General features: G+C 31.8%; 6 protein-coding genes, 2 non-coding genes and 1 pseudogene across 11 annotated transcripts; 2 read left to right on the top strand and 7 right to left on the bottom strand.

The window, feature by feature from the left end:
* Positions 1–11,350: 11,350 nt before the first annotated feature.
* Positions 11,351–12,277, bottom strand: LOC108471665 (ATP-dependent zinc metalloprotease FTSH 4, mitochondrial-like; annotated as a pseudogene).
* Positions 12,278–12,967: 690 nt separating this feature from the next.
* Positions 12,968–14,824, top strand: LOC108471666 (uncharacterized). Its single transcript, XM_053020895.1, has 6 exons — positions 12,968–12,989; positions 13,211–13,272; positions 13,382–13,468; positions 13,565–13,816; positions 14,269–14,472; positions 14,705–14,824. Exons 1-6 carry the CDS (start codon positions 12,968–12,970, stop codon positions 14,822–14,824), a joined length of 747 nt encoding a protein of 248 aa, XP_052876855.1.
* An 18-nt stretch (positions 14,825–14,842) lies between these two features.
* Positions 14,843–14,915, bottom strand: TRNAA-UGC (transfer RNA alanine (anticodon UGC)). Its single transcript has one exon. It is a non-coding gene; the product is annotated as a tRNA-Ala (tRNA).
* Positions 14,916–16,101: 1,186 nt separating this feature from the next.
* Positions 16,102–16,174, bottom strand: TRNAA-UGC (transfer RNA alanine (anticodon UGC)). The gene has a single exon. It is a non-coding gene; the product is annotated as a tRNA-Ala (tRNA).
* Positions 16,175–17,813: 1,639 nt separating this feature from the next.
* LOC108470493 (vesicle transport v-SNARE 13-like) lies at positions 17,814–21,069 on the bottom strand. 3 transcript variants are annotated; one of them, XM_017771821.2, is made up of 6 exons: positions 20,868–21,069; positions 20,635–20,759; positions 19,281–19,339; positions 19,007–19,195; positions 18,724–18,894; positions 17,814–18,346 (listed from the first exon to the last, which is right to left on the bottom strand). In XM_017771821.2, exons 2-6 carry the CDS (start codon positions 20,726–20,728, stop codon positions 18,194–18,196), a joined length of 666 nt encoding a protein of 221 aa, XP_017627310.1. In that variant the 5' UTR covers positions 20,729–20,759; positions 20,868–21,069; the 3' UTR covers positions 17,814–18,193. The 3 variants fall into 3 exon arrangements, with proteins under 3 accessions (XP_017627310.1, XP_017627311.1, XP_052877899.1); XM_017771822.2 differs by having other exon boundaries at positions 20,635–20,773; positions 20,868–21,012; XM_053021939.1 differs by having other exon boundaries at positions 20,635–20,747; positions 20,868–20,955.
* Positions 21,070–21,563: 494 nt separating this feature from the next.
* On the bottom strand, positions 21,564–26,251 carry LOC108471667 (SNF1-related protein kinase catalytic subunit alpha KIN10-like). The gene is made up of 11 exons (XM_017773252.2): positions 26,072–26,251; positions 25,790–25,983; positions 24,396–24,580; positions 24,114–24,296; positions 23,858–23,989; positions 23,457–23,642; positions 23,272–23,361; positions 23,116–23,199; positions 22,341–22,475; positions 21,945–22,166; positions 21,564–21,872 (listed from the first exon to the last, which is right to left on the bottom strand). Coding segments are annotated over exons 1-11 (1,527 nt in total). The 5' UTR covers positions 26,074–26,251; the 3' UTR covers positions 21,564–21,758.
* Positions 26,252–26,975: 724 nt separating this feature from the next.
* Positions 26,976–29,461, bottom strand: LOC108470948 (uncharacterized). 2 transcript variants are annotated; one of them, XM_017772481.2, is made up of 3 exons: positions 29,312–29,461; positions 28,314–28,641; positions 26,976–27,228 (listed from the first exon to the last, which is right to left on the bottom strand). In XM_017772481.2, the coding sequence occupies exons 2-3, from the start codon at positions 28,582–28,584 to the stop codon at positions 27,149–27,151; spliced, it is 351 nt and encodes a 116-aa protein (XP_017627970.1). In that variant the 5' UTR covers positions 28,585–28,641; positions 29,312–29,461; the 3' UTR covers positions 26,976–27,148. The 2 variants fall into 2 exon arrangements, with proteins under 2 accessions (XP_017627970.1, XP_017627971.1); XM_017772482.2 differs by having other exon boundaries at positions 29,275–29,407.
* A 2,893-nt stretch (positions 29,462–32,354) lies between these two features.
* LOC108471669 (uncharacterized) lies at positions 32,355–32,888 on the bottom strand. The gene is made up of 2 exons (XM_017773253.1): positions 32,487–32,888; positions 32,355–32,408 (listed from the first exon to the last, which is right to left on the bottom strand). The coding sequence occupies exons 1-2, from the start codon at positions 32,886–32,888 to the stop codon at positions 32,355–32,357; spliced, it is 456 nt and encodes a 151-aa protein (XP_017628742.1).
* Positions 32,889–61,769: 28,881 nt separating this feature from the next.
* Positions 61,770–66,256, top strand: LOC108474145 (chorismate mutase 1, chloroplastic-like). The gene is made up of 6 exons (XM_017776066.2): positions 61,770–62,329; positions 62,856–63,081; positions 63,172–63,258; positions 64,822–64,965; positions 65,698–65,790; positions 65,888–66,256. Exons 1-6 carry the CDS (start codon positions 62,139–62,141, stop codon positions 66,131–66,133), a joined length of 987 nt encoding a protein of 328 aa, XP_017631555.1. The 5' UTR covers positions 61,770–62,138; the 3' UTR covers positions 66,134–66,256.
* Positions 66,257–71,942: the final 5,686 nt, after the last annotated feature.

Genomic DNA, 71,942 nt, shown 5'->3' on the forward strand with positions numbered 1-71,942 from the left:
GAGTATTTATCATATAAAAGTCTTAATAAATCAGTCTTCCAACTGCTCCAAAACTCTTTTAAATAAATCTGATAATTATCCCTAAAAAATAACATATTAAGACTTCCATGCTTATCTAATCACCCCAAGCAATTCGGTTGGGAGTCTTAGCACCCTAGCAGGCCCATGCTTCTAGTTTTATCAAATATGCCACATCGAAGTGGATCGTACTCAGCACAAACGCAACTTATTTAAGGGCCAAGACACAACATGAGCAATAACAGCTTTCCCAACAATCTCCCTCAAGGCATTTTGACAAAACCATGCAACAAATGGTTAGCCCACAATCCAAATAAACCACATAGCAAGGGCATTAGAATATGTCTCCCCCTAAGAGATAGATCCACACTTGACTGCACACTCTCCCTATCAATATACTTGTTCATCACATAATTAATTAAACATGCACCCAATGTCACAAATATGCAATAAAAAATTATCATTTAAAAAAATCAACATCAACTCTCCCTTTGACAAAGAGAAAATGTAACAACCATAATCAAGAATAAAACATTTAATTTGCTGCTATCATATTCTTCCCCTTTTTGGCAAAAATGCCAAAAGTGTAATCATAAGTGAAATCACAGTAGACAAAATCGCCAAATCAACATTCTTACTCCCTCTTACCCTATTTATCCCCTATCAGCTTCTTTAATGTTGTTTAGAGGGGATGAGATAAAATACTACTTTATCAACAAGAGGAGTTGTAGCTTGTGGAACAACATAGTCTTTTCCACGAAACTTAGGTGATATTTCTCCAATCCTCAATAAATCTTTAATATGGTCATCATGAGTTGCAACATGTGTTTCACATGAGCATCAATTAAATGTTGATCTTCATTACTCAAATGTGTTTGATCATTCCTTACCCAAATCTGCCTACGATGTGGTTTTCTTGTTCCATTCATTATTCTAAAAAGTTTTGTAACTAAGTTGAACTTCTTCTAATCTTGCATAATTCTATAACACTGGGGTCTAATATGTCCATCTTTCCTACAATAATTACATACAATCTTTCTAAAGTTTTTATTCTCTACCTCATGAAGAAAAGAAGAACCCGCATATTTAACTTTAACAAAAATTGGAAGAGCAATAAGTTTGTTACCTTTATATTGATGTAACCAAGTCCTTTATGGCTTGGTTCAATTCTCTTTAAAGTCAAAATTTCATCAAGATTCTCACTTTGGCCTCCAAACTTCTTCAAGACAACCTTTGTATAATCAAGATTCTTTTCTTGGACCACAATTTCAAGCTTTTCTTTTTCCCCTTTAAAGAGAATAATTTCTTCCCTTAAGGAATTATTCAATTGGCACAATATCTCCAATTTCTTTAACATATGGCTATAAGCATCCTCCAAAGATTTAAAAGGAACATCATAATTATCTGAATCTTCAGAATCTGTTGGAATACGATTTGGAATAGTAGTAGTAAAAGCAACATAGTTGCTCACATATTCATTTACATCAAAACTTTATTCATCACTCCAAGTGACTCTGAGTGACTTCTCGTTAGTATTAGCACATTCTGATTATAAGTGACTAAATCCCTTGTATTTATAGCATAGAACATCTTTCTTCATTGTCTCACTGATATCTACTTTAGTTCCCTTTTTAGCGAACCTCATCATGCTTTTTGTGAGCAAAGCTAATTGCTTTTTGATCTCATCAATGTCCTCCACTATCTGTTTCACTATTGGGATAGTCTTTTGAGCATTGGATACTATGTCATTTGGCAAACTCAACTTGTCATGTTTTGCTTCATTTATATTCAACTCAAATGTTTGGAGTAAGCCTATTAACTCGTCCAGCTTGAGAGCGGTAATACCTTTGGCCTCCTCTATTGTTGTGACTTTAATGGCAAATCGTTCTGGTAAAGACATCAACACTTTGTGTACCAATTTATCATTAGAAAAACACTCATCAAGACAGAAAGCCTCGTTAAAAATCTCATATAATCTTGCATAAAACTCAAAGATAATTTTATTTTCAAATATTTTCAAATATTTTAACCTGATTGTTAAAATCTAAAGTTTTGACATGTGTACAACATCATTTCCTTCATGTGGTTTTTCAATATTTTTTATCCTTCCTTAGCATACTCACATATAGAAATGACTTTAAGTTGGTTTAGGTCAACTCCACTGAAAATAACATTTAGGGCTTTTGAATTTCCATGAGAAGCCCTTCTTTTTGCATCAATGTATTTGCTTCTTTCTTTAGGGAGTATAGTGCCATAAAAAATAGTTACAATGGGTTGAGTCCACCTATCTTCAATAGCTTCCTAATCTGCTTCATTGACAGACATAATGAAAGCTCTCGTATGAGCTTTATAATAAGCATAGTTTGCTAAACCAAGTAGTAATGGGGGTCGAGTAATCAAACTACCTTCCTTCATAGATTCCATGGCCACAAATCGAACAAAGGATTACCTTCAAATAACTTTTGAAGCTTTCTCTAATACCAATTGAAAAATAATTAGTCTATGGAAATGATAAATCAACTTTACTTAACATTCGTTGTAACGATAGTTAGAACAGAAACATACAACGTTAAAAATAAGAGCAGAAAAGAATCAATACAACTGCTCTTTGTTAATGCAATTTAGACACAACGATTCTTCATCTGCGAAGTCTCGGCCAGTGAATGATTTTATTCAACAATCATTTGGATCACCTATTGGCTTAAGCTCAATCTACCCTTACACAAAAAAATAAATTGCAACCCTCACACCGACCCCAATTGTCACAAATCATTCACCCAAGTGACTCACAGTACAATTAATAAACTCTTTAAAGAATACCTAAAAGAGTGTCACAAAAATAACCACAAGAACAGAACAAAATTGTCGACAAAGACATTCCAAAACTACTCTTGATTGTGACAGAAAACAACCTAATTATAGTCATCTTCACGTGGTCAATCAATAATGTTTTGATAGGCTCCTAGTTAAAATTTGAAATTATTCTATTAATTATCCTGAGTATTTATCACATAAAAGTCTTAATAAATCAATCTCCTAATTGCTCCAAAACTTTCTTGAATAAATATAATATTTCTCTCTAAAAAATAACATTTTAATTATAATATTTTTATACTTATCCAATCACCCCAAGCAAAAAAGTTGAGAGTTTTAGGACCCTAGTCGACCCATGCTTTTAGTTTTGTCAAATATATCACATTCAAGTAGATCGAACTTAGTACAAACAAAACATATTTAAAACCCAAATGGATAATCTATGCATAGAAAAAATTTGGTTATAATACAACATGGGATGAGCAACAACTTTCTTGACATTTTCAAATTAATATATATTTCTTTGACAAAATAAATTTGACATTTCATATGCACGTACGTATGTTATGTATTAATCACACTATTATTTTATAAAAGATAAAATTGAGTCATCGCATTGATAGATGATTTTTTTTTTTTTCGTTTTTATATTATTTTAGTTGATAGAAAATAAGTTTTTTTTTTAATAAAAGGAAGGAAATTACAAATGAAACTTAAAAAGAAAAAAAAAAGCATCACAAATTCTAGTAGAGTGAGTTCCATTGCATCATTCGACAGAAAATAAAAGTGTTCTAGCATTAGCTAACCTACTGAAAACGATCTTTTTGTCCATGCCTAGAAATCATTAATACTGTCAAATCAACTGTTTAAATAATATTCTTAAAATTTGACCTAACTATTTGTAGTTCTTTCTTATGAAATGAGTACATGACAAATACAAAGAATACACAGTATAAATGTATAAAAGTTTATATAAAAAGAATTATTAACTAATTTGATTTATTTGCCAAAAAAAAATTCAAATTTTGTTGACACACTTGAACATTAATTTCTTGCAAATTAAGTTAGATTACTTACAAATCAAGTAAAGTTACGTTCTATAGTTGAGGCATTAATCACATCATGATCCTTACGAAAAGATTATCTTATGCTAAATTTTAGTCTTAGTTTATAGAAAAGTGACTAGACTATGACTCTTATGTAAACAAAGCTTAAGTAATATATAAACTTAAGTCTTGTCTAGGTTTAAAGATACCGAGAAACCGAGAGAATTCGAGAAAGCATAAATTTGTAGTTAGGAATGTGTATGTATGCATTGTTTTTGTAAGCAATCAAGAGATTTGCAAAACTAAGCTTTCAAGGGGAAAGCTTAGTGGTGAGTAATTTAGTCTTTATACAACGGTGAGTTCACTAAATCAGTGAGTGTTAGGACTTAAATCATTAGTTATACGGTGAGAAAGATAATGGATCATTGCTTTGAATAAGATCCCCTAGACATAGACTAAGGTCAAACTACATAAACAATCTCAATGTTATTCTTTATTTTTTGTGCACTTTTGATTGTTTGACAAAACACGCTAGCGAACAAATATAAATATAAATATTTATATTAAATACAAGATCTAAACAAATAATATAAACAAATATTTATATTTTTGTAAAAACACTAGATCTAAACAAAACAAATTAAATAAATATTTAAAACATCATATCTGAAAAATAATTAAATAAACAAGATCTTGGAGAGAAAAAGAAAAGGATTTTCGCGTTGTGCACCCCCAACCCCAATGGATATAGATTTACACCCCTCTATGCATGTAAGAGAGCATTAATTTAGTCATTCAATAATTATTAAGTTGGTTTATATATATATATATATATACAAGTTTCACATTTGATTTCTAATCAATATGGGATTAATGCTTTTCATTTTCCTCAACATAATTCACAAGTAGCTTACTTTAAGTGTCAATTTCTCATTTATTACTCAATCATTTTGAGTATATGATATCTCATTGTAAAGGTCTTATGGGGTAGAACATAAAATCATAATCTTATTATTCAAAACTCCTCATTTACCAATTAAAAATATGCCTCAAAGATTCTAAAAATTATATTTTTCCAACATTGATTCCGTGATAAACCGTGATCAAAGTTCTAAACACTATTGTAGCCGTAGTTTCTGTTTGGAAAGCAACTTACCCTCATTTTTACAAATTTTATATGATTATTTAATACCTAAACACAATTAACACATGAATATATATATGAATTACCAAGATTTTTTTTTTACAAATAGATTAAGTAGATAACGTGTATAATTTATAGTCAAAATTAATGTTGTCTTTTAGTTGTGGAAACAAACAAATACAATAAATTGAGCATTTATGTCGGGGACCCTTGACTAGGATTTTCTGTTTTTTGAATAAAACAGCGATGCTTGAATGTGCTTTAGGTGTTACTCATGGTATTTTTAATTTGGCCACAGAAAGGATAAAGTTAAATTATATGGTTATATTTTGGTTTAGATACGTCTAAAAATTGAGTTGCTCACAATTTATACTCATTTTGGATTCCACTTACACATTTCTTATTTTAAACTTCCTCTAATTTAGATTACAATTTAATAAATCAAAACTATTCTTATTTTAAATTGTTAAGGATTTCCAACTTTTCTTCTTACAAAACTACCCTTTTCTTAAAATAGTTAAATTTTATGTATATCTATTTACATTTTATCTTTTCCTATAACAAATGCAAACAATATATCTATTTATTTCATTATAAAATTTATTGGTTAAATTAATATCACAAGTTAATCAATTTTTTTAAAATATATTTTTTATTTTATATTCATATAAAACATTTAAAAAAATTAAAATTCACTACTTAAAATAAACATGACCCAAAGTAGTGAAATTTTACATATGATTCGTACACATGAAATTCAATTAATGAATATTTTTTTATATAAATTTTCTTTCTTTCATATAAATATAAAATAATTTAGTCTTTTTGTAATAAAAGTAATAATGAAAGGGATTTGAGTTAACGGCACAGCACGCCCATTTGTCATCATATTTGTTGTTTGTTAGCCAGTGTGGTGGATGGGACAGTTTAGTTCACTGACCAAACCTAAGGGGAAAGAAAAGCCAAAATTCCATGTTCCAAGTCTTCAAGACCTCCAAAGTTGTGGGACATGAGAAATTGAGCAACTTAAAGTTATTTTAGAAAAGATTCGTATATTAAAGTAGAAATGAATGTTATGATAGCAAATGGGCTGAGCTAACCACTTATCTCTGGGCTGCCATCTATAACTCCAAATAAATCTGAGAATAGATGAGGTGTTTGGTCTTTTTATTTTGTTTAATGTAAAGATGGGATGCCAAATCCCTTTTTACCAAAACTTGTTTTATCTCTTCTATTCTATGTTTGTAATGCTAATAATGGAATGACAAAAACCTTTATTAGTTTTTTCATGCAAAATGCATTGAACCTTTCGCTATTTCCCCCATTCTCTTTCTACAAGGTTAGGTTATAGTCCTTAAATCATAACACTTTACTGTTATTATTGCTACAAAAGCAGCTAAATTTATAAAATATTATAATTCTTAACTAATATATACTTTAATTTAATAAATGGGAGCAAAAGATTGCTAGGTCTATTACATAATTTCTTTTATTCTATAAAATATTACACTTCAAAAAGTAAGATTATTTATTTATTTATTTTGCATGAGATTTTGGAGATTGTCAAAATCATTTTTATTTTGAAAAACGGAGGTCGACTTTAAAATGAAAATAGAGCCGCCACCAATCCTTTTTATTTTGGTGTGATCGGGTCACCTTGTGATCGATCATTTTAATAAAGCATTTCGGTTTATTAAAACAACGTTTTTGGTCTACGAAAAACTAGAAAACGGATTCGGGAATCAGTTACGCGCGAGGAAGGATTAGCACCCTCGCAACGCCCAAAATTGGTACCGTATTGATCAATTAACATCCTAATGTTTAAAATTTGAAAAAAAAAATTAAAATACAATTCCTTTAAAACGTTTGGATAACTTGAATTGGATATTGAGATTCTCTCGCTTAGAATGAATAAAATATCATATCCAGCACGATAGGACACAACATTTCAAACTCTCGATACAAGATAATCTTATAATTTTCAAAACTCATGCATTTGAAATTTCAAAAGGATATTTGGCTATCTGGTCAAACGGTAAGTCGAAACCCAGCACGATTGGGCACGATTTCTCGAATTTTCAAACACAAAATATTGCCTCAAATTTAAGAAAACATGGATGAAACTTCAAAAGGATATTTAGTTATTCGGCCAAACGGAAAATCGAAACCCAACACATTAGGACACGATTTCTCGAATTTCTAAACACGAAATATTTCCTTGTTTTGAGAGATTTTTTAAATGAGGGTGATTATAAAAGCGATGAAGTACATTTATTTGGTTTATATAAAAAAATGAAATGGACAATTTAAGATGCCAAAGTAAGCAAGCTCGATCATAAATCAATACACAGAAATCCAAAAGCAAAGTAACTAATATGGAACATGTACATAGTTACACCATTTATCAACGATATTACAAAGGTGCAGATATGTAAGTTAAAACACACAAAAACAAACAATAAACAAACGAACAATACATAAAATAAACTATATGTATACAGACAAACAATACATGCAAAACTTTAAAAATTAATTATAAAATAAATAAAAATAATTAATGCATAAAATACAAAATATTGATCTATCTAAATTAATAATATACATATAATGAAAAACTTATTATAAATATATGTATAGAAATAATTATATAAAACATTTGAAATAAACAAAATACATCATAAAATAACTTTAAAAGGCATAAATTATATTTATAGATTTAAAAGGAAATGTATAATCACAAATAGATTTAAAAGAAAATACATAAAATAATATAAAATCAACAATATATACAAAAAAAATGTACAACAATTCAAAGCTGATGATATAGGAAACATTTACATATATATAAGTGTAAAAATAATTTTGTAACGAAACAATATAAATGATATACAAAACAATATATATATATATATATACGAATAAATAATATACACAAAATACAAATAGCTTAATATATAATATATATAAAATAATAATATAATATTTAAAGAATGTTCATAAAAGAGAAAAATATATAAAATATATAATAAAGCGAATGAAAATATACAAAAGAAAATAACAACAAAAAAATTAAAATAAGGTGGAATCAATTAATAAAATGTTAAAATAATATGAAAAGGGGAAAATGAATGAATTATAAAGAATATAAAAACATGAATTTTAAAAGAAGTCAATGGAAATAAAAACAAAATTAAGGGAAAATTTGTAAACAAATAGAATTTCTAAAGCGTAGACAAGGACTAGAATGAAATACGACCAAATGAATAGGGATTTAAAATACAAATATTCCAACTCACAAAAGTCAGTATTTAAATGAGGAGCAAATTGAAACGATGCGCAAATCCTTCGAAATAAAAACCATTATTCAATCACTGTTTTTTATGTTCGTATTCAGTATCTTCTCTCCTTTTCTCCAAAAAAAACTCCCCCATTTACAATAGTTTTGAATGGCTTTTATAACTAAAATTTACAACTGATTCCTCTTTCTTTTTGCTGGCAAGTGGGGTGATGGAGTTGGTGAGGTGGTTTAGTGGTCAGTTTAGTGGGGTGTTGGAGTTAGTGAGATAATTTAGTGGAGTGCTAATTGGACAGTTGGTGTTTTGGGCTTTTCTTGTTGGGCCTGGGCAAAATTTGGGCTCTACAGAGATAATAGAGTTTTATCTACTTTTACTGCACATTTGCAAAAATTACCTTATTTTCAAAATTTCATACAAAAATTAATAAATAATCTATTCCAAGTGTCAATTGTACATCCCAACTCTAACATTAGTTGCAATTCAATTTGCAATAAAAAAGTTGTGCAACTTGACATATATGTTGACACATCTTTGATAGTAAAATCTTGTTTTAATTCCTACATCTCCTCAAGTAAAGTCATTATGTGAAAGTTTTATGTGTGTTGTGTTTTAATACATGAAGAGATTTCATTTCTAAACAAGTTTATTTTTTGGTTAAATATATGTTCACATTGATTAAAGGATTGCAAACTTAGAGTGTCTATTTAAAAGGAGGATTGCTCATTTAATGATGTACGATTGAGAGAGAGCATTTGTTTTTTCATTTTCATAAACTTATTTTTAGTGCATTTATCTTATATACAAATTATGTTCATGTTTTGTTTGTGACTAAGTTTTTTCGAGAAAAATTTTGGTGAGAAAAGTGATTTCAATTTGTGTATATGAGTGAAATTACAACTTGATGAATAAATTGAACTTAAATCACATATTTTACCACAAATTAATAGTAAATTACTCCGTGGGCAAACCAATTCCATGCCCATCTCTAATTTTACTGTTTTAGTTGTTCGTGACCACTTCCAACTTAACATTTCTATGTCATTTCTATTTCTATTTAACACAACTAATTTCAATGTTTTCACATCCACTACTTTTTTATTACTTTTTTTTAATTTAATATTATAGCAAACATATAATAATTTATTCATAATCATACTCTTAGTATCATAATTTGTAATATTATACATAAATACTAAAATATTCATAAAAATGTGGTTTTAGTATATATAATACATACTTAAGAGATAAAATTATAATTTAAAAAAAGTGTGACTAAGTAGAGCTAGAAGTGTTCATGGGCGGGTCAAGGGGCTCAACTAAAAATCATGCTCATTTATTGGGCTCTGGTCAGGCCGGGCCCAAATAATGGGCCTAAAATTTGTCCAAGCCCGACCGGATAAAAATACTAAAACCCGGTCCGCCCGCCAGTATTAATTTTTTATATCATTTTAAATATATATAATACATCAAAATATAAAAATATCAAAATAAATATTTCCAACAAATTAAAAATAAATTTTAAAAAATATGTAGACTTAAATAACACTAAGATAAATGTAACTTAACTAGCAAATGCTTCTAAAATAATAAAAAATTAACAAATGCCTTTAAAATAATAAGAAATTAACAATAAAATAAATTTTATACAATATCCAAACAATAACAACAAAATAATAGCAACATAATAGTAAAATGGTAGCAAAATAGAGAGAAAACAACAACAAAATAACATTCAAAAATAAAAAAAAATATGTAAATTTTTTTTGTCCTTTAGTGATTCAGGCCGGGCCGGGCCGGGGCTAAAAATACCTTACTCGAGGCCCAGCTCATTTTTTAGACGGGTCTTATTTTTTTGTCCAAGCCCATTTTTCGGGCCTATATTTTTGGCTACTTCTTTTTTTCTTTTTCTTTTTGGAAAAAAAGTTAGGGCCCAAATATTATTTTGGACATATTGGTCCTAAACTCCAAATTTTGTTCAGGCTTCAGCCCTACAACCCCGCAATACTGGCACCCAACAGAATTCTCACTTTATGGCTACAATGGATATAATTAGGATTAGTATTTGATACAACATGAAGTTTCTTTAGATAGTGACTTAATTATTAGGATTTTTTAGTTATTTAATTAAAAATTATAAAATAATCATTTAATTATTTGATTTTTTTTCTTTTTATCACTTAGTAACGAGAAGATAACATGATGGTTTTAAAATTTGTATAATAATAACTTTAACCCTTAACATTTATTTATCGTGTCAATTTAATATTGATTCTAAAATAGTCATTTAGTAACTCTTAGCCATTTACACATTATATAATATAGTCTTTTTGTAGTTTAACTTTTCATTGTGAGTTGTGACATTGAGGATTAATTTTAAAAGAATGAGAAAAGATGAAAAATATCTTGATTTTTTTGTTTTTAATTTTTCTTTTTTTAAATCAAATTTAGCTGAATTTAATTTCTTTTAAATAAAAGGATCACAAAGAAAAACAAAGTACACATAAAGACCAAATTACACAATGTGTTAATATTAAGAGTTATATATATTTTTAGAATCAAGACTAAATTGATACAATATATAAATGTTGAGAGTTAAAGTTATTATTATGTCAAATTTAAAACAATCATGTCATTTTTCTGTTAATCATTTAACGGTTGGTGACCAAAATGATAAAATAAATAATTGAATAACCATTTTATAATTTTTCATATTTAAATGATATATTAGATAAATATCAATATAGGTTATCCAATTTTTTAAGTCCTAGGCATGTTAAACCCGTATGTAACGGTTAAGTTCACTGTTTCATTTAACCCAATATAGGCTTAATTTTGTTAAGAAATCACCAGATTTTATTTCACTTTGTTTAACTAATTCAATGCGCACCGTTTAGTTCACTTTGTTTTATTTCTCTAGTTTTATTTTTGTCCCGTAACAAATGCTGCCCTCCAAAAGAAGATCATTGTCCTCAAGGATCATAGTGAGAATAAGTAGCATACAGCTGTTGCAGTGGTTCAATCCTGTGTTCACTCTATTCTTGTTGTTGCCGAAAGTTGACCTGGGCAAGCATAACCTTAATCTAGCTTCCTATGAGTGTCTCATGCTCAAGCAATGCGTTGGCAAGTGCATTATGTTCTTTCCTGTGGGTGGTGAGAATGGTTTTTGTATTGTCATAAGCCCTCTCTAGCAACTCCCTCACTTCTTTCTCGATAAAAAGCCTAATCTAAGTGCTTATGCTCCTACCGTTGTATTGTCATAAGCCCCACTTCTTTACTCATGCCATACCTTGTAACCATTCTTCGAGCTAGATTAGTCGCATTCTTAAGATCAGACTGTGCACCAGAAGTAACTTCATTTTCCCCAAAGATAAGCTCTTCTACAACCCGTCCTCCCATAGCAACATCAAGCCTTGCAAGCATTTGCTTTCGAGAGAAGCTTGTTTTATCCTTTTTAGGCAACTGGGACACCATGCTGAGAGCCATTCATCGAGGGACCATTGTTACTTTGTGAAAAAGAAGTGCTTCATTAGTATGGATTGCAACAAGGGCATGGCCAGCTTTATGGAAAGCTGTCAATTTTGGTAACTCCTCAGAATTACAGCTGACTTGCGTTCACTTCCCAATATGATCTTATGTTTTGCATATTCTAGATCGGCCATTGTAACTGCTTTGGCACCATCCATTGCAGCCTTTACAGCAGCAATATTGATCAAATTTGCTAGATCAACAACAAAGAATCCAATAGTACCTCCAGCAATAATCATTAAATCAACATCCTCGGCCTTCAAGACCTTTGACATGTGGGATTCCATAATCTGCCTTCGCTGTCCAAGTCCTTTACTGATCCCTCTATCTTCAGCAAGTGCACCAATATCAAAAATCAACAATAAGCCAAGTGCAAGACTACGAAAAATACGACACAATTGATCTTTAAAATTTCCTAATTCTGAAGACACCATGTGGATAGGAGCACTAGTAGTTCCTAGGTAACTATTTTTTACAGGTTTTCCTATATTTCGGAGAGCTGAAAGTCCCCCCTTTACTCTCTGTCTCTTGCTGAACGAGATATACCTTTTTGTAATGTCTTAAGCAACTCACTTTCATCTAGCATATTAACTTTGACTAATGCCTTAACGTACTCGAAAAGTGTAAAATGATTAGAATACGAAACATGACTAATCTATTTTACTAGAGAAAGTGAGAGACGTTAGATTTAGTGGGTTAAGTGTAATATTTTCGTCAATATACACTTGTAATTATTTTCGAATAGATTGGTTAATAAACAAAATTCATTGATTACATTAATATACTTTGTATAATTATCCTTACATGATTTTTGAATGCAAAGCAAAATAGAAACAAATATTATTCATTAATTATCTAAATGTTTAACTAATACTAATTAGAACATCAATTCACTTAGGCTGATTTAACGCAACAGATAAGCACATCGACCATAATAATATTGTTATGCTTGCATTCTCTCTCTGAGTTGTCTACTTAAGTGAAAATATTAGGCACCACAATTACATGAACATGAAATGTAATTAAAAATATATAAATATTTCAAAATTAATATAATAAGCATATCAAAAATATAAAATACTTCAAATACAATTACAGATCAAATGCAGAATACAGAATACAGAATGGATGCACGGATTTTGCAGTGTTTGTTTTGCATTAGAATTTAGCAAAGGAAATAACAAAGAATATGAGTAAAGTTTCTCCATTGCAACTGAACTATCATTTAGACTTTAGAGCGTAGACTTGAGAATTTGAGGAATGGGAAAAGGGAAGTGAAGCTGAAGAAGAAAAAACCACAACTTGAATGGCATTTAAAGAATATGAAACCAAAATCCCACAAATATTTGGTGAGGAATAGTTTTCAGTAAAGGCAGCTATTTATTCTGCAAAAATAGTCACTGATAGTCCCCTTTATGAGACTCCTTGGGTATGCCCACTTCCTCTTTTCTTTTCTTGAGATTCCGATATTAAACTTATTGAGAATCACAGAGTCAATATAGGTTGACTCATTTCTTACCTAGATGGGGTTTGTACAGGATTTGTTTGACGAGTATTTGGAGGATAAACCCAGAGTTTTCAATGCCATGTTTCCTCACAAACATAGTATCCAACAGCTTTATGAGGTAATTTGCTTCTTTTTTTCTTTTTTTTTTCTAATTTGAGTTTAGTTTAGTTTAGTTGATTAAATTCTAAATGCTTGCAGTTGTTGAGTTGAGGAGTACAGAAGATTTCAATTGTATCATCATTTACCTACACCATCAACAATTATAGAGATTTCAGATATTGAAACAGCTAGAAATCAGTTTGGTATAATTTGGATTGAACATATAGTGCAGGATGAATGGAGGATTAAGATGATGCCCTTAAAGGTGGTGGCCCTAAAGGTGTGGCAAGTAATTGACTTTAGGTTGAAATGCAAATACCCACTCCAAGTTCCATCGGATATCACAAAACTTCTTGAGGTTCAGTTGGTAAGCAAATATGTGAATCAAACAAATTAGCTTTTGTATAATCCCACAATCAAACCAGGTTGTCACTGTGTGTCTACTTATAGCCAAGGTATTCATGTTTTTCAGCATCTAATCCACTTTTCAAAGCTTTACCTCCTTGGGTTTCAAACCATAGCATTTCCTTTACCGAGAGTCTTTTTACCTTCACTCACAACTACCAATTGAACTAATATTGTTTTTGCTTTGAAATAAGGGAGATGCACCATTGGATGGAAAAATCTTGAAACCTAATCATAACACTTTTTCATGTAAACCATATTAATATTCACTGTGAATTAACAAAGCTTGATTAACTTCCATATTAATATGCATGGGTCATCAATCACTCCAAGTGATCATTACACTTTGCATGTACACCATTTCTTCATCCCTTATATATATATATGTAATCCAAAGGTGAAGTGCTGTTGCAGACAAGATGTGAACTACAAGGGCTTGACAAAGTAATTGACTCATCATCGCATTTCGCACTTGGTGTGAAAGCAAGATTATACCCTGATAGAAGAGGCAACAAAAGCCGGATTAGGGGTGACTGTGAGATCAACATTAGGCTTGTTTTTCCGCCCACTTTCACTTTCATACCGGGTGGCGCCATTCGCGACATTCTTGTCAAAGGGGTAAGTCAGTAAGTACGATTGGTTATGAAAGTTTTTAAATTCATGAATAACTTTTTAATGTACTTGAAAACTAACCTGCATGGTGATAGTTAGTTAATTGCCAACTATTTATTCTCTTATCTTATTTTAATATTCTCATTTCACCGTATCATATACATATACATATGTTGGTGGCTTTTTAGTTCACAAATGCTCAACAATGGCTAATTTCAGAGAAATGTGGTATTGAAAGGTAATGGCAGAGATAGGTGAAAGGATAAAGGTGGGTGCTGATGATAGCTTGCTTGCAGATTATAGAAATTTCAGAAAAGAGAGATCAGATAACCGCCGGAACTACTTCACCAAAATTTAAAAACAACGTATAAAAAAATGGAGATGCGGGGGATCGAACCCCGTGCCTCTCGCATGCAAAGCGAGCGCTCTACCATTTGAGCTACATCCCCTGCGGCTTTGCTTAAAAGTATAATTCTTAGCAAATATGGTAGTACTTGATGTTGCTTTAACTTCTAGTAGTGGATTGAACCATAACTATAACAATAAAATATATTTGTACACTTCAATTTCAGATTTAAACTCTGGAGTTTTTCTTTTGCTAACAAAGGAAATTCTGGACGATTTTATTCTTTATAAATATATGAAAAACGATTTATTTATATTAGTATAAAATCATATTTTTATATGATTAATATTTTAATAATTTAACCGTTAAATTTATCAATATAATTATATTTATCATACATGTAAATTTTTAAATCAATTTAAAATTTTTATCATGCCAACTTATATAAAGATGTTTGAAAATTTGTCAATATTTATAGAGTTTGAATAAATATATTAAACTTATCAAATAAATTTACTAAATATTTTAATAAGTGTTTGAGCAAATATATTAAATTATAAAATAGTTTAGTTTCAACCTTCAAAATTTAATCATTTTCAATCTCTAAATTTAATAAATTTTCTATTATATAAATATTAGAGTAAATTATGTTTATGGTCACCTTAAAATAGAATTTGTCTTATTTTAATTTTTTCTTAATTTAGTCACTTTAATTAAAAAAATCATGTGAAATAATCACTGCTGTTAAAATTTTCGTTTTTCCACTAACAGCACTATCAACCACAGTCTCCTCAACAGCAAATTCCTCTCCATTCTCGTTTCATCGACAACCCAAACTTATCCTTCAACTCCCACATCACTGCCGCTTCAACGCCAGTACCAATGTTGATCCGAGCACATTGACGATAAATTTCTCGTTAATAAATTGTTTGGTGAACAAAGGACATGTTATTACCGATAGACTTGCGGAAACAACTTCTATCATCAAGTTCCATCCACAGAGCACTTTCGAATTCCATTCAAGCTTGGAATAACACTTTTATACAATTTCGTTAATAATTTAGTTACTTTCGAATTTAGTTACTAAATTGTAATTCATTTTAATTTAATAAGCAAAACGAGATCATATCTATAATTTAGTTACTAATTATAAAATTTTATACAAGCGAAAATAAGTAGCAAGATTGCAGTAAGAAAATAACAAGAACACTGTCATTAACTTTGTAACTGTTTTGAACCTCTACAAATAATAGGTTACCAAAACAAAGTCGGACTAAAATTGGTTCAATTGGAGATGCGGGGGATCGAACCCCGTGCCTCTCGCATGCAAAGCGAGCGCTCTACCATTTGAGCTACATCCCCTGCTGTTTAATACTGTTAAGTTAATTTTATAAATAATATTAAATCATTTCGGTTCAAGGCCAATCTCCGTAGAGTAGTTGGGACGGTTGACAAAATATCATTCCCTGGGCTGCCTTGAAAGTATTTAAAAAGTTGTTTTTATCAAAATTAAAATATTATTTACAAAGAATCAGAAAATTAAATTTATTAAAAAACTATTACTAAACTCAATTTCAACGGATTACACAAGCTATATTATTCCCATGTTTTTTTCAATAAATTTATCCTAAATTAATAATACCTAATGTTACTTATTATATCAAATTTTAAAATTTAAAAAATATAAAAACTTAAAATGATTCAACTGGATGATTATACACGGCAAACATAACAGGAAGATCCAGGTATCTTCCTTGGGGGTGTTGATATTATTGCACAAGGTAGAAAGAAGGATATTGAGGGGCAAGTTATTGCTCGTAGAATAATGCAATAGTGTGATGTCTTAGTTTTCTCATAAAAAGAATTTTTAATTGGAGAAAATAGATTATAAGTATGATAGTAATTTAATTTAATCAACTGAATTTAATTATTATTGTTTGGATCAGGATTGAAATCGAACAATTCGAAAAGCATAGAGTTTAAAATTGATCGATTCGAAAAATATAAAAATTAAAATCGATCAAATAAGAGTATTAAGAACTAAATGTATAATTTTTATAAAGTATAAAAGCTAATAACAAAATTCAACTATTACTAAATTCGATTAGAATGGATAGCACAAGCTGTAATGAAATCAGCACATAAAGAATGGTATTCCCTTTCTTTTTGATAAATTCATCCAATGCTAGTAACACATGATGTTGCTTTAGGTATCACTTCTAGCCGTAGCTTGAACCATAACTGTAGCAATAACATTTTTGTGGATAATTCTTTAATTTACACCAATTGTAGATTTAATTTTTGAATAATTTTATTTTTATAATTTTTATCGAAAAGATCCACTTTTATTTATATATGCTTTTATAATTTTTATGTGATTAATATTTTGATAATCTAACCAATATAATTGTCATTATGGTGCATATAAATTTCTAATCCACCCAATTCAACTTTGGAAATTTTTTATTTAGTTAGAAATGATTTTTAATTATAATTATAACAATATTAATTTAATTTTTAAATATATTTCAGGGTAAATTACATAAATAGTCACCCAAATACAAAAAAAAAAAATTATTTTAGGCACAACTTTACATAGTTCGCTCCTATTCACTCCTATTAAAATCACAAAAGGTAAACAGCCGTGACAATTAAAAAATCGGTATAATAATAAATTTAGCCATCAAATTTTACATATTATATCAATTTAATCATAATTTTTAAAAAATTAACCCTTAAAATTTATAAATATTTTCAATTTTATCTTAACTCTCAAAAAAATTAACTCCATCCATGTGTCCATCGTTAATTTTCAATTATCGTGGATTTTAGCATTTGACTCAATAGTTGATGTGCTTATCTCTATTATTCAAAGAATAGAGTTCGATTTTTTATTTATTTATTTTTGGCATTAGTTTGCAGTTGTTCTAAAATAATCATGGATATCCATCACAAAAGAAGATCCAATGGAAAATGCAAAGATCGTGTATATAAATTACCATTTTTATATAAAATGCTAAAACCATGATAATATATATTTATGTTTTGACTTGTATAGAACAATAATTAAATTTTTTGTCAAACACTTGTTTGACATAAATTCAACCCATTTACCCTCACCCCAATATTGTATATAAACAACATTTATTTCTTTGTATGTCTGACACCACATTATCCTCCAAATAAATGATAAAATCTTTAAAAGGAAGTCCCAAATCCAAGGACTGAAACTCTTTCTTAACGTTCACCACATAGAACTGAAATGAATGAATGAATAAAACCGAGTCTGTGGATTAATGAAGCACATTGCAAGGACAAAATAAACTTATCACTCTCAGAAACACCCAGAGCCAAGATGGTGAAGATGCAGAATGCCACTACCTATTTAACAAGTTTGAAGTATAAAACAGCGGCAATAGTGATGATAAGAACTGCAATAATGATGCCAATGATCCACTTGTTCCGGTTCATCCTCCTTGACATGGCTGTCAAAATTCTCTTGCTCTTGCCAATGTTGTCATCCACTCCATGAAGCTGCAATCGTAACAAAAACCCCAACTTTTAAATAGATATCCAAACTGGTTTACAGTCGAAAATTATAGCTTAATGTGAGATATTTTAGGATTATTGTATAAGCATTTTGACATAACCTGCTCATGCAATAGTCAGCAGAAAAGAGGGAGGAAGAAGCAAAAGAATAATATGCTTGAAGGCTACGAGATGAGAATACTAACATCATAATAATCAAACAAAATAGCTACTATTCCACAGTCGACAAATAGGACTTGAATGAAGTTATATAACTCAAATACGAGAAAACCAAAGTTGAAAAAAGCATACTACTTATGGTAGAGAATTGGAGGTCAAATGCAATAAACAGAGGATAAAACCTCAGTGAATAAAAGAGATACCGTGTTATTGGCATGCAAGAGAGCCTGTCGCTGCGAATGCAAATCCTGAAGAATGGAAACACCAAGCTCTTCTGTTTCGAGCATGGTTCTTCTACTATCCCTAATTCTGTCACTGCTCTGATTCAACCGCTCTGTAGTCATCATTAGTCTTGATCTTTGATTAGTTGATGCCTATTACATATTCATCTATAAGTAATCAAAAGTTAAATGTAAGGAAAGCAAATGGTAACAACTGATCGAACCACGGCATGTTAAAAGGAAGTTAGAAGAACCAAAACTGTACCGTGAGTGCATCAGCCATTCCAGACTCTAACAACTGATCTCGAGCATCTGGATTTATATTGCCAGATGCAATTCTTTTAACTTCGCTTTTCAGATTGTTAAGGTCCGATTTATATTCCCTTAACTTAGCAAGAAGCATAGTCTTGACATTTGGCTGCAAACTTCTTGCCTCAATGTCCATTTTCCGAATCTGATAACCAAAAAAGCAACAAGTTAAATAGTCATGGGAAAGGAAAAACCACATAGGAGAATCAAAACATGAAATGACCAGTTACCAGATCTTCTGCATTCTCCAATCCAACTCTTATATCAGAAACTTTTTGTTTTTTCTGCTCTGAAAATAAGAAAACAATCAATTACTTGAAACAAGAACAATTGGCTAACTATAAAGGAGGATGCTTGAAAAACTTTGAAAACATTTCTCATCAACACCTCCAATGACTTAAAAATCAAACCTACTGCATTACTTGATAAAAGGAAACACAAATTGTTAAGATTCAAGCCTTAATTGTGTCTCTAGCAAACTCTTCACCATCACATTCCTTCACTAACTCAATGATTCAAGCAGTGGATGCAATGGTAACCACAGACAAACAAGCTTTTCCCAGAATGCAGCAAATCAAAATCCTTTTGCCCTCCTTAAATGGGGTATTCATATCAGCTTGATGCCATTATCTACAGGCCAAAAACTTTCAAATAGTGCTGAATTTGATTCTAACTTTTTCTATCTCTTCTTTTTTCTTTATTGTCATCTTTTAAGATTCATATATCTCAATCATCCTATGTTACTCCAACCCTTTAATTTTCTTGAAGTGCCCATGTCCGACACTCATGTCAGATGCATATTAAGACATGAGTATGGGAACGTGACACTCCAAATACATAGAAAAAAACTTCAAAAAAAATTTAACATACCCATGTCAGATAATCATCCATCTACCTGACTGTTACGTATAACTTTCCTCTTCTGTTTCTACTTGCAAGTAATAATACACCGATTTAAAGATCCCAAGTAAAGAACAAAAGCAAACCCATTGCACATGATAAAGCAATGCAAGTTAATTCCAAAACTAGAATTCAGTCATAGTAGTTTAACATTAAATCACTGCAAACCAATTCCATTCATAACATATATTCTACTTTATACATCAGAATTAGTTTATAAATTCCATGTTTATCGCTTAAAATTCAGGCATTTCAAATTCATCCCTTAGATATATTCAACTTAAAGTTCCCACCTCAAGTAGCAAAACTTTAGCGAATTCCAAAAAACTAATAAAAATCAAATACTGTAAGCTGCAAAAAAGCACCATGAAAATCATGAGTATTAATCAACTTAGATAAAAGTCTAAAAACCAAAGGAGATAAAGAAGATCTGATCTCCTTTTCTTCATCTTCACACCTCCAAATTAAGCATTTTATTTTATTTTATTTTTAATAAAACCCTAATTGATAATCAGCATAAATAAAAACAAAAAAGCACAAATTAACCTGAGAATACTTTATTCCGCTAAATTAGAAGGAAATAAGAATCTATTATGCCATCAAGTATACGCAATCAGGAGCACGGAAATGAAGAAATTAACATAAAAGAAAAGACTCGCTCAAATGAAAATTTTGGATTATAACCTCCACCAAGTGCAGCCGCCGCCGTACACTTCTTGGAAAGATTCGCCGAGAGCTCGCAATATTGCCGTTCATATCCTTCGAAAACTTCACTCATCTTTTAGCTTCTTTATTATCTAACAATGGTTCTATTCAAGATCAACTAAAATCAGGAAATTAAATTTTAAAATCATGTCGAAATTCGAAAATTTTCAAAAATTATAAAAATGATGAAATTGGAGAGAATGCGAGAGAACCTGAGATGGCAATCGTCGTGGCTCGCGGGCTTCGAATATTATTTCCTTCACCTTTTAATAATAAAAAGTAGACCAACGACAGCGTTTCAGCTTTTTACTATTGTTATCGTTTTCGTTCCTGTGGATGTTTTTTTTTTTTGGGGGTGGGGTGGGGAGGGGAGGGGGAGGCGGGAGGAAGTGATGATAAAAGAGAAATAAGGTTAGTTTTTGTTTTTTAAGTTTTAATTATATAAATTATTATAATTTTGTAATATTTTATATAATTATATAATTAATAAGATATTATTCAATTACCCAAATTATCACAAATCTCGTAAACAAACCCACTTGCACAAAATAATGTTGTTTCTTTTTTCTTCATAGAACTCATTTGATTGAGGGGAACTTTAATGTGGACAAAAATATTCAAATATCAAAATGAAAAGAGTTATTAAATTCAGGGACTAACTATAGAATTTTCCGCTGATAAAGGCAGCCTCCTTGTAGTAGTAGATATCACTCAAATTAGCCAGTTAATTCATGCCACTTATTATGGTATAACTCATTTCAGTGACAGTGAGTGAGGGAAGAGCTTGATATAACGAATATTTAGAAATATTTTTGTATAGTAATGTAAAAATGTTATATGTAAATACAAGGACTCCGTAGAGGATGCCTGTAGAATATAATAGATACCAGTTAGAGATGTTTGGAGTGTTTTCAAAATAAATTTTAAGATTATTATGTATCTATTAATACATAGAAAATTATGAATAAAGATACTAATATTACATTTTTGGTACAGATATCAATATTTCTTTTAATACTAACATTACTATTATGGATTGTATACTAAATAATTTTACAAGAGTCCCAATAAAACCCCTTAACCAAACCTACACTTAATTCCAGCTAAAGGGCCCGGAGGTGTTGAAGGAATGCAGCACAAACATCCAAGAACAGAAACTGCGGCCCCTCAAGCCTCTGAACATCCACCACATACTTCTCCTCTTCAGTTTTGTAAAGCTGCCCATCATCAATCATACATTTTAAGCCAAAAACACCTGATTTTCTCAAACAAACAAAGAAATACATTACCTGCAATTGGAACTTGACAACATTTGGGGACTTGGTAACACCACTGTTTTCGATGACGGCGGATTCATCATCCCCAAAGTAGTGATTGTTGTTAAGACCAGGAATAAAGCTGGGAAGCCACCTACACTTCATGTTATAATGCCCTATATTCTTCCATCGGACGTTGATTGCTTGCAGAGCTTTGAGAACTTCCATCATGATTTGGAAAGGCTGGCCTTCTAACTGTGTAAACAAATAACCCTGCAATGTCAATTACATGCCTACATACTTAAAGCTGGACTTACTTGTCCAAACTTCTTAACTAGTAAATAAAACTGTCAACCACATTTAGAATTGTACTTCATTTTGTGAAAACTGCTATCAGTAGGAAAACCAATTGGAAATCGCAAACCCAACCTGAAGTCCGAGTGCCCATTTTCTCTCAGGGCTTCTTAAATCCATTGCTTGATTATCAGTATATCCTGGAAGGCTGTGTCCAACACATGGGGCTGCAGCTTCAATTGGATTGGGGGGATTGAAGCTAGTAGTTTCCTAAATATGGATTAAAAAAACGTATAAGAATTCCGACTCTATATGGAAGTCTCCAAAGATCAGAAGAAATGACAACTAGACTAACAAAAATGGTTTTCCACTGGCGGACTATATTAAATCATGAATCCAAACTCTTATTTTTTTTTTCATGACACAGGTAGGTTTGCGTTATGCTTAGCGATAAAATGGACAAAAAGGTATGTTACACCTCTATGCCTCATAGATGCGACATCATCCAAAACAACTATTATATCAGATTCAATTTTATTGATCTTTTCAATTTTCTAAGTCTACCAACCTTGAAAATGATCACATCCAAACCATATTATAATTGGAGTGTAAGTTAGACCTTACGAAAGAGCTAATTATGGGATGAAAGACCAACTACAAATCATCATCTATAAAATACTCCCTCTTCTAAGAGAAGAGGAACAAATAAAACAATAGCATTCACACTTTGCTCAAATATGTACTCAACATTCTCAAACCATCAATTTTATTAACTCTTTGCACCATTTATAGTGTGAATCATGCTTGTTACATTGTCTTTTCGCATTTTATTTGGTGTGAACTGCCACTTGTATATCATTCTATATTTGTTTGTAACTTAAGTGTTATAAGAAGGTATAAATGGATGCACCATAGTTTCTTGAAACTCAGCTCCAAGATAGCCGCTGGGGACTCCGAAACGGTTGTCCAATAGTAAGTAGTAAGCAACAGTTCCCTGGAAGATAACGCAATAAGAAACTACTCAAACCCATCAAGGAAGGAAAAAAAAAGGAGGTTAAGTCCAAACCTCATTTTGAACTCTGTTCCGAAGGGACTCGACTAATTGGTTCTTTTCAAACCCCATCCTAACCACTTCCTGAAGGATCTCCTCATCAACCTGAAATTTATGTTTCAATCAGGAGGTTTCATGTTACATAACAAGTACAGTATTAAAATATCTAATATAGCAGTTCAGTAGAGAAAAAAAAGAACCTTTTTTGCTTGTTGCGTTGTATCTGGCCGGGGAACAGCTAAATATATGGGAAGATGCGCTTGAAACCAGGGGTGCTGGCGGATCTCAGGAATGGTCAGTCTCTTCATTGGATCAACTACAATAATCCGTGAGATCAAGTCTCTAGCACCAGCAGATAAATGCCTTGGAAGAGTGTAGCATCCGGCCTGAAGGAACAACACCCCCAAAAAAAAAAAAAAAGAGAAGCAAATTTCAACTCGGTAGTCAGTACTTTCAGGATTTAAGCGGGTAGGTAAGAAACATCATCAAAACGTGAAAATCCAATTTGGAAACCATAGACAGGATAGAGAGAAGCAACAAACAGAAGATCAAATGAGCATAAATATGCAAATCAAGACCTATTTGTCTTGATATTACTTGCCTTTATTTTCTTATATAGGTTATGAAAGCTTTCATCCTCAAAAGGAAGTGTGCCACACAGAAGGGCATACAATATAACTCCACAACTCCATGCATCCACTTCAGGCCCAGCGTATAGTTTACCGGAAACAATCTATAGCAAATGAAGATCCACATACATTACAAAATTCCATCATAACGTGAAAAAAGGTTTGATATTAAATAAACAATAAAAATGTATGAAATCAACCATTAATTTTTAATTCACAAACTCCTACCTCGGGGGCAGCATAGTTTGGGCTGCCACAACTTGTTTTAAGGAAATGACCATCTCTCATTATGTTGCTAAACCCAAAATCAGCAATCTTCACATTAAAATTGGAATCCAGAAGCAAATTTTCAGGCTTAAGGTCTCGATGAACCACCATATATCTGTGGCAGTACTCCACCCCAGAAATTATCTGCTCCCAAACCAAGATTTCATGCCTATAGTTTCCAAGAAAAAAAGAACATAAAGTAGACTAATGATCAATAAAACATATAGATATATCCAACAAGACCTGCTGAAAAAGTTTGCGAGCCTCATCCTCCTTAAGCCTTCTTTTCTGTACAATGTAATCAAAGAGGTCCCCAGATTCCGCATATTCTGAAACTATAAATATTTTTGTTGTGGTCTCGATGACCTTATACAGTCGTATGATGTGAGGGTGCATAAATAATCTCGATATTTTAATCTCTCTTCTAACTGCACCAAATATTATGCTTCTCTCAGTCGATACTGTGACTACCTTACGCAAGAATCCATCCATGTACCCCCCCCCCCTAAACTCATGCCAAACACTGGTCGACAAAGCTACCAAAACTTCTCTTTTATTTATTGAGATAATGGCAAGATTTACCCCTGTACTTTAACAAAATTGTCAATTTGGTACTTATAATTTCAATTTGTCCAATTTGGTACCTATACTTTATCTTTGTTAATCATTCTGGTACCTGACCCTAACAACAACATAATGGAAAGTTTTGGTGTTTATTTTGAAAAAATAAGTCGTATAAGAAGAGAGTTTTGGGTTATCTGTAGGAGGTCCCTGATCGCCGGCCCGACAACTGACTATGGTGACAAAGGGCAACTAGGGTATTAACAAAAAAAGGTAGAAGAGAAGTAGTTTTTGTTTAATTAAAGGTTAAAATGAAAAGGTAAGTAATTAATTTTTTTTTAATGTATTTTAGTTATGAAATTAAAAAAGGAATTCATATCAGAAGGAAATTAACTTTTTAGTACACGTCACAATGTCATTGAATTTGATTAAAATGTTTTTATTTTATTTATGTTTTATTTAATTTTTAGCTTAAAAAGAAAATGATGTAAAAGAAAAAGGAAAATTTAATGCAAGTCCTCCTTCCATTCTATTCAGCTTTTCCTTTGGCCCACCATGTCATTTGTGGCACCTTTGAAATGACCCACGTGGTAATATGTGTAAAAATTTAATATAATTAAAATAGAATATTAAAATATAAGTACTAAATCAAACAATTTAAAAGTATAGATATCACATTAACAATTTTATTGAAGTATAGGAATAAATTTTGTTATTATCTTATAGCAAGAAAAAACGATATTTGTGTTGCATTTGAAAACTTAGATTTCTGTAATTTGGATACTTTTCATATGATTAATTTTGGATTAACTTGAAATCGTAGATTTAAAATTCATGGTTTTAAAGCTTTCAAATATTATATCTTACCTAATTTATAAATATAATTTATGCAATTCCATTCTCAAAATTTACATAGAAAATTGTATTTGCAAATTTATGTTTCGAAAATAACAGTAAATCAAACTTTAAAAATATAATAAAAAAATCTTCAGAAATTTATAAATAACGTGATCAATCTAATTAACAAATAGTAAACACAAAAGTGACAAAGATATATTCATTCAAAAAAAACATACCTGTTTCCTCCATTCCCATATTCTTAATTTTTGTGAGTTTAAGAATCTTAATAGCAACTTTATGGCCAGTCAATACATGTTCAGCTATTTTCACTTTTCCAAACGTGCCGATTCCGATCCTTTTTCCAAGCTTGTAAGTAGGTGATAATACACTTTCCACTCCACTTCTTACTGATCCATCCATTTTTCTCTTCCTTAAATTCGAAACCAAGAAAAAAAATAATTCAAAATCAATCGAATCAAAGCAGTTAAAAAATCATGGAATGTAAGTGTAAAAATCACATGATCGGATCGAAACTGCCTCCGCTTCGGCTTTCTTTGTTAATGGAGAATTCGATCGGAGAAGACCAAACAAGAGAAGCTATGACCTTTTTTTTTTTTTTTGAATGTTGTATTCATCGAGGGAAAACTTTTTATATACAAGAAGCGAAAAGAAATGAAGATCTCAATTATTTTATTTAAAAAGGGTCAAAATATATGTAAATAATTAGGATAAATAAATATATTACGGTTAAACAATATATTCTTTTATTTTATTTTTGAAATTACTATGTCAAAGGGAGAAAATATTTAAATGATGTGACACATTCACGCACAATCTGTCCATTGTAGTTTGTCTTGATTGAAATAATATAAAATCAATATGACATGTTCATAGTCCAAACGCCATATATTTAATACATATATTCTATTTATACATAAATTTTCAATAATTAATTCTAATTTATAATTACACAACTTATAATGAAAATAAATATAAAAATATCCAAATAAAACAAATTTAACTTTTTTACCAGAGAACAGCTGGATCATCGCGGTTTTAACTTTCTTGGCCTGTTTTATTATTCAAAAACATTAAAATATTAAATAACTATTTTTTACATTTAAATTTAAATAAAATGTATATTTAAAGGAAACCAAACACTGAGTTAATTTCCACAGTATTTAGACACAGAGCAATTTCCATTACCTCTTTATATCCAAAGAAGAAAAAGAAAAACATAGATACCTTTGGACCCTATGAGTCAGGTCGGACAACAGTATGAACTTTTAATTTTTCTTGACCAGGCCCGATAACCTATATTACTGTTTAAAATAAAATTCGACTTAAATAACAAAATTCATTGCCCTTTACACATGGCTGAACCTGTCTCTATAAGAGGAAAGAAACTTGAACTAAAGGATATTTTCTGCCTGTTTACGATTAAAGTAACGAATAGATTGCACTCAAAATTCATGAATTTACAGCATTGTAAGGTTGCTTTAAACAATCTCTTTAACTATAATGTTACGATTTAGTTCAATACAAGAGGAGGCGGCGGAGGGAAGGGGGATGCATCCCCCGACAAACCTCAAGTCTTAATAATCTGGAATGGAAGCAAAGCTGTATCCTTCAGCACCCCTCCAAGAATAATATGCTATCCGAGTCTCGTAAAAACCTGCAGCATACAAGTTCCGATCAATAAAAACAATATGAGTCAAACTCTTTTGAAGTTTGACAATAGCTAAAGATAGCATCGAAGCAGATCGTTAAGAGGCTTTCAAAGAGACATCAGAATGATGGTTTTTTAAGTTATTCAATAAAAACTTCGCCTGGAATGCCACAATGCCACAGTTGTATTTGTCATGCACTTTTTGGTATGTAATGCCTCTCACAGTAATGTCCGTTGCAAATGGAATCATACTGAAATAAATATAAGTGCGTCTGATCAAATGCATATAGTTTTCCTATTATTGCTTCCCGAATAAATGGTCGTGACGAAATTAATTTTAAATTAATTTTAAAGGAAATCAAAATTTGGAAGTTCCATAGAAGGAAGAATTTATTTTCTCCCACTCAAATTCCCTCAACTTCAAGGAAATAAAAGAAAATTTCTCATACCATTTCCCTCCATCCAAACAAAGGGGCTAAAATCATCTAATGCTGCTCAACTCTTTCTTTTTCTTTTAAAATATTAATGTTCCACACCCATGTCCAATGCATACCTAGAAATGGTTGGTATATGACCCTCTAAGTACGCTCCGAATATATGGAAAACTTCAACAACAAAAAAAAAGATACCTAGAACAGATACATGCCCGTATCCAACACTCACACCCCCATCCCAATAACTTAGAGGTCATCCCCAAGTCAGTAATACATGAAAAACAACAAATGGAATGCCCTATGGCTCTATAACCATAAATGCAAGGTCATATGCTTTAGCAATATCATAACTAGATCCACCCAGGTCCAGACACGTGAACAGCATACATGAAACAATTAAAACAATGATTTCACAGCAAGCTCTATACTAGTATTCAATAATTATCCAAGGATGATAAACAACTTCCCTCCCTGAGAACCCAGACTAATTTCACCATTACATAACAAAATATCATTAACCATCAGGTACTAAGGAAACAAGTTAAGCATAACTCTGAAAAATGATTTAAATTGTTAAAGCCAATCACCAATTCAACAGTTAGACATACTTTCAACACCATCCAGCTAAAAACACATTTTGTCGAATCAGTTGCGTACCTGGAAGGAAAGTAAGAATTCCGAGGACTAGAAGGCCATATGCCTGCGACTTCTCTCCTCCCATATGCCCCGAGAAGATGAAAAACGAAAGAAAAAGAAGCAAGCACCCCAGACAAAGCAGAAAGACTGCAAGGACAATGGATTTCCATGGGACTCTATCAAAGGCTTTTGGTGAATAATCAAACCTTGGGTCGAAACGCCTTCCACCATGATAATCATCATCTTCATCAACAGCTAAAGGACTGTAACGAACATGACGCCTAGACGACATAATAGTTAAACACTCAACTGTCTCCTAGAGGATCCTTTGCGGATAAACCAGATTCGTCTAAACACACAAAAAGAAAGACAAATTTGCTAATCTCAGATGTTAAATAAATAAGTTATTAAAGAAAATATATTGCTCGAACTCTTCATTCTTCTTGAAATAATTGTGTCTGACACTTATTTCTGACACGTGAATATAGGGATATGACCTACAAAGAGCCTCCAAATGCATGAAAAAATAGTATTTTCTACTATATATTATTGTTTAGTAACCAAACAATCGGATCACCACTGAACATCCAAATCCAAATAACCAAGCTTAAGAAACATAAAATCTAGCAGTAGGTACTAATTAATTCAATAAAATCCAGAATAATTAACATCAAAGTTGCACTTCTTCTTTATGGATGATTTAGCAGATAAAATAAAATCAATTAACAACCAAAAATTTTCTCCTTTTTTCAATTTTTTCCAGCAGTAAAGATCATATCTTTGAGCTATGGATTAAATTGGGTAACTATTAAATACAATACAAAATAGAAATTTAAATGACCCAGAAACTAATATCCGCGTGTAGTTCAATTCTCAATAAACCCAGTTGCAAACATATCTTATCATTTCTAAAAAATTGATAACGAAATGAAAATATAGGAAAATTAACGATACAAAATAGATGGAGAAAGAAAGGACTTACAGACGATACAAAATAGATGGAGAAAGAAAGGACTTACAGAGGAGAATAGAAGAATTTTGATCGCAAATCTGCACAATAAACGAATAAAGAATCAGAGTTATTGAAACTTCAAAGCAAATATTCAAGATCGGAAGCGATATTGTGGGATTTTCATTTGTTTAACATGATATGACGTAAATACCCTTTGTACTTCTTTTAATTACGAAAAAGTCTCTTAAAATAGACATTTGATGGGTAGGCTAAGTGATAATTTTCCCAATTCTCTCATTAGAAACTCATATTTGTCTTGTACGGAAATAAAGTCTTCGTCTGTTATTTTTACTCGGCAAGCCTTTGTTTATTTGAGATTAGAAGTGTTTATCAGCATGGTTTGGATCAGGTCTAACTAAAAATTTAGGCCTGTTTGGTTTAGTCTAAAAATTTAGTTTAAAATTTTATCAAGTCCGGTTCAAAAAAATATTAAAATTTGGATCCAACTCGCTTGAATTAATTTTTTTTATTTTTTATATAATTTTTAAATATATATAACACATAAAAATACTAAAAAATATTAAAATAAATATTTCCCAACAAATTGAAAAAAAATAAAAAATTTATATATATTTAAATAATACTAAAATAGATGCAACTTAACAAACAAATGTCTTTAAAATAATAACAAAACTAACAATAAAATAAGTGTTATATAATATTTAAATAATAACAACAAAATGGTAGGAACGTAATTGTGAAATTGTAGTAAAATAGGGAAAAAACAACAAAAATAAATAATTTTTTGTCCTTTTGTAAATTCGAGCCGAAGCTAGGCTAAAAATTCTTACCCGAGACTTGGCCTATTTAAAAAATGGGCATTATTTTTTTGTCTAACCCCATTTTTCATATATATATTTTATCCAACTCCTCCCACTTTTCGGCAAGCCAAGTGACTCAGTCCATGAGTAAATCTATTTGAGACTTTGAAATGAAACATTTTATTTAAAAGACCCTTTAAATTTAATTAAATAACTATACCTTCAAATAAATGTTAAAAGTTCTACCACTTTCAAATATAAAGGTATGTTTAATATATATATTGAAATTAATTAATAATAACAACAAATTAAAAAATGTATGATGTTAAAATAAAAAGAAATTTAATTTAATTGTGAGTAAAATAAAATTTAAATGCGTATATACATTAAATTAAGAATATTAAGGAATACAATTTTATTATGGTATTGTCATCAATTTTGAGTTGGTACTGATTTAACTTACGATACCAACTAAATCGACAAGATTATTAATACTATAAATTTTATCACACGTGCATACTTGTGGAAACTATGAATTTAACACAAATGTTTGTTTATAAATAACATATAATAAATAATAAAACATATGATTTGAAGCTAATTAATAATAACACGTGAAATATATACGATGTTAAAATGAAAATATTATATTAAAATTGTTTATCATAGTGTTGTGATTAATCTTGAGTTATTGTCGAGTTAACTTGTAATACAAACTCAATAGAATACATTAATATACATTAAAATATATATTTACAATTACTAGAGATAATAAAGTGTGTATAATAAATTTTGAAATGTATAAAAATTAAAATGAAACTTTAGTTAAATGGTAAATTAAAAGTTTTACTAATATAATTTAGGGTAAATTACACCAACTGTCACCCAACTTTGGGGTAACTGACAAAACAGCCACCTAGGTTTCATTTCAGTCACTTAACTTTCAAAAAGTAACAAAACGGTCCTTTTTGTCGTTTTTCGTCACAGACGTCACAGTAAAGTGACGTGGCAGGTGACAAAGTCCTTGTTGTCAACCTTAAGTTTAGCTGGCCGGTTACTAACACTTTAACAATAGTACCAGCACCATTTTAGGGTTTGAGAAAAAGAAAAAGAAGAAGAGAATGAGGAAGAGGAAGAGAAGAAAAAGAAGGAGAAGAGGAAAAATGGATATGCCTGAAGTGTTTCCGGTGTGCTATTGTGGAAACCCAACCAAATTAAACACGTCTTGGTCCAATGACAGCCCAGGTAGGAGGTTTTTTGGGTGTAAGAAATTTAGCAGTGGATTTCGAAAACCATGTTGGTTTTTCAGCTGGTTTGATCCACCATTGACGCCCCGTTTAAGAGTTGTGTGTTGGGTCTGCTGAAAAAAGTGAAGACATTAGAGGAAGCAAGGAAGAAGGAGAGAAGAACCTGGTTTTTGGTGCTTATAATTGTTACCGTTTTGCTGTTTTCAAAACCCTAAAAATTATTTTATGTTAATTGAAAACCAGCTTATGTTTTGTAATTTTGTTGCTGGTAACTTGTTGCTTATGTTGGTATAGATGGCTGCTGTTATACATGGCTAACCATCTCATGGTGTTTACAAACACTTGAATGAAATGGAAAATTTTTGTTGATGACAAATTGTGTTGGAATATTTTTGTTGCTTAACATGTGTTAAAAATGGCTGCTGGTATACATAGTTAACCAGCTCATGTTGTTATTTACAAATTGCTTAACACTTGGTATACATGGCTGCTGGTTAGAAAAGATAACAATTGATATACAAATTGCTTAACAGTTGGTATACATGGCTGCTAGTTAGAAAAGATAACAGTTGATATACAAATTGCTTAACAGTTGGACAACAATTAGCATGGATAAATTGCTCATATATTAAGGCTAAAATGTCAAATTGTTTACAAAAGGAATAAGGGGCAAAATATTGCCAAATTTTCCTACAATTCATTACAATTGAACAGATGTAAATTGTAGGAAAATTTACAAAAAAATTCAGTGATGATGCCTAAGATAGAAATCATAGGCAAATTTCTCAAAAAATTATCTGCCTAAGTTAATAATCAGTAGCAGGCAAATTTACACAGTTTTAAAAGGTTAACAAAATGCAGTCTGTTCACATCATCATAAATGGTTTGTCATGGATGACTCTTGAGTAGAAGGCATCCATTTAACAGTGGTTGTGGTTGATTTTCTCTTAAATGGGAGCTTTTGTCTTATGGCAGCTTCTTGATGAGTTGGGGCAGTAGGTAACTGAGTTGGGGCACCTTGTTGAGTTAGGGAACCCTCTTGCTAAATTGGGGTAGCCTGTTGCTGGGTTCGGACACCAACTTGATGTCTTTTAACCTACAAGAATAAAAGAAATGTAAAAAATAAACAAATTCATAGATAGAAGTATACTATAAGTTAAGGCAAATTACTTACTGGAATGTTTTGGCCAACTTCCCCTTTGCAACTCCTCTTATTGTGGCCTATTATTTTGCATTTACTGCACCTCATCTCTACCCCTCTCTTACTCAACCTTTCTATTTTTTGTGGTTTATCAGGTTCTTTCCTCCTCACTTTAGTAGGTCTGTCAGGTGGCCTTCTTAGTGGAGGAAGTAGTATTGGTAACATGTTTAACAATGAGACTGGACTTACAAAGTTGGAGTAAATTTGAAGCTGGGTTTGCTTGGTGTACCAGGTTTGTACATAGGTCTCTGGGAACTCATTTTTTAAATGAATGACAGCTAATGCATGCATGCAAGGGATGCCAGTGAGATCCCAAATCCTGCAGGAGCAGGAATTCTGAACTAAGTCCACCACATGCTGGCTGCCTGACCACATTCAATCTGATACTTGTCCCCACCAGCATGTGATGGAACACACCTAAAAAATAGTGAGCATGCTTGGTGAAAACATACAATGACACACACACCCCCTAAAAAAGTAGTCACTACATACATATTAAAAAAAGTTAATAGCTTTCCAACAATCAATGCATGTGATCAGCAACATTAAGTCAGAATATAGGCATTAAAAAGAATCTTTACCTTAATGAATTTTTTATATTTACATCCAGCTTTTTCTTGATCTTTGGGCATAAAATTCCTTTCTATTTGTCAGCTTCTTCTTTCTTCTTGACAATAAGTAACATAATCATGGTCCTTACTGTTTCCATCATGGTCAGAATAGGTTTACCTCTTGCTTCCAGTATCATCTGTCCATAAACCACATAAATAATTAGTGAATTGCTAATGATCAGTAAGAAACATAAAACATAGGGATTTACCTTGTTAAATGATTCAGATAGATTATTCACCAACATGTCAGAATGGCTCCTAATTGAGAAGTGAGACCTTGACCAGTGAGTAGGGTTCTTCTTATTCAATCAGTCATAAGCATGCTGATTGGTTTTTCTCATTTCATCCATGGCATCATCGAACTCCCTTGTAGTGCTTGCTCTGGTAGCTTTCCAAAGCAAATCTTTCAACTCCTTTGTTCGAAAACCAGTATTCTTGAAATTGGAATGTAGGTGTCTAACACAGTGTCTTGTTTCTGCATTAAGAAACAACATACATATTGTTTCCAAAAGTCCTTGCAATTAGGAAAAAAATAGTTTAATTCTTTGACAAACCCTAAATAGAAACAACATAAAAATATATATATAAATAGAGTTTTACCTTTTGTTTGTCAGACATGAAAGATATCTGGTACGAGCTCACAATTTCCAAGTCTATTGCAAGCAACTCTAAGAACCAAAGCCATGATGCTTGGTTTTCACTTTCGATAGCTGTATAATCAAGTGGATAGATGCCATTATTTACATATATCCCAACAGCTGCAAGCAAGTAGCCACCATAGTAGCCCTTTAAAAAACATCCATCTAAAATTATTATCCTCCTACAACCAGCCCTATAGCCATCTTTGTATGCCTGCAAACAGACATACATCCTTTAAAACAATCTGTTATCCAAATAATAGATTGTTGTTGTTCCCTCATTTTGGGTCTTAACCTCCAACAAGGACTCATAAATCTTCTCATATTGAGCCTTATGAGCTTCTTCAATTAATCCAAATGCCCTAAGTTTAGCCCTCCTACATTTGGTTAACGAGACCAAGCAACAAAAATCTCTTTTGACATCTTGCTGTAATGATTTTAGAGAATAATCAAGATCAGCAATAAATTTTTCTTTATACTGTTCACCTATCCAATATGAGGTTACATTCCTATTTTTATAGACTTTAGAACAAGTATGGTTAGGGTTTGAACTCCTAATTTGCCAAGTCTGGTCAGTAGGGTCATTAGGGTTTAACCTAGAAGCCCATATGAACCAAGAACATTTTTCATTACAGACTGCCTTTAACCTTCTTAAATCATTTTTTGGAAACTTAATAAAATAACTATTCAACCTACCATACTACTTGGCAGCTTCTTTTAGACTATCTTTAGACTTAAATAACATTCCAACATTAAGTCTAGGATTACTCATGTCACTCTCTAAGTTAAACTCAGGCCAATTTTGGCCATCTGAGTCAGATTCTTGTGCACTATCTAACCATACAGAATCATCACTATCACACAGTTCATCTACTTCTATACCATCCATGTCTAAACCATCTAAACTAACTCTTTCAGATGCATCACTATCACTACCAGACATCACTACCAGACACATCACTACCAGACATGTTTTCTTCATTCTCATTAAAATTTTCATCAATTAAACCTGCTAAACAAAGTACTCATCAATAAAGGCAGACAATATAGGCAAACACTTTAACCATTTATGTCAGAGAATAACCAATACAAAATGCCCAATAATTTAATACAAACACTTCTGTCATGCACATGGCAGACAACAACCAATACAAAAAATAATTTAATAATGGCAGACAACAAACACAACCATTTTTGTCATGCACATGGAAGGCAATAACAGGCAATAACTAGTTTGATAATAGTAGATATACACAATATACACAATAAACATCACGACAGATATACACAATAAACATCAGTTTGATAATGCATTCATACAATGGCAAATATACACAATACACATCAATTTGATAATAGCATTCATACAATGGCAGAAACAAACAATAAACATCATGCACATGGCATACAATACAAAATCGAAATAACCCTAAATCGAAATCCAGATCTAAATCAGAATCAAATTCTAAATCTAAATTGAGATCAAAATTGGAATCAAAATCAGTGAGTGTTTAAAATTGAAATCAAAATCGAAATCAAAATCGAAATCAGAATCAAAATTAAGATTGAAATAAAAATAACCCTAAATTGAAATAGCAGCATTGAAATCCAAAAAATTTAAAACTAAATGCAATAACTTACCCGTTAAAGTGGGTGTAACACCATTGGTAGCTTCTTTTCTATTGCCATTGTCGCTAGCAATAAAAAACTTGAATGGTTTCTTGTTCGTATTCTTTTCTCCCCAAACAAAATAGACAATTGTACCCTAAACCTTATACCCTATTAATGGATTATTAAACGAATTTCTAACCCTAAACCCTTCTTAATCGATTCCCAATTCAGTTTAAACCCTAAAAAACCCTAAAAAACCCTAAATCAAGATCAAAATTTCCCAAATCGATTTCCTTTTTCTCCCCTCCAAATCCCCTTCCCTAATTTGTTTCTAACCCTAAAACATTACATTAACTCATAACCTTTTACCCATTTTTTCTCCTAAACCCACCCCAATCAGCCGTTTCACGAACGTGGCAAGTTAACTTGCCACGTCAGCAATCCCGTTAAAACCCTAACGACAATCGTTAATCGATGACTATTTTGTCACTTTCTAATAACGTTGGTGACTGTTTTGTTACTTTTTGAAATTTAAGTGACTGAAATGAAACCTAGGTGACTGTTTTATCAGTTACCCCAAAGTTGGGTAACTGTTGGTGTAATTTACCCTATAATTTATTTGTGTTCAAATTCTATTATATTCATGTTTTTATTAATTTTTAATAAAATTTTTAAATTACCCTCAAATAATATAACAGACATTTCTCACCTCAAGAAAATACTTAATAAATAATATATATATATATATATATATATATATAACTATGGAGATAATAAAATTGCATAATAAAATTAAAATGTATAAAAATGTTAAAACAAAGCTTTATTTATGTGATAAATTTAAAACTTTACTAATATAATTAGCTTGAGTTCAAATTTCAATATAATTAGCTTGAGTTCAAATTTCATTACATACATATTATTTTATTTAAAACATAAAAAACTAAAGTATTTTTAACTAATATAAATTATTAAAATACAAAAAACTTCAAAATATTATTAACTGAGTTTAATAAGGTAGATATTCTTCAGCATCCTAGTTGAAGTTTAAACTGAATTAGTTCCTTCATTTTATTTGAAAAATTCATGTGCTTTTTACAATTTCGTACAAGTTTCATAAATTTTTATGATATTCTTATTTTATAGTATTTTTTTCATTTTGTATTATTTTAATATTTTAATAATTATTAATAACTTTTAGTAATTTTAATTTTTTCTAATTCTTTTAGAATTTAAAATATTTTATATTTTTATAAATTTTCACTTCAACAGTCACATCATCCATTTTTCATGCACAACAATTATCACATCATTGCTTGGTTTGATGGAGAAGTATAATTTTGACAATCCAATTTTTTTTAAATTGTTTTAATTTTTTATTTAAAATTTTTCTTATTTTTAATTTTTAAATTTAAGTTTTATTAAATAACCTTAAAATAGATGAATAAATTATTATTTTTAGCTTTGTTTATGTGATATTCATGTGCCAATATTTAATTATTTTTAAAATTTTTAAATTTCAAATAAATAAGAAAACATATTTTTAAAATTAAAATTTTCAAATTTTAAAAATTAATTAAATATTAATATATTATTCACGTGATAATTCACATATACATCGTGTTAGAGTTACTGTTAAAGAAAGTTAGTTGTTAAGTAAAGTAGCAGTTAGTTTGTTAAAGAAGTTACAACAGTCTCACTTTGCTATAAATACGTGTATCAGCTGCATGTGTAATTCAATGAATGTATAATAGAAAAACCCTACTCTTTTGTATTTCAACATGTTATCAGAAGTCTATTTGTTCCTAGGGTGGTTCTGACTGCTTTCGTGGCTTTACCATCCAGTCCGTCCGTTCTTCATCCTGCTACTTCCATAATGGCGTCTAATGCTGCAGATAACACTGTAGATAGCAGATTGTTTTCTACCAAGAAAGTTAGTATCCTTCTTGATGATTCCAATTACCTTTTATGGCGACAACAGGTGCTTTTGGCAGTTAAAACCTATAAGCTTCAAAGCTTTCTTGATCTCCACACTGTTCCACCCTCTCGGATGGTTACTGGAGATGATGGTGAACTTCAAGAAAATGTTGAGTTTGCCAGGTTCGAACAACAAGATAGTGTCATTGCCTCCTGGCTCTTGTCCTCAGTGAGTCCGGGTGTGCTTCATCATCTAATTGGTATGGATACAAGTGCCCAAATTTGGAATGCTATTGTTTCTTTATATGGCAGTCAAACTGCCTCTCAACTGATGTTCTATCGCCGTGCCTTGCACTCACAACTCAAGGGTGATCTGTCTATGAAGGAGTTTTTAATGAAAGTCAAGTCCTACTATGATAATCTTGCCAGCTGCGGGGAAGTCATACGTGACCATGAACATATCACTGCGATTCTCAATAGACTACCCTCAGAATATGAGTCCATCGTCTCAATCATTATTGCTAGTCAAATTTCTTACAGCGTTCAAGCTGTCACGACTATGCTAATTGATGCCGAAGCTCGACAACACATTACAGTGGCTGAGATTTCTAGCTCTGTCAATTTTATGCTTCAACACCAACCAAAATCTGTTTCTGACAATTCTACACCAGCCTATCATCCCTCCAACTCTCGTGGACGTGGTCATGGTCATTCTTCTGGAGCCCGTGTTTAGTGTCAGTTGTGTGGCAAAACGGGACACCTGGTTGATCGATGTTATCACAGGTTTGATGCCTCTTACAAAAGCACTGGCTACCGACCTCCTCTCCAAGCAAATATGTGTTTGTATACGCCTGGCTTGTCTCCCTGGGCAACGTTTATTGTGCATTCTATGCCTCTTATGCCTTCGACTCCTGTGCACTCTATGCCTCCTATGCCTCTGACTTCCTCATCAGGCTGGTCCTATCCGATTGTCCCTATGCCAAACTAGACAAATACGTTTCTAGGAACCTTCGTACAGTCTGTTCATACTCCTGCACCCACAGCAACACAGCCTCATGCATTTCTGGCTACACCTGAAACTGTAGGAGACAACACCTGGTATCCCGGCTCTGGCGCTACACACCACCTTACACACTCAGCTACTTCTCTTGATGATAATAACACAGTGAGCCAGGTAACGTTTATGTCGGAAACGGTAATGCTCTCCCTGTGTTATGTTCTGGTCAATCTTCTCTGCTTACTAAAACGAGACCACTCCACTTGAAATCTCTATTTACACCTGGAATAACCAAAAACTTCTCTCTGTGTTAAAATTCACAAGAGATAATCAAGTAATGTTTGAGTTTTTTCCTACAAAGTGCCAAGTGCGTGACTTACGGACCAAGGAAGTGCTTCTTCAAGGCTCAGTATACCATGGACTGTACAAGCTTCATTTACAAGATGCGTTCACAAATGGCCAGGCTATCCGCAAAGCTCGTTATCTTTCTGTCAGTACACTAGTTCTTCTATGTGTGTAGCACTCTAGACTAGGGCATCCTTGTAAAAATATACTGCTTAAGGCGTTTTTACATTGTACTGTGTCCGTTGATGATAACAAAATTTTTTTTAATTGTGTTGCTTGTCATCTAGGAAATGAATGTAAGCTACCCTTTCCTCAGTCCATGTCACAGTACAGTGCTCCTCTACAACTAGTGATAGCTGACGTTTGGGGGCTAGCCCCTGTTCTGTCCAATGGATTTCGGTATTATGCGGTCTTTACTAACGCATACAGTAGGTATACATGTCTCTATTTTCTGCATAAGAAATCTGAGGTGCTCAACGTGTTCACACTATTCCACAGGCAAGTCGAGAAAGCCATTAGTCTACAACTTCGCACTTTACAAACCGATGGTGGGGGAGAGTTTCAAATGCTCAAACCTTATCTAACTTAGCATGGGATCACACACCGGTTCACATGTCCTTATACATTAGCACAAAATGGTCTGGTTGAACGCAAGCATCGTCAAATAGTGGAAACAGGCCTCTCTATGTTAGCCCATGCTTCCATGACTATAACCTACTGGCATGATGCCTTTAGCAGTGCCATATACCTCATAAATAGACTACCTCCATTTCCCTTAAACCATATTTCCCCAAATGAGAAACTTTTTCAAATCAAACCCAACTACTCATTCTTTAGAACCTTTGGCTGTCTTTGCTTCCCAAATCTCAGGCCATATAATAGCCATAAGCTTCATTTTCAGTCCACTCCCTGTACCTTCTTAGGATACTCATCCCTCTATAAAGGGTATCGATATCAAGCCAGTGATGGCCGAATATACGTCTCTCAACATGTTACTTTCCATGAAACCATCTTCTCATTCGAAAATGTCATCACCAAGCCTATCTCATCTAAACCTCCAATTCAAACCAGTTCCAAATTACTCGTCCTATCTCATCAGCCCAACGAACGCCCATCATCAGTTATTATGCCTACCAATCCTCCCTTATCCTTACCCACCAACTCTCCACCCAGCTCACCCACACCAACACACTCAATCTTCATTTCCCCTATATCATCATTTTCCCCTCCACCTTCTACTACTCTCGAAAGTCAGCCAACCCACCCTCCCCATCCCTATCCATATTCAACCTCTCAATACTGTCCCACACAAGACACATGCTATGACCATCCGCAGTAAAGTCGGTATATTTAAACAAAAGGCCTATCTGAGCGGCATCCTATGTCCAACTCCAGTTGACATTCATACAGCCATGACCCATCCTTGTTGGCAAGATGCAGTACATGATGAGCCGAATGCTCTCGTACGTAACAACACCTGGACTCTTTGCTCTCTACCACCACATCGTAGAGCAATTGGTCGTAAATGGTTGTTTAAAGTCAAACAAAAAGCTAATGACACTATAGAATAGTACAAAACTTGGCTAGTGGTGAACGGATTCTCCCAACATGTAAGAACTGATTTTCGAGATAGCTTCAGTCTAGTGGTTCTTGCGGTTACCATCAGGATTATTCTAGCGGTTGCTATTATGCAGGGATGGCCATTGCGCCAAGTTGATGTCAATAATGCGTTGTTAAACGGGAAACTGACTGAAGAGATTTTTATGGACCAGCCACCTAGGTTTGAGGTACCAGGCTCCAATGGTCAGAAGCTAGTATATAAATTGAACAAAGCTCTGTATGGTCTGCGCCAGGCCCCTCGTGCGTGGTTTCACACACTCAAGTATTCTTTGATTAGCAAGCTTGGGTTTCATGCCTCGAAGGCCGATCCGTCTTTATTCATTCGCACATCTTCAGCTAGTCACTTACTGCGTATGGCATATGTAGATGACATAGTAATCACTGGCAGCTCAAGCCAGGATATTGATAGTATGGTGCGCCAGCTTCATAGTCAATTTGCCCTTAAAGATATAGGTCAACTTAGCTACTTTCTAGGTATTGAAGTTCAGTCTATTCCTCAAGGGTTGTTCCTCAATTAAAAGAAGTATGTTCAGGAAATGTTACGAAAAACAGGAATGGAAGGCGTAACTGCTACACCTACTCCTATGGTAAGCTCGCCTAAGTTGATGACTGTTGATAACAGTCCAGCCTTTGTAGATAGTCATCTCTATTGAAGTACTATTGGCATGCTTCAGTATCTCTGTATTGCAAGGCCTGATCTATCGTACTGTGTCAATGAACTCAGTCAGTATATGAACGCACCGAGTGACACTCATTGGCGGGCTATTAAACATGTCCTACGCTATCTAATTGGGACTATGGAGTATAGTATGTGGTTCACTCATGGTCAGTTCAAGCTGGTCTGCTACTCTGATGCAGAATGGGCCTCTTCAGTTGAAGATAGGCAATCCACCACAGGGTATGTTATCTATTTAGGTCGAATCCGATTGCTTGATGTTCCAAGAAGCAAGCAGTGGTTTCCAGGTCATCCTCAAAAGCTGAATACCACAACTTGGCAAATTGTGTATCTAAATTGCTATGGGTCAAATAGATGCTAGAAGAAGTTGGTATATCCATGAAACAAATTCCAGTGGTCTGGTGTGATAACACCTCCACAGTTTCTATGTCCGCCAATCCAACTCATTATGCACGAGTCAAGCATGTTGAGATTGATCACCATTTTGTTAGAGAAAAAGTACTTGATGGCACCTTGCAGGTTAACTTTGTACCATCAGCTAGTAAAGTTGCTGATGTGCTTACTAAACCTCTCACTTCGAAGCAGTTTACAATGCTCCGCAATGCTCTTAGGGTCACGACAACATATCCAATTACTAATTTTCAAAAGCTAAAAGGACTAGGAGAATGTTAGAGTTACTGTTAAAGAAAGTTAGTTGTTAAGTAAAGTAACAGTTAGTTTGTTAAAGAAGTTATAGCAGTCTCACTCTGCTATAAATACGTGTATCAGCTGCATGTGTAATTCAATGAATGTATAATAGAAAAACCCTACTCTTTTGTATTTCAACACATCGCATTAGTAAAATTAACAAATATTAATTTTAAAATGATTTGAAAAAATATAGATTTAATAACTAAAAATAAAAATAATTAAAAATTAAAAATTTATGAAGTTGAAGTGAAAAATTCATTATTATTATTATTATTATTATTATTATTATTATTTTCATTTCACAAATAGGCAAAACCCTTTTAAGTTTGTCCACAAACTCGAAACATCTATGGCTACGCAATTTCTAAAGCTTTTGAAAAATCTTGAATGGCTGTCTCCTATTGTACGAAATTATATTTATTTTATTTTTAAATATTTGATTTGATTTATATAAAAGAATTACAATTTGGATCTATTTGATGATTGTGGTTGTTGATTTGATTAATTAAATCCATTAACTGATTTAATTAATTGATTCTATTAACTATTTATTTAAAATTGTTTAGTAAAATTTAGTTGATAGTTGAAATTTGATATGTGTATAAGGATATAATGTAACGACCCAAATTTTAAGGTCATCGAAAAATTAAAATTTCGGGTTATAATTTCCATAAAATAAATTCATATATATTTATTAAAAATATTTACGAAGCTAGTAGTGTAGTTAATTAGACTTTGGTTAAGTGAATTAGCTTGAATTAAGGTTAATTTAGTGAAAGGACTATATTGAATATAGTGTAAAAGTTTAATTGTAGAATAGAGAAAATTCAAGGAATTAAATTAGCAATTAGGCCATAAGGTGACAAATGTATGGTAAAAATAAATAAAATATGTAAAAATATAAATGGTACACGTGTAATAAACATATGTATTTACTTATATTATAAGAAAAATAATAATAATTAAAGTATATTATAATAATATAATATAATAAAGTAATTAAATAAAATAAAAGAAATAATGAAAACGAAACAGAGCAGGGAAAGAAAGAAAGAAAAAGGGAAGAAAAAGAAAAGGAATATTTGGGTTTTGGAGTTTCAAGCTTGATTGGTAAGTCAATTTGATCCCTTTTTTTGTAATTTTGATGTCTATGGAATCCTAGGAAAGAATACTACTTGAGTTATATTGAAATTTAGAAAGTTATTGAATTTTTAGATGTTAATTAAGTTGAATAAATGGAAGAATTAAGTGTTAATTTGATGGAAATTCAAGTTAGAAGTGAGAGAATGATTAAATTGTGAAAGAAAATATAGGTATTGCAATAATAGGGATTGAATTGAGAATATGTTATAATTAGTGTTTTATGTTGAAATTTAAGAGTTGGGATAGTTTAAAATGATAATTGAATGAAAATATAGGATTTATTTTGAAGAAAAAGAATGGTTATGGTGGAAGGACTAAATTGGAATTTTAGTAAAAGTTACATGGAAATTAAAGAATGTGTTGTTAAATAATATATATTGATAATTTTAAATGTTAAATTTTATGTAGCCAACGTAGCACCGGAAACATCATCGAAAAAGGGAAAGGAGAAAGTGAACGAGGATATTGAGTAAATTCGAGAAATTCGGTTTGTATTTCTATAAACTGAATTTAATAATTATTTGTTGAATTTATTATTTAATATGAATGGTAAGTATTATTATTATGGTATTGAATTGAATAAAATTCATGAATTATTAGTGATTATTGATATTGAATTGAATATGTGAATAGTATGTGAATATTGAATGAAATTTTTTTTAAAAAAAAGTATATTGTATTGAAATTGAATTGCATGTCCATTGATATGGAAAAGTGTATTGAAATGAAACTGAAAATTTGAAAGTTTTGAAATCCCTATCAACTGTATTGGGCTAGTCGGATATAGTTGACATGCCATAGGATTGGAAGTGTTCAGGGATATTCCGACTGTGTGTCGATGAGACACTATATGTGTTGACTATCGTGGATCGTTCGGATTCGTTCAAAAGGTACTCTGCACTGCTCAGGATCATATCGTTACTGTTACTGCTATCAATTACGGTGTATTCTGGCTCCAACCGATGAAACACTGTATGCTATCCCGGTGTATGGGTTGGATCCGTGTATCCGTCCAGGTCCGAGTTATGTTAATAGGGGTAAATGAAAGTACTAAAGACAAATACTGACTGTTATTGATTATGTGACTGTAACTGTTATACAAATATTGAATGATAAGAAAAGTATAAAAGAATTGTTTAAATACTTTTAAGAGTTATAAGTTAAAGGTAAGTGATGAAGCTAATAAGATTATGAAGTTAAAAAAAAGTTATGTTACAATATATATACATAGCTTATTATTATTTTAAGTATTAGTTTATAGAAATACCACTGAGTGCATATTCAGCGTACGGTTTGTTTACGTGCGCAGGCTAGGTACGAAAGAAAGCTAAAGACTCAGCTTCCAAGCCGATCCCGGACTCAAAGTGGTGAATACTTTTCTTTTGGTAAAATGGCATGTACCGAGGTTGTTAAGGTGTTATTTTGTATATGATAGTGTATAAAAATGAAAGTTATTGAAGCATGGTATAAAACATGCATATTTTGGAAGTTAAACTTGCATGAGTTTGACTAGTATGTTAATGTTGTACAATTTTGATATGAATTGTGGTACATAATTCTTAAGAGGTATTTAAGTGAATGAATGAATATTTTCTAAGTTTGAATGGCATAATGAATGATATTTGATTTAAGAACTATTAGTATAAGTTTGGGCATGAAATAGATGTGTTTAGCATGTGAAAATAGCTTAAAAATGGTCAAAAATCATGTTTTCACACGGCCAAGTCATATGGGCGTGTGCCCAGGCCGTGTGAATAAGTCAGAATCTGCCCATAGCCTAGCCCCACGGGCAGGCCACACGGGCATGTTCCAAGCCACACGGGCGTGTGCCCCTATCTTTAAGGAAAAATTTCCAAAGTTGTCGGTTTAGTCCCAAATCACTTCTAAAACATATATTAGGCCCTGTAGGCCTATAATAGGGACTTTATGATGAAATTGGTTGAATATTGATTTGGAATGTAAAGTTTATGACTCAGTTTTGTATAAACATTAGTGTATAAGTCCGGTAATACCTCGCATCCCTATTCCGGCAACGGCTTGGGGTTAGGGGGTGTTACATTTAGTGGTATCAGAGCTAACCGGGTTTAGTCAATTCTAGGATTAAATCGAGAATGAAATAGAGTCTAGAGGTACATGCCATTATTATGTTAACTTTGAGTCGGGATTAGATGCTGATTTATATACTAATAAATTAATTATGTTTTATAGTGAATAAAAGATGTCTGACGAAGTATCGAGGGTACCGATCAAGAAATGTACAGTAGAGATGAGCCATATGATGTAAACAAATCTAAATCTGCAACCCCAAGTGTAAATTCGGTAGGTAACCAACCACCAAATACTGGAAGGGATAATACATGTAACAGCCTAATTTTCAGTGGTATCGGAACAGTGATTCGAGATCACTAAATCCGACAAATGAGTAGGAAATATTATTAATTTAGTGAGTATAAGTTAAATGTGAAGTTAGGAAAAATTTTGAATTAGTGAAATGTACAAAATATATATATATTAAAATAATTAGAATTGAAAACGAGGTATCGAGACCTCGAATTTTAAATCGAGCCATAAATATTTCTATAAATATTTATGGAGTGTTAATAAGTTAGTATTAAAGTTTCACAAGAAATTTTAAAATCTTGATAGCTAATTGAACAAAAAGGACTAAATTGTATCAAATGCAAAATTGTGGGAAATGATTAAATAGCTTAAATGATAAAAGAAAGAGGGTTTAAAAGGAAAATAGACCCAAGGTCTATTTGGGCTGGACGGCGAGAGCATGAAATCACCAAGAAAATAAGGGAAAAATTGAAAATTTTCAAAATTTACTTAATAAAGCTAGGACTAAAGTAGAATTATCTAGATTTCTCTTTATTGTTCTGCATTCTCATCAGCAAAAACACCATGGAAGAGTTCCCTTAAGCTGGTTTTTCATATTTTTACTGCAAGTAAGTTCAATTCTTGATTATTTCTTGAAATTTTTGTGTTTTTGTGACTTTTACAACTAGGTCCATTTGTTGAATTCATTAGTTCTTGATTCTATGAAAGAAATTGAAAGTTTCTATGAATATGTGCTGGAAGTATATGATGATTTGACATAGAATTAGAGCTTTAAATTGTTTATATGCTGATTTTATTGAAAGAATTGAATAGAAAGTGAATGTTTGGGACCTAAATTGTAAAAGAGTTTGAAGTTAGAGTTTTATGTGGAAATTTTGAATTTCAATAGTTATGAAATAACTTATAATGTCTAGGAAAAGTATTAATTAATAAAAATAGTTTAATTGAGGGGTTAATTAAGTAAGGACTGAATCGTATGAACTGTGAAATTTGGGGCAAAATGAAAATCAACATTTTGCACTAAAACAGTTTTGGACAGCAGCAATAGTCTAACTTTGAAAAATCTCCAAAAATTGTATAAATTTAATTGGAGGATGAATAAAATATGAAATTAAAGCTTATTGAGTCTAGTTTCTTATAGAAGAAACGGTGTAAGCAATGGAATTGTAAATCATGAGATATAATAGGTTTTGTGAGATAATGTTAGGATGATTTCGAGTTCCCCTGTTCTGAATTTGGAAAATCATCAAAAACTGGAGAAAAATAATTAAGGGATTAAATTTATATGTTTAAAATCCTTAAATAGTCTATTTTCAATAGAAACAAGCGGGAACATCATCCAAATCTCGTACGATGAGATAATTAATTCTTAGTGAAGAAGGGTCGGAACTGTCAGATAGCAGAACAGGGGCAACTTTAAAGAATAAACTGTACTTATTGGCTAAACTAAAAATTCTGAAAATTTTATGGTGATAAGATAAGTAAGTCTAGTTTCAGGGAAAATTAGCGGATCTTAATTTTGAGTTCTGTAGCTTAAGATATAAATAATTTAGTAACTATGACACAAATGGACAGTTTTGAATATGCATAAGTAAATAGTGAAATTATTGATAATGTTACTTGTTGCATGTTATATAAATTAAGGATGTGGAATGGAGAGGAGGAGGACGAAAATATGTATGAATATTCAGCTAGCATGGCTAATTTGTATGTTCTAGGCTCATGGACTAAATTGAATAAAAATAAAATTTTATAGGCAATTTTGTAAAAAAAATGTTAGAAATGACCAATTTGCATGAAATGGATTATTTTATTATTTAAATTACAAAATTGAATGAAATTATTAATTTAGCTCAAGATCAAGGAAAAACATGTTTTAAGGATTAAATTGAAAAGTGTTGAAATTATGGAAAATTCTGACATTTTATAGAATTCATAGGTTATTATCAATTTGTGAGAGAATAACGGCTGGAAATAATGATTAAATTGCAATAATTTTATTTTATTTTAACCTAAGGATGAAATCATCATTAATTAAAAGTTTAGGGGTAAAATGATAATTTTGTTTAGAGCATTAGTTGAATGTATTATAACATGAAATAAATGAAAACGACGATCAAATATATTTATAAAGATCCGGATGACTTGAATATGAGACTTGAATGTGGAAAAGAAAAGATATCGGATTAATGAAATATTTGATAAATGGATCGGTAACTCCGGTAATGCTCTGTAACTCTATTCCGGTGACTGATTCGGGTTAGGGGCGTTACAATACAGAAGTATTTAGAATGATTGCCAAAGCTCTTTAAAGAGTGGTAGGAAGTATGCCTGCTACTACTTCTAGCACTGCTACCCGAAGAGCCCCTATTAAAGAACTGCAAAAGTATGGAGCTATAGAATTTTTGGGATTCAAGGGAACTGATTCAACAATAGCTGAAAATTGGTTAGAGACTACCAAGAGAATTTTGAAGCAATTAGAATGCACGCCCCATGAGAGTTTGGTATGTGTTGTTTCTCTGTTACAAGAGGAGGCTTATATATAGTGGGAATCAGTGATTCAGAATATACCAGAAGAACAGGTAAATTGGGAATTCTTTCAACGAGAATTTCAGAAAAAGTATTTGGGAGAGGCATATATGGAAGACCAGAAACAGGAGTTTTTGATGCTTAAACAGAGAGATATGTCCGTAATGGATTATGAACGGGAATTTCTAAGACTGAGCAGATATGTAATGAACCAAAAGTTACGGTATCGGAAATTGAGTCTTGAGTACTGTTTCTGTGAAATTTATTCATGAATATTTAATAGAAATATTTATGAATTATAGTTGAATGGTTATTTAGTGTTTAATTAAGTGAAGTAGCTTGAATTTAGTTTAAAGGGCTAAATTGTATAAGGAATAAAAGTTTAATTATAGATTAAAGAAGTAAAAGAGACTAATCTAGTAATTAGACCCTAAGTGCCATGTGTGTGTTAATATTGAATAACGTGTGTAATAGTTTGTATATATGTGTAATAGCTATAAGATATTTTATGTTATAGCTATTACACATGTTAGTTTTATATTTATTATAGGTTAATAATAGTATAATATAGTATAATGAGTAAAGAATAGAAAAGTTACAGAGAGCAAACGTGAGAAAGAAAGAAAGATAGAAAGACTAACAGAGAGCAAACGTGAGAAAGAAAGAAGGAAAGAAATAAATAAATAAATAAGGGAAATTTGAGGATTAAGGCCCTAAAGTTTGATTGGTAAGTTGTTTTAGCTCATTTTCCTATGATTTTTATGTTTATGGATGCCTAATTCAAAGTTCTACATGTATGAGGTTAAAATGAAGAAAAATAGAGAATTTTTAGATATTGATTTAGTTGAATAAATTGAGGTTTTATGGGTTAAATTGATAGAAATTGAAGGTAGAAGTGATTAGTTAAAGGAATTTCTAAGTTAGGTTTAAATAGGGACTAAGTTGAATAGAGCTCAAAATTTATGTTTTATAATGAATTTTATGAGTTAGAAATTGTTAATGACTTGATTAAAAGAGAATATGAAGCTTAAGTTAAAGAAAAAAGATTAGTAATGGAAAAAGGACGAAATTGGAATTTTGTAAAAGTTTGGTAGAAAGCGAAAATGTGTTTTATGAATTAATATATTGATGATTTTTAATTGTATGATTGTTAGTAGCAAACGTAGCACCGGATACGTCATCAAAGAAGGGAAAAGAGAAAGTGAATGAAGATATCGATTAAATTCGATAAATAGTGGTTTGTATTTCTATAAACTCAGCTTAATCGTTATTGCTATATTTGATATTTATATTATATGAAAATGTGAATGAGGTAAGTATTCTTACCATATTGAAATGAATGTGATTTTGAATACCCTATTAACAGTGTCGGGCTAGTCGGATATAGTTGACATGTCATAGGAATTGGAAGTATTGGGATATTCTGACATTGAGTCGATGAGACACTATGTGTCGACTAATGTTAAAGTTCCAGATTTGTTCCGATGAAGTACTTTGTGTACTATAATGTTAAAGTTCCGGATTTGTTCTGATGAAGCACTATGTACTTATCCCGGAGTGTAGGTTGGATCCGTGTATCCGTCAGTGTCCGAGTTATGTTAATAAGGGTAAATAAAGTAAAGATTATTAAAGTACTGATTGATTGACTGTTATTGAAATGATGATTGATATTGAATAATAGCAATAATGTGTTTGAATTAACATGTTTTAAAGTTGATTAGGCTATTGTTTATAGAAATACCACTGAGAGTATTCTCAGCGTACGGTTTGTTTCCGTGCGCAGGCTAGGTACGAAAGTATAAGGACTCAAAGATACAAGCTTCGATCCCCAAACTCAAATTGGTGAAGTTTCTATCTTTTGGAAAATGGCATTGTACCTAGGATGTCTTTTGGTCATTTTGAAAGTATCTAAGTTGTTAAGTGATATTTTGGTATGTTTTGTTAATGTTACCAAAACCTTAAGTATGGTATGTTTTGATATGTTAATGAAGAGTAATAAGAGGAAGTGTTTGTAAATATTGTAGAGAGAAGAAATGAAGATGTTATAAACTTAGTTATCAACATTTTATACTAAAACAGATTTGGACAGTAGCGGTAGTCCAACTTTGAAAATATACCAAAAATAGTAGAAAGTGAATTAGATCATGAATAAAATATGTAATTGAAGCTTAATGAATCTATTTTTATATGGAAGAAATAAAATAGGTAAAAGAGTTGTATTTTATGAGATATTTACGTTTTGGTGAAACAGGGTTAGAACAATTTCTGGATTCCCTGTTCTAACTTTAGAAATTCACCATAAATTGTGTATTAATAATTAGGACTCAAACTTTATATGTATGGATTCTTTATTGAGTCTATTTTTAATTGAAATAAATGTCATAGTCATTGGATTTCTGTACAGGAATAAATTTGATTCGTAGTGCACAAGGGTCAGAGTAGCCGAACCCTGAAACAGGGGAGACGTTTTCTAATAAACTGTACTAATTGACCTGACCAAAAATTCTATAAAACATTTTGTAAGTAGATATATGAGTATAGTTTCAGGGAAAATTTATGGAATTATATTTCGAGTTTCGTAACTCGAGATATGATTTTTTTAGTGACCGTGACGCAGATAGATAGTTTACTACGAAAACTGTTTAAGTGCTAAGATAAGTTTTGTAATGTCTCCTGCTCGGCTCCGGCGACGGTCTCGGGTAGGGGGACGTTATAAGCTTGAATGGTATCAGAGCTAATTAGGTTTAGTCAGTTCTAGGACTAAATCGAATGTCAATGTGAATCTAGAGGTACATGCCATTACTGAGTCAAATTTGAGTTGGGATTGGATGCCGACATGTTTATTGAATATTTTTGTTTTATAGCATTAAGAATGTCTGATAAAAGCATTGAGGATACTGATCAAGAGATGTATAGTGAGAATGATGAACCGTATAATGTGAATGAATCGGAGTCTGCAACTCCAAGTGTGAATCTAGTAGGAAATCAACCGAATATTGAAAGTGATAATACTGAAGTTTTTAGAATAATCGTCGATGCCCTTCAAAAAGTGGTAAGAACTATGCCTGCTATGTCCTCTATCCCTATTACCCGAAGAGCTCCAATTAAAGAATTGAGAAAATATGAAGCTACAGAATTTTTGGGTGCAAAGGAAATTGATTCAACTATTGCTGAAAATTGGTTAAAGACTACAAAGAGAGTTCTGAAGCAACTTGAATGTACACCACAAGAAAGCTTAGTGTGTGTTGTCTCATTACTGCAAGATGAAGCTTTCGTATAGTGGGAATCAGTGATTCAGAATGTACTTGAGGAACAGATAAGTTGGGACTTCTTTCAAAAAGAGTTTCAAAAGAAGTATTTGGGAGAAATGTACATAGAGGACAAAAGACAAGAGTTCTTAACACTGAAACAAGGTGAGATGCTCATAGTGAATTATGAACGAGAATTTCTGAGATTGAGCAGATATGCCACTAAGTTTGTATCGACTGAAGCTGACCGATGTAAAAGGTTGTTAAGAGGATTACGTGATGAATTTAGACTACAGTTGATGCCTCTTAGAATCACTGAGTTTGCGGATTTAATGGAAAGAGCTAAGATGATTGAACAAATTCTCGGAAGGGATAAAAAGTCTGAAGTTGCTTGTTCGACTGAAAAACGTCCCGGAATGGTTAGTTTAAGTCCGCAGCCTAAGCGGTCAAAGGAATCACGAGGTAATTGGAGATTTAGTTCTCGATCGGAAAGGAGTGATCGAGGTCGAAAAGACAGATCATCGTGTCTCTTGGCGATCCAAGTCTAGTTCGAATCTCGAAATTCCAATATGTGAGCATTGTGGAAACCGACACAAAGAGGAGTGTAGAAAGTTGACTGGAGGTTGTTTCCGTTGTGGAGCTACCAATCACTTTATTAAAGATTGCCCAAAGATATCTAGAACAACACCGACAGTAGTGCAAAGATCTAAATTTGCTTCCAGAGGCCGAGGATCAGGCCGAAGTAGTTCGTTTGCTAGAGGTGGTACTAGAAGAACTAGTGAGAGTGCTACACAACAATCTGAAGCTAGTGCTCCAGCTCGAGCGTATGTTGTGAGGACTCGAGAAGAGAAAGATGCTCACGATGTGGTGACAGTATATTCTTATTGAATTCAAGACCCGCTTATGCTTTAATAGACCTGTGGTCATCACATTCATATGTTAATACGAAAGTAGTTGAGACAAAAAATTAGAGTCGAATTGTCTAAAGTTATGATAGAAGTGTCTAGTCCATGGGACAAACTACTTTAGTGAACCATATATGTCGAAGATGTTCGTTAATGATTCAAGATAGAATATTCCTGTTGATCTGCTGATTGTGCCATTTGGCGACTTTGATGTTATTTTGGGAATGGACCGTTATCGTAACATGGAGTGATTTTAGATCGTTATAAGAAGAAGTTTATTGTTCGAATGAAAGTGAAGATAGAATTGAAGTAAATGGTATTCGGACTAGTGGATCAATTCGTATTGTTTGACCATTAAAGCTAGCAAGCTTCTTCATCGAGGTTGTAATGCTTTCTTAGCATATGTGATTAATTCGGATTCGTTGAAAGTCGGCAAGAAAATTCGGACTATATGTGAATTTTCCGATGTATTCCTTGAGGAATTACCGGATTACCCCGATCAAGAGGTAGAATTTGTGATTGAAGTCTACCTGTGCATGATCCCAGATCGATACCTCCGTCCGTATGGCACCCATCGAGCTAAATGAATTAAAAGTACAGTTGCAAGACTTATTGGGATGATGTTTTATACGACCTAGTACATCACCATGGGGAGCTCCAATGTTATTTGTTAAGAAGAAAGATGGGTCGATGCGGTTGTGCATTGATTATCGACAACTCAACAAAGTGACTGTCAAGAACAAGTATCCACTTCCCCGAATAGATGATTTGTTTGATCAACTGAAAGGAGCTTCCGTATTTTCAAAGATTGATCTGAGGTTGGGATACTATCAGTTGAAAGTAAAAGAGTGCGACATATTGAATACGGCATTCCGTACGAGGTATGGGCATTATAAATTTTTAGTGATACCATTTGGACTGACAAATGCCCCTGCTGCTTTTATAGATATTATGAATCAGATTTTTCAGCCATACTTAGATCAGTTCGTAGTAGTTTTTATCGACGATATTTTGGTGTATTCCAAGTCAAAAAAAGATCATGAGCAACATCTCCAGATTGTTTTGCAAATTCTACGAGAAAAGCAATTGTACGGAAAATTGAGCAAGTGTGAATTCTGGTTATCAGAAGTTGTGTTTCTTGGTCATGTTGTATCAGCGGATGGAATTAGAGTGGATCCAAAGAAGATTGAAGCAGTTATTCAGTGGAAAGTTCCTAAGAATGTATCAGAGGTACGAAGTTTTCTCGGATTGGCTGGTTACTATCGAAGATTCGTCAACGGATTTTCAAAGATAGCCTTACCGATGACCAAGCTACTATAGAAGAATATTCCATTTGTTTGGAATGAGGAATGTTAGAAAAGTTTTGAAGCATTAAAATGAATGTTAACAGAGGCACCGGTATTGACTTTACCAGAATCAGAAAGAGATTTTATAGTGTACAGTGATGCTTCATTGAGTGGACTAGGATGTGTACTGATGCAGAACGGGAAAGTCATTGCTTATGCTTTACGGCAACTGAAACCGCATGAACGTAACTATCCAACTCATGATTTAGAATTAGCAGCTGTAATTTTTGCCTTGAAGATTTGGAGGCACTATCTTTATGGTGAAAAGTGCTATGTTTATACTGGATCATAAAAGTTTGAAGTATCGCCGCAAAAAGAATTGAATCGAGACAAAGGCGTTAGATAGAGCTTCTAAAAGACTATGATTGTGTCATAGACTATCATCCAGGGAAGGCTAATGTAGTAGCCGACGCACTGAGTAGAAAAGCTGCGATTGAATTACGAGCAATGTTTGCACAACTTAGTATCACTGAAGATGGAAGTCTTTTGACTGAATTAAGAATAAAGCCAGTAATGTTTGATCGAATTAGATCAGCACAGTTAGAAGATGATAAGTTGTTAAAGAAAAGAGAGATGATTCGGAATGGTACAACAGAAAATTTTAGCATTGATGGAAATGGCTATCTAAGATTTCAGAATCGACTTCGCATTTCGAATAATTCTAAGTTGAAAGAGTTAATTCTTCGAGAAGCTCATAATAGTCCATTTGCATTTCATCCTGGAGGTATGAAAATGTATCGTGATTTGCGTGAATTGTATTGGTGGTCGGAATGAAAATGATATAACCGAATATGTGGCAAAGTGTTTGACTTGTCAACGAGTGAAGGCGAACATCAAGTTCCATCGGATTACTTCAACCCATCAATATTCCCGAATGGAAATGGGACCGAATAACGATGGACTTTGTGACGGGATTACCGACGTCTACAAGTAAAAAGAATGCTATTTGGGTAATAGTTGATCGACTTTAAGTCACTCATTTCTTAGTCGTGAGAACCGATTGGTCGTTAAAGAAACTTGCTTGAGGTTTATGTTCGGAAATCATTAGATTACATGGTATTCCAAAATCAATAATTTCTGACAGAGATCCAAGGTTAACGTCAAGGTTTTTGAAGCAATTACATTAATCCTTCGGTACTCGACTTCAATTTAGTATAACTTTTCATCCACAGACTGATGGTCAATCTGAACGGGTAATACAAATTTTAGAAGATATGCTTCGAGCCTGTATGATTGATTTTGAGTCTAACTGGGGATATTATTTGTCATTAGCCGAATTTGTTTATAATAATAGTTTCCAGTCAAGTATAAAGATGGCATCGTATGAGGCTTTGTATGGACGAAGATGCCGATCACCCGTATGTTGGACAGAACTGAATGAGAAGAAGATGATTGGACCTGAATTGGTTCAAGAAACGAAAAGTACAATTAAGAAAATTCGGGAAAGATTGAAAACTGCTTTTGATAGACAGAAATCGTATGCAGATTTGAAACGACGGGATATTGAATACTCAGTCGGGGATAAAGTATTTTTAAAAGTTTCACCTTGGAAGGAAATTCTAAGATTTGGTCAAAAAGGAAAATTAAGTCCTCATTTTATTAGGCCTTACGAAGTTATTGAGAGAATTGGACCAGTAGCGTATCGATTGGCCTTACCTCCTGAACTACGGAAAATGCACGATGTCTTCCATGTTTCTATGCTAAGAAGATATCGATCGAATCCTTCACATGTTATTACGACCGAGAATGTAGAGATTCGACCTGACTTATCATATAAAGAACTAGTTGAGATTCTAGCACGAGAGGTAAAAGAATTTCGTAATAAACGTATTCCTTTAGTAAAAGTGCTATGGCGAAGTCACAGTGTTGAAGAAGCTACGTGGGAACCGGAAGAAACGATGAGATCTCAATACCCCCATCTCTTTTCAGGTAAATTTTGAGGACGAAATTTATTAACGGGAGAGAATTGTAATGAACCAAAAGTTATGGTATCGAAAATTGAGTCTTGAGTACTGTTTCCATGAAATTTATTCATGAATGTTTAATAGAAATATTTATGAATTATAGTTGAATGGTTATTTAGTGTTTAATTAAGTGAAGTAGCTTGAATTTAGCTTAAAGGGCTAAATTGCATAAGGAATAAAAGTTTAATTATAGATTAAAGAAGTAAAAGTGACTAATCTAGTAATTAGACCCTAAGTGTCATGTGTGTGTTAATATTGAATAACATGTGTAATAGTTGGTATATATGTGTAATAGCTATAAGATATTTTATGTTATAGCTATTACACATGTTACTTTTATATTTATTATAGGTTAATAATAGTATAATATAGTATAATGAGTAAAGAATAGAAAAGTTACAGAGAGCAAACGTGAGAAAGAAAGAAGGAAAGAAAGAAAGAAATAAAAAAGGAAAATTTGAGGATTAAGGCCCTAAAGTTTGATTGGTAAGTTGTTTTAGCTCATTTTCCTATGATTTTTATGTTTATGGATGCCAAATTCAAAGTTCTACATGTATGAGGTTAAAATGAAGAAAAATAGAGAATTTTTAGATATTGATTTAGTTGAATAAATTGAGGTTTTATGGGTTAAATTGATAGAAATTGAAGTTAGAAGTGATTAGTTAAAGGAATTTCTAAGTTAGGTTTAAATAGAGACTAAGTTGAATAGAGCTCAAAATTTATGTTTTATAATGAATTTTATGAGTTAGAAATTGTTAATGAGTTTATTAAAAGAGAATATGAAGCTTAAGTTAAAGAAAAAAGATTAGTAATGGAAAAGGACTAAATTGGAATTTTGTAAAAGTTTGGTAGAAAGTGAAAATGTGTTTTATGAATTAATATATTGATGATTTTAATTGTATGATTGTTAGTAGCAAACGTAGCAATCGGATACGTCATCAAAGAAGGGAAAGAGAAAGTGAACGAAGATATCGATTAAATTCGATAAATAGTGGTTTGTATTTCTATAAACCGAGCTTAATCGTTATTGCTATATTTGATATTTATATTATATGAAAATGTGAATGAGGTAAGTATTATTACCATATTGAAATGAATGTGATTTTGAATACCTTATTAACAGTGTCGGGCTAGTCAGATATAGTTGACATGTCATAGGAATTGGAAGTATTGGGATATTCTGACATTGAGTCGATGAGACACTATGTGTCGACTAATGTTAAAGTTCCGAATTTGTTCCGATGAAGAACTATGTGCTTATCCCGAGTGTGGGTTGGATCCGTATCCGCGCTGTCCGAAAGTTATGTTAATAAGGGTAAATAAAGTAAAGATTATTAAAGTCTCGATTGATTGATGTTATTGAAATGATGATTGATATTGAATAATAACAATAATGTGTTTGAATTACCATGTTTTAAAGTTGATTAAGCTATTGTTTATAGAAATACCACTGAGAGTATTCTCAAAGATACGGTTTGTTTCGCGTTGCAGCTAGGTACGAAAGTATAAGGACTCAAAGATACAAGTGATCCCCAAACTAAAATTGGTGAAGTTTCTATCTTTTGGAAAATGGCATTGTACCTAGGATGTCTTTTGGTCATTTTGAAAGTATCTAAGTTGTTAAGTGATATTTTGGTATGTTTTGTAAATGTTACGAAAACCTTAAGTATGGTATGTTTTGATATGTTAGTGAAGAGTAATAAGAGGAAGTGTTGGTAAATATTGTAGAGAGAAGAAATAAAGATGTTATAAACTTAGTTATCAACATTTTATACTAAAACAGATTTGGACAGTAGCGGTAGTCCAACTTTGAAAATATACCAAAAATATTAGAAAGTGAATTAGATCATGAATAAAATATGTAATTTAATCTTAATGAATCTATTTTTATATGGAAGAAATAAAATAGGTAAAAGAGTTGTATTTTATGAGATATTTACGTTTGGTGAAATAGAGTTAGAACAATTTCTAGATTCCCTGTTCTAACTTTAGAAATTCACCATAAATTGTGTATTAATAATTAGGACTCAAACTTTATATGTATGGATTCCTTATTGAGTCTGTTTTTAATTGAAACAAATGACATAGTCATTGGGTTTCTGTACAGGAAGAAATTTGATTCGTAGTGCACAAGGGTCAGAGTAGCTGAACCCTGAAACAGGGGAGACTTTTTCTAATAAACTGTACTAATTGGCCTGACCAATAATTCTAGAAAATATTTAGTAAGTAGATATATGAGTCTAGTTTCAGGAAAAATTTACAAAATTATATTTCGAGTTTCGTAACTCGAGATATGATTTTTTTAGCGACCGTGACGCAGATGGATAGTTTACTACAAAAACTATTTAAGTGCTAAGATAAGTTTTGTAATGTCTCCTACTCGACTCCGGCGACGGTCTCGGGTAGGGGGACGTTACAAGATATGCAACTGAATTTGTACCGACTGAAACCGACAGATGCAAGCGATTTCTAAGAGAACTGCGAGATGAATTTCAACTGCAATTGATGCCTCTACGGATTATAGAGTTTGCAGATCTAGTAGAAAGAACTAAAATGATTGAGCAAGTACTGGGGAAGAGTAAAAAGTCCAAACCGTCTGCTCAAATAAAAACGCCCCGAACCGCGAGTTCAAATCAGCAATTCAAACGATCGAGGGAATCTCGCGGTGGTGGAAGATTTAGTTCAAGATCAGAAAGAGGAGACAAAAGTCGAAAGAGACAAACCATCAGATTCATCGGTAGTATCGTAAGCCCACTCGTAATCTGAAATTCCAGAATGTGAGTATTTTGGAAACAGACATAGAGAAGGATGTATAAGGTTAATTGGGGGTTGTTTCCGATGTAGATCCACTGATCATTTTGTTAAAGATTGCTCGAAGATTGGTAATGCAGCACCAATGGTATCACAAAGATCTGAATCTGCTTCTAGAGGTCGAGGATCTGGCCGAAGTGGTCTAGTTGCTAGAGGAGGTACTAAAAGAACTAGTGAAAATGCTACCCAACAATCCGAAGTAAGAGTTCTGGCCCGAGCATATGTTGTAAGAACTCGAGATGAGGGGGATGCTCATGATGTAGTGACAGGTATATTCTTATTACATTTAGAACCCGTATATGCTTTAATAGATCCAGGATCGTCGCATTCCTATGTTAATACAAAACTAGTTGAGATGGGAAATTTAAAATCTGAATTGTCTAGAATAACGATAGAAGTGTTTAGTCTATTGGGGAAAACTGTGTTAGTAAATCAAATATGTCGAATATGTCCGATAATGATTCAGGATAGAATCTTTTTTGTTGAACTGCTGATTATGTCATTCGACGATTTTGACATTATACTGGGTATGGACTGATTGTCAGAATATGGAGTAATTTTGGACTGTTATAAAAAGAAATTTACTGTTCAAAATGAAGATGAAAAACAGATTGAAGTAAATGGTATAAGGACTAGTGGTTCAGCTCGAATCATTTCTGCAGTTAAAGCTAGTAAACTTCTTTACCAATGATGTGTTGCTTTTTTAGCCTATGTTATTAACTCCGATTCAGCTGAGAGTCAGTGCAGTAAAATTCAGACTGTATGTGAATTTCCTGATGTGTTTCCTGAAGAATTACGTGGATTACCTCCTGATAGAGAACTTTAATTTACGATTGAAGTATACTCGGGTACAGATCCAGTGTCAATACCTCCATATCGAATGTCACCTACTGAGTTGAAGGAGCTGAAGGTACAATTACAAGACTTACTGGACCGAGGGTTTATACGACCTAGTACGTCACCGTGAGGAGCTTCAGTGTTATTCGTTAAAAAGAAAGATGGTTCGCGGTTGTGTATTAATTACCGACAGTTGAACAATGTGACTGTTAAGAATAAATACCCATTACCTCGCATTGATGATTTATTTGATCAATTAAAAGGAGCTTCTATATTTTTAAAAATTGATTTGAGATCGGGATATTACAGCTGAAGGTAAAGGATAGTGATGTACCGAAGACAACATTCCGTACACGGTATGGACATTATGAATTTTTGGTGATGCCATTTGGGTTAACAAATGTTCCGACTGCTTTTATGGATCTTATGAATCGATTTTTTCAACCGTATTTGGATCAGTTTGTAGTGGTTTTTATTGATGACATCTTGGTATACTCGAAGTCTGAATCTGAACATGAACAGCATATTCAAATTGTTTTGCAAATATTGCGAGAGAAACAATTATATGGGAAATTGAGTAAGTGTGAATTTTAATTAACGGAGGTTGTATTCCTTGGTCATGTAGTATCAGCAGATGAGATAAGAGTAGATCCAAAGAAAATTGAAGCCATACTTCAGTAGAAAGTTCCCAGAAATGTGTCAGAGGTACGCAGTTTCCTTGGTTTGGCAGGATATTATCGAAGGTTTGTGAATGGATTTTCAAAAATAGCTTTACCGATGACAAAATTACTGCAAAAGAATGTTCCATTTGTTTGGAGTGAGTAGTGTCAGAAAAGTTTTGAAACGTTGAAGCAAATGTTGACAGAGGCACTAGTATTAACTTTGCCAGAGTCGGGAAAAGATTTCGTTGTGTACAGTGATGCTTCTTTAAATGGTCTTGGGTGTGTACTGATGCAAAACAGAAAGGTAATTGCTTATGCTTCGCGACAATTAAAACCCCATGAACGTAATTATCCGACTCATGATCTGGAATTAGCAGCGGTGATTTTTGCTCTAAAGATTTAGAGACATTATCTATATGGTGAGAAATGCTATACCTACACTGATAATAAAAGTCTCACATATCTTATGTCACAGAAAGAATTGAATTTGAGACAGTGTCGGTGGATAGAACTTTTAAAAGATTATAATTGTGTTATTGACTATCATCCGGGTAAAGCTAATGTGGTAGCTGATGCATTAAATAGGAAGGCTGCAACTGAATTGAGAGCAATGTTTGCACAGCTCAGTATTGTTGATGATGGAATTATTTTGGCTGAATTGAGAGTAAAACCAGTAATGTTTGATCAAATCAGAACAGTACAGTTAGAAGCTGAAAAGTTAATGAAGAAGAGGAAGACGGTACAGAACGGTACAATAGAGAATTTTAGCATTGATGAGCATGATTGTATCGTGAAGAAAAGGAATATTTAGGGTTTTAGAGTTTCAAGCTTGATTGGTAAGTCAATTTGATCCCTTTTCTTATAATTTTGATGTCTATGGAATCCTAGGAATGAATACTACTTGAGTTATATTGAAATTTAGAAAGTTATTGAATTTTTAGATGTTAATTAAGTTGAATAAATGGAAGAATTAAGTGTTAATTTGATGGAAATTCAAATTAGAAGTGGGAGAATGATTAAATTGTGAAAGAAAATATAGGTCTTGCAATAATAGGGATTGAATTGAGAAGATGTTATAATTAGTGTTTTATGTTGAAATTAAAGAGTTGGGATAGTTTAAAATGATAATTGAATGAAAATACATGATTTATTTTGAAGAAAAAGAATGGTTATGGTGGAAGGACTAAATTGGAATTTTAGTAAAAGTTACATGGAAATTAAAGAATGTGTTGTTAAATAATATATATTGATAATTTTAAATGTTAAATTTTATGTAGCCAACGAAGCACCTAAACATCATCGAAAAAGGGAAAGGAGAAAGTGAACGAGGATATTGAGTAAATTCGAGAAATTCGGTTTGTATTTCTATAAACCTGAATTTAATAATTATTTGTTGAATTTATTATTTAATATGAATGGTAAGTATTATTATTATGGTATTGAATTGAAAAAATCATGAATTATTGGTGATTATTGATATTGAATTGAATATGTGAATAGTATGTGAATATTGAATGAAAATTTAAAAAAATGTATATTGTATTGAAATTGAATTGCATGTCGATTGATATGGAAAAGTACATTGAAATGAAACTGAAAATTTGAAAGTTTTGAAATCCCTATCAACTGTATTGGGCTAGTCGGATATAGTTGGCATGCCATAGGATTGGAAGTGTTCAGGGATATTCCGACTGTGTGTCGATGAGACATTATATGTGTCGATCATCGTGATCGTCCGGATTCGTTCCAAAGAGGTACTCAGACTGACCGTGGATTTATTCTATATCTGTTACGGTGTATTCTCGCTCCTACGATGAAACACCGTATGCTATCCCTGTGTGGGTTGGATCACAGATCCGCCCGCGTCCGAAGTTATGTTAATAAGGGTAAATGAAAGTACTAAAGATAAAAACTGACTGCTATTGATTATGTGACTGTAACTATTATACAAATATTGAAAGATATTGAATGATATGAAAAGTATAAAAAAATTGTTTAATAAAAAAATAGTTTATTATGATAAATTGAAATAAATATTTTTAAGAAAAATACCAATCGCATAAATTTAATAAAATAAATTAGTAAATAAATAAATAACTTAGTTTCAACAAGTTTAAAGCATCTTTTGAACTCTGCAAGAGTGAGAAGCTTGGGACCATACTAATAGGGGACCATTAAGTCAAGTAATTTTAGTTTTGGACGACTCTTTGTTTTACTTTTAGGAATGAAGCAAAAATTCCTTTAATGCACATACAATCTATTATTTATATTAAAGAAGCTTTGGTTTTTTAGTGGATTCTCATCCACCAATCACCAACTCCACCACCACCGCAAGGAACCCGCGAAACAGGTCCTTTTTCCTTTTTTATAATTTCTTTTTTTTACTTTTTCGTACACATATCCTTTGGATTTTTTTCAACTTTCTCAGTGATTCATTGTTTTGAAGTTTCATATTTTTTATTGGCTTCTCATACATACTCCACCAACCCCTGTTTTCTGTTTTCAGTTTCCACCACCTAACTCACCTACCACAAGGAACCCACGAACCAGTCTTTTTTACTTTTTTTTTATTCACATATACGTATCCTTCCAGTCTTTTTTACTTTTTTTTATTCACATATACGTATCCTTTGTCTTTTTTCAATTTTCGCAGTGATTCATTGTTTCAAAGCTTCAAACTTTTGCATTCTTTAGTGTTTCTATTTCTTTGGAAAAGGTCTTTCTGTGTAGCATCAATGGAAGCTAAGTTGTTCATAGCTTCTTCTTCTCCAGCTTCGTTTTCTGTTAACGGAACCACCGAACTTTCAAGACCCAGTTTTCCTTTAACTTCACAAACCAGGGAATTTCCCATCTTTAAGCTCCATTGCTCTGCAAGGTTGTCAAAGACAGCCATTCAATCTATTCATGCTTCCACCAACTCTATTGGGTATAAAACTATCCTCCCTTTTGCCTCTTCTTTTGTTCAAAACTCCAATTCAGGGTTTTGATTGTTGAAAATTTATTCTTTCTTTATTTTTTTCTCTGTTCTTTTGCTTTGGTTGTGCTTGACTGTGGACTTCGCTGACCTTACTTTATAATTGCGTTCGTTTCAATGCTTCAGTTGTTTATAATTCCATTGTTAGGATTCCTGGAATCTTGTAATTTAATTGTTATTCTGATGTTTGGCAAGAAAATGTTTTCCTGGCTGATTAATGTCTGAATTCCTTTTTTCTCACTGAATTTTTTAAAATTTATTTTGGAATGGATTTTATACCTTTATCATGTCACTACTGAATCAATTACTTTTCCCCCCTTCTGGAGAGCTCCAATTTGAGTGCTCTGGCCAACATTGTGGAAAACACTTTCTGAATCTTTTTTTAATCCGTTGGTGTTTCCATGGTGCAGTAGCTGATTTCTTTTTGACATTTGATAAAGGTTTTTGATAACTTAATGTTATGGTAACATCTCTTTAGATCAACAAGAATCAAGCCAAGGGTGGATAAGAGCGAGAACTTGACCCTCGAGGCAGTGAGGTACTCGTTAATTCGACAAGAGGACAGCATTATATTTAGCCTTCTAGAGAGAGCTCAATATTGTTATAATAAGGATACATATGACCCTGATGCCTTTTCAATGGATGGGTTCCATGGCTCCTTAGTTGAATATATGCTTAGAGAAAGCGAAAAGCTTCATGCCAAGGTATTTATAGTCAATAATCATAGGGAGAAAGGAGATACGTGTAGCAAAATCCACGTTGCTTTTCTCATAAACCCTTTAATTGCATGTTAGGTTGGCAGGTACAGGAGCCCGGATGAGCATCCTTTCTTCCCTGATGAATTACCTGAGCCCTTGTTGCCACCTTTGCAATATCCACAGGTAAAATAATAGGACCGGATAGTAGGCATTACTTTTTTCGCTCTTTTGCAGTGGCCTTGGACTTTTGTTCATTGCTCCATACGTCCAAATTCTCGTATTCTGTGTTTTATTTGAACTTTTAAGTATTTGTTACTGCCATCACTCTAGCTGTAAAGGGATGGAATATGTTGAGGTCTGTCTTAGATTCATATTTGACAGGGTAAAATGATAATTCATGGAAAAACGTAGTTTTTCGCTAGGGAATCAGTTTTAGGTAGCCTCTTGAAAGACTAGGGAGTTCTTCTCTATAACCCTTGTCATCTATGTTACTCAAACTTGGGTGACACAGTGTGTGTCTGATATGATTACATGTTCAACATTAGTATGCTTAAACTTTTTAAAAAGATTTTCCATATTTGGAGGGTCTTTGTAGATTCCTATTACCATTTTGGTGATGAATGATGCTCCTCTTGTCATCATGAGAATACAACATTTAAATTCTTATGCTGAGTAATGCTATCGTCCTATTTATTATAATGAGATAAAAGCTTGAAGAGGCGTTGTTTGACTAAAAACAATATCCGAGTTAAAGCGTTTTTGCATGACTGAAAAGTCAAAACCTATTAGCCCTCCTCTTGCTCATCATTTCAAGGTTAATGTCTCTATGTCGCTAAAGAATGATTCAGAAAGAGAATATATGCATGATCCAAGAAAGGAGCATTGGGAAGCTATGAAATAGATTTTGCAATATATCCATAATACAATGGATTTTGTAATATATTATTAATCCAGATTATGCTGGTGATCTGGACAATGACGGTCAACTACTAGTTATGTGTTTACTGTTGCAAATACATTAGTTAGTTGGAATTCTACTTTATAGTCAACAGTTGCCTTATCTACGATAGAAGCGAAGTATATGGAAATCACAGAGGCCGTAAAAGGGGCAAACTGGCTTCAAGGGTTGCTTGGTGAACTGGAAATTAAATAGAAATATTTTAAAAAGTGCATTGCGATAGTCAGAGTGCTATTCAATTAACAAAGAATCAAATTTATCATGCAAAGACAAAGCACATTGATGTCTGATATTATTTTGTATGAGAGATCCAAGAAGGTGACGTAAAGATCCAGAAAATTTCAATTGAGATTCCTTCAACTATACTATGTTTGGACTTGATCAGTGTTAAATCTTGAAGTTTGAATTTTGAAGGCACTATCAAATGTTATTTTGCAAGGAGATTGAAGATATGAAAATTTACTGGAGATACAATCCCAAAACAATCTTTTTCTCTTTGTATTTGTAATTTTTCACTTGTATCTTTTGCAGTGAAATATATTCAGTAGTGTTTGGGCTATTAAATTACATTGAAGGGAGATTCTATCTAGGAAGTTACCATTTGCTCCAATAATTTTTTTTTTAGAAATTTAACCTAGTGTTTTTTTTAGTACAATAATTTACTCTCTTTTATCCTATTCGCACAACATTATTAATATTTATACATTTTTTGACACTCAGAATTTTATGCGGCGACTGCTAAGTTTTTAACTTCTTACTGGAGCCTTTTTTTTCTGACAATCAAACAGGTACTACATCCCGCTGCTGATTCAATAAACATAAATCCAAAAGTGTGGCAAATGTACTTCAGAAATCTTATTCCCAGATTAGTAAAGGCAGGAGATGATGGGAATTGTGGATCTACTGCCGTTTGTGACACTGTATGTTTGCAGGTAAATATTTTAAGACAAGTTTCGATTGCATTTCCATTTCAGTTTCTGCTCGCTTTTTCACATGCCCATAATATGCCACCTTACATGCCTTTGTCTAAAATGGTGACTGACTTGGTATTATGTCTATCATTCTTGTTTTTCAAAGGATGAGGTGGGACCAAGACTTTCTCTAACTGCCAATAACATATGCTCCGACTCGGGGAGTTTCGTAGCATTGCTCTTTTTTCATTGCTTGAAATTGACAGCAAATTGTATATTAATTCACCTGCAAAACTAGTCTTCTTGGTTTATATTGGGCACTAAATCATGGAGAGTTGATCTTTAGTAACTAAACAATGTATTTGTCTGACGTCGGTATGTTTTAACTTGTTTCAAAGATTTCCATATATTTTGAGTCATTGGAGATCTATCCTCATATCCATGTCCAGATATGTATCAGGTTATGGACATAGATACTTCAAGAAAAATGAAGACTCGGAGCAACATAAACTCAGGTCTTACTGTAGGAGTTTACTCCATTTGTATTTCTTTAAGTGTGAACCATTGATGACTATGTTATCCAATTTTGAGGCTGATTCTCGAATGTATGTGCTTTGTTGGTCGAATAAGGTTTTCATGTCATGTGTAGATACCTGTTGTTCCGATTAGTTCTTCCATCGAACTGGTTATTGTACTCCAACAACTTGATGTTCTGGGAACCGCTGGATGCTTAACATTTATGTGTGACTGCAGGCTCTTTCGAAGAGAATGCATTATGGAAAATTTGTGGCAGAATGTAAATACCAGGCATCTCCGGATGCTTATCGAGCTGCAATTAGAGAACAGGTATTATTTATCAGTTTCATTTAAAGAACAGTTCATTGAAACCTTTATTGAATTGCGTTCTCATTATTTGTTCTTAAATTTTATTTTATTTTTGCAGGACAGGGATTGGCTGATGAAGTTGCTCACATATCCGTCTGTGGAAGAAGCGATCAAGAAAAGAGTAGAAATGAAAGCCAGAACTTACGGACAAGTAGTGCCGGATAATATGAACATGAAGGATGCTGATCCGGTTTACAAAATAAACCCAAGCTTGGTAGCCGACTTGTACGGGGACTGGATCATGCCATTGACGAAGGAAGTCCAAGTGGAGTACCTGTTGAGAAGGTTAGACGGACCCGAATGAATAATGTAAGCTGTTTATGATGAAACAGAGATAAAAAGTCACAGGGGATCAACTTTTCATTAGCTGTTTGTTGATGTTGTAAATTGTTGAAGGCACTAATATAAACTATAACATTATTTTTAAGATTTGCCACATTAATTTCATAGTCATTCGAGATATTTTTTTTCTTTTGCAACTTAGTCAAAATAAAGAAATAAAAAATAAAAATCTCTTCATTTCTTGCTAATTACTTCTATTTCTTTAAGAAATTCTTTTAACCTTCCTATGGAAATCAACTGCAAAGATATATATATATATATACATATAGATTAAGAGATATATCTTCAGATCCAATTTCTTTTCATTAAATAGTAGAATGCTCTCTTTAACCACTACTTCATAACCAATTAGTGTACTGTCACAAGAAAGTTATCTTCTCCAAACACTTGATCGATGAACGATCAAAACCGAAAGCTTCCTTCTCAATTATTTCTAAAAACGATTCTTCTATTACCATTGTAGATTTGTCTTTAGGTTTCTTTGGCAAGTACTCAGAATATGCTTTACAAGTTGTATTCCATTGCAATGCCTTATGTTTTAGATTCAAATTCTGGAGATTATGCAGTTATATGTAGTTTAGAGAAAATATTATATAAAACTGTGATTCCACGTTATCATTCCTATCTATTTCCAATAGAAGCATGGCAAATCAGATTTTTTCTCCTCAATATTATTCTCCTATTAAATCTGAGTTGTCGAAACAAATTAACATTTACCATGTTATTATTTAGCCCTTTGATTCGGATATAATCTCCAAAACTATCAACACAAAGCTATCCAAATTCTGAAATATGCAAGAGACTTTGAGAGGGCAAATTATTATCTTAGCCTCGTGTTGAAGTTTACACGGTTTGGAGACAAGTAAAAAAGGCTAAGTTCAGCAACATGAATTCAGAAAACATTAACCGTACAAGTACAAGCTTTTACTTCAAGGGATCAATCCATTAGAAAGGTTCATATCATGAAAGTCTGATCATCATATTGTTGGACTTGGGAGATGAAGAGTTTTAAAGAATACAACTTTCAAACATTTCCATCTTTTTAACAATTTTTTGATATGCAATGAAGCGTTAACTGTAAACTGATGTAATCATTTAAATATATTTGTGATTAACGAATGTGGTGGAATAAAATTTTGGACAAAAAATTTCAGAACCAAAATCCCAAACCACCATTGACAATGTGGGGAAACAATGATGTAATTTGGAGATGAACAATGCATTGGTGTCTTACCATGTTAGCCAACTGAAAATTTAAGACACTTGGAGAGCCATGTTTCAATCAAAACTACAAATGTTCGAAAGGATATGTATGACTATGAACTACACATATGATAAAAGATTTTTTTTGTGTAAATTAGTAATTTTATTTTGTTGGATATGATTCAATTATTTTGAATTTGTTATAATTATTAAGTTACACTAAATGTAAAGCAATATAATGATAGTGGATCACATTGTAAAGGATGCATAGAGTCATTAAAGCAGAGATGATTTACATTTGAGATCATATTTTAGTACAATGTTGGTACTTCGTTTTGACTTGTTTTTTTCAATCTCTTGAAAGAGGAAGTATTTATAAATTAAAAAGAACATATAATAAGTCTTTTATCTCATAATTACCTTTTTAGTAGAGTTTATCTTAAACTAAAATTAAGGTATGGTCTAAATTGACCACCTTTAAATAATTGCAGATGTACCTACCCAAGCTCTTGAGCAGTGCAAGATGGCTAACCCTGCTCTCATAAAGATCTCAAAGAAGCAAAAGAAGGTTATCTTAGAAATGGTGTTTCTATTAATGGGAAGATAATTAAATATCGATATTTTAAAATATTTATAAATTTAAAAGAAATGATATTTTAAAATTTATTTTAAAAGATAAATTATATCAATAATTACTTAATTTTAAATCAATCATTAAACTTTTAAAAAATAATAAATCTTACAAATTTTAATTATTTTAAAATTTTAATTATATGACCAAATACCTAAAATATCAAATATAAAGCGAGACAATTGAAGGAAGCATCAAAGTGCTTGGCCTGGCCTTGCTTTTCCTTTTTATTATTTATATATTATGAATCCAGACAGCCCCAAATCTTCACCAATTTCCAATGCTCTTCTCCTAACCAATACCTGTTTACCACATTCCCTCTTGTTTCAATGGTTTCACTTGGATTAAGTAATTTGGATGAATCAACACTCCTGATTAGAGTCACTAAAGTTTTCAAATTCTGAGCCCCATTCTTTTAAATATTATCATCCAATCTAACACAGCATATAAAAATAACTAAAAACCAAAAGGAAAATGCCAAAACCATTCACTCTTATCTCTAATCAAATGTATTAATCATTGCTATCGCAATACCTTCAAATTTTAAGCAAGTTTTAGTTCCCTTGCAGTTGGGTTAAACACCAACTCGATTTTCTGACTCAATTCAAATTTTGAATATTTATTTTTGAATTTAAATTAGAATTTTTTTATATGTCTAAAAATAAAATAAGTTTATTTATTTTCATAGCTATTAAAGATGAACTGTTAAAGATACTCAAATTTAGTTTTCCTAATTCAACTTTGAGTCAAATTTTAATTATCTCAAATATATACATTAGTTTGTAGTTTGATGTTTTTTTTAAAAGAAATTACAGATCACATTCTCAAATTTTACATTATTTTAATTTCTCTTTTTTTTTTTTTATTACCAAAACCAAAAATAAATGCATTAACATTCCTTAAAGAATAAAATCATAAGTTAATAACTTTCAAGTTTTGTCCTACCTTCTTTTACGGAATCTCAAGAAAAAAAAAATAAAGATTGAAACATTGAAATTGAGGAATAAATAAAGAAAAAGCATAGTGTTGGTGGTGGAAGGTACCTAGTCAAGTTCTTTAGTATAATAGACCAAAAGCTTTATCATTTGAAGTAGCCATTTTGTATGAAAGGTATCAAAAGGTTTAATAAAGTAAGACAAAGATCGCTGGGAGAGAGACGCGCCAAATCCAAACAATTTCCCCAGCATTCTTTTTTTCTTTTTCAAAAAAAAAAATCCATTTTTTAGATTTATTCATTTCATATTTTATTTTTTGGATTTGCAGCTTCTTGGAAACACTATTGCAACATGACAGTTGGTTTTGGGCGGTTTTTTTTCTCTCAAAGATGATTTTATTTATATATATAATTATAGATTTATAATTTATTTATAATATATAAAATTAAATGTTAAAATGATAATTATATGGTATCGTGCGGTCGGTGTGATAGTTGCTTATAATTTATTTATAATATATAAAATTAAATGTTAAAATGATAATTATATGGTATCGTGCTGTCGGTGTGATAGTTGCTTAGCTTATTCCTTAATCATGAGATTTAGAGTTCAATTTTCACCCATGAGAATAAAGTACATTTCATAACCGTCAGTTTACATTTTTGGATAGCACTCGTAACGAAAGGAATGCTATCAGCAAATGAAAACTTTAATTTCAACCATAATAATATAATCAATAAATAATCTATTATAGTTCATTGATGAACACATAATTAATATAATATATTTTATTGTGTTATATAAATGTATTATTTATAAAATTTTATATATGAATTATAGAGGTATTAATTATATAAATAATTAAAACTGATATTTAAAGTTAAATCAGTATTATATTTTTCTTTTAAAAATAATACTTTATTTTTATTGTTATATAAATTAATTTGGGGAAAGTCTTTTAACTTAATCAAAACTTTTAATTATATATGTGATAAATCTTATAAATAGCAAAAAGTGATAAAATTACTAATATAAAGAATTACCAAAAAGAAGAAGAAGAAGAAGAAGGTATATTGGTTTGTCTGAAAGTTTCATTAAATTTATGGTTTATATTGTATATATATTATAGATATAGATAAATATGATAACATATTATTAATATAAAATAACAATAATTATTATTCTTTTATTAATAGTAATTTTATATAAAATAATTTTATTTTTAGTGTTACAACTATTATTACTTAATTAGAATATGGGCTGATATTAAAATTTTCTTATTATTTCTTAAATTGTTACAATAAGTTGAAGGAATGCAAGTCATCAGATTACCCCATCATTCATCTCTCCAATCGGTTGTCCTTAGGCTCAAATATTGTTTCATAATGAGTCGTTTATTTTAAATAGATAACTCAACTTACACATTAAATATTTTTATACATTGAATTAGAAGTATGAAGACTTTCATGTTGAAAACTATTTTAGATATATTTCTATCAAAGGAAAAATATTACTCAATATGACATAAAAATTATCTTTTGAAAGTTCAAAATAAAATTATTATTTAATACATTTATAATATAATTAATTTATTTACATCGATTCTTTAAAGATCAAAATAATAAAAATTGAAGAGTATAAAATAATGTTATACAACTAAATTTTTTAGAATAATTTATATATATTTATCTTTTAATAAAAGATTACTTACCTTAAATATATAAAATATATATATATATATATATATATATGTGTAATGTACTTGAAAAGTGAAGCAACAGAAAATAAAAAAAGTGGAGTTATAAAGTTGATAATAGAATGCATGAAATCATGTGATAAGGATTCTCACCAACGTGTATATATTTGCCTTTCTACAATTATTTTCAGTGCCGAAGGCCTAGCTAAGTTTTGCGCAATTATTGTTGTTCAATTATTCATATATCTATAAATATTTGGTGCATTAATCGTGGGTGCACGTGTGCCCTCTAATGTCAAAATTTTCTTCTCTCATTCTTTCTTCCACAATTAAGATTGACTACCAAATGCATGCTATTAATTTTTAATTAAAATTTTTATTTTCTTTCACTTCATGTTTTATACGTTAGTCACCTCATTTAATCGGATTTCAACCTTCTTTTTATATTTTTAATTCAACAATTGAGTTTTTAACAAGCTATATTAATACAACTTATAACCAATTTTATTTGTAGTCTTATGTGTATTTATACTACTCCACATGGAAGAAAGAAGTTTGGTCCATTGTCTCTTACATATTTTCGAGTTAGGGCTGTATTCGAATTAGACTTATTCATAGATGATAATTTATCTAAATTCAAAGATTCACCTAAAATTTAATGGAATTTAAATAAAAATATCATGTTCGAAAAATAGGTTTAGACAAAAAAATTTAAGTTCATTTCAAATATGAGTCAAGCTTAAACTCAAGCATTCAAGTCTCAAGCCCAACTTGCTCAACCCATTTTCTATGTTTGCAATATATTATATTATGTAATTTAGAACACATAAAGATTAAATGTATAGTAATATATAATACTATAATGTAAACATATTTAAAAAGTCTTAAGTTGTTTATATATATAATTTTAATAAATAAAAATATATTAAATTATTAAATAATAAATATTTTCAAAATATTAAAAATAATATGGACAAATATAATTTTAAAATAAATTTAGATTAATAAATATAAAATATTTTAATATTATACTTAAATTCAATTTCATCGTCTAATTTAAATTAAATCCAAATCAATAAAAAAAAACTTAAACTCAAATTAAATTTAGAATTGAAGACTCAAAAAGGTGAGCTCAAGTTTATTTGACTTGCATGTTCAAAATTAGAGTTGATTTCAAGATTAAAAAAAAAGAAGAAGCTCAATTATTATGCTCATTTTATCCATTTAAACCTTGATTACTCAAGCCCCAACTTGAGTTAGAGTTGAAAATTTTCAATATTACTAATTAAACAAAATTTCTCAATTA

Source organism: Gossypium arboreum, chromosome 11 (assembly GCF_025698485.1).
Source record: "Gossypium arboreum isolate Shixiya-1 chromosome 11, ASM2569848v2, whole genome shotgun sequence".
Taxonomy (NCBI): Eukaryota; Viridiplantae; Streptophyta; class Magnoliopsida; order Malvales; family Malvaceae; genus Gossypium; species Gossypium arboreum.

What these genes read in the sequence shown, in the direction of transcription:
- LOC108471666 (XM_053020895.1), top strand. Translation starts at nt 12,968, where the DNA reads ATGGATGCACGGATTTTGCAGT. An exon ending in CCCTTTATGAGACTCCTTGG is followed by an intron (nt 13,273 to 13,381) that starts GTATGCCCACTT and finishes GGGTTTGTACAG; the next exon opens with GATTTGTTTGACGAGTATTT. An exon ending in AACTTCTTGAGGTTCAGTTG is followed by an intron (nt 13,817 to 14,268) that starts GTAAGCAAATAT and finishes GTGCTGTTGCAG; the next exon opens with ACAAGATGTGAACTACAAGG.
- LOC108470493 (XM_017771821.2), bottom strand. Translation starts at nt 20,728, where the DNA reads ATGAGTGAAGTTTTCGAAGGATATGAACGGCAATATTGCGAGCTCTCG. An exon ending in GGCGGCTGCACTTGGTGGAG is followed by an intron (nt 19,340 to 20,634) that starts GTTATAATCCAA and finishes TCTTATTTTCAG; the next exon opens with AGCAGAAAAAACAAAAAGTT. An exon ending in TCTTGCATGCCAATAACACG is followed by an intron (nt 18,347 to 18,723) that starts GTATCTCTTTTA and finishes TTACGATTGCAG; the next exon opens with CTTCATGGAGTGGATGACAA.
- LOC108471667 (XM_017773252.2), bottom strand. An exon ending in ACCTATATAAGAAAATAAAG is followed by an intron (nt 23,643 to 23,857) that starts GCAAGTAATATC and finishes TTGTTCCTTCAG; the next exon opens with GCCGGATGCTACACTCTTCC. An exon ending in CTGAGTTTCAAGAAACTATG is followed by an intron (nt 22,476 to 23,115) that starts GTGCATCCATTT and finishes ATCCATATTTAG; the next exon opens with GAAACTACTAGCTTCAATCC.
- LOC108470948 (XM_017772481.2), bottom strand. Translation starts at nt 28,584, where the DNA reads ATGTCGTCTAGGCGTCATGTTCGTTACAGTCCTTTAGCTGTTGATGAA. An exon ending in AATTCTTACTTTCCTTCCAG is followed by an intron (nt 27,229 to 28,313) that starts GTACGCAACTGA and finishes TGTATGCTGCAG; the next exon opens with GTTTTTACGAGACTCGGATA.
- LOC108471669 (XM_017773253.1), bottom strand. Translation starts at nt 32,888, where the DNA reads ATGTGGTCAGGCAGCCAGCATGTGGTGGACTTAGTTCAGAATTCCTGC. An exon ending in AAGTTGGCCAAAACATTCCA is followed by an intron (nt 32,409 to 32,486) that starts GTAAGTAATTTG and finishes TTATTCTTGTAG; the next exon opens with GTTAAAAGACATCAAGTTGG.
- LOC108474145 (XM_017776066.2), top strand. Translation starts at nt 62,139, where the DNA reads ATGGAAGCTAAGTTGTTCATAGCTTCTTCTTCTCCAGCTTCGTTTTCT. An exon ending in GCTTCCACCAACTCTATTGG is followed by an intron (nt 62,330 to 62,855) that starts GTATAAAACTAT and finishes ACATCTCTTTAG; the next exon opens with ATCAACAAGAATCAAGCCAA. An exon ending in GTGACACTGTATGTTTGCAG is followed by an intron (nt 64,966 to 65,697) that starts GTAAATATTTTA and finishes GTGTGACTGCAG; the next exon opens with GCTCTTTCGAAGAGAATGCA.